General features: G+C 39.3%; 9 protein-coding genes across 9 annotated transcripts; 3 read left to right on the forward strand and 6 right to left on the reverse strand.

The window, feature by feature from the left end:
- Window positions 1-2,361: 2,361 nt before the first annotated feature.
- On the reverse strand, window positions 2,362-3,530 carry LOC114350422 (replication stress response regulator SDE2). Its single transcript, XM_028301226.1, has one exon. It carries the CDS (start codon window positions 3,369-3,371, stop codon window positions 2,646-2,648), a length of 726 nt encoding a protein of 241 aa, XP_028157027.1. The 5' UTR covers window positions 3,372-3,530; the 3' UTR covers window positions 2,362-2,645.
- Window positions 3,531-4,363: 833 nt separating this feature from the next.
- vih (ubiquitin conjugating enzyme vih) lies at window positions 4,364-5,843 on the forward strand. Its single transcript, XM_028301221.1, has 2 exons — window positions 4,364-4,611; window positions 4,693-5,843. Exons 1-2 carry the CDS (start codon window positions 4,511-4,513, stop codon window positions 5,120-5,122), a joined length of 531 nt encoding a protein of 176 aa, XP_028157022.1. The 5' UTR covers window positions 4,364-4,510; the 3' UTR covers window positions 5,123-5,843.
- A 1,465-nt stretch (window positions 5,844-7,308) lies between these two features.
- Syx16 (syntaxin 16) lies at window positions 7,309-12,701 on the reverse strand. Its single transcript, XM_028301220.1, has 4 exons — window positions 12,538-12,701; window positions 11,288-11,427; window positions 9,868-10,040; window positions 7,309-9,493 (listed from the first exon to the last, which is right to left on the reverse strand). The coding sequence occupies exons 1-4, from the start codon at window positions 12,616-12,618 to the stop codon at window positions 8,868-8,870; spliced, it is 1,020 nt and encodes a 339-aa protein (XP_028157021.1). The 5' UTR covers window positions 12,619-12,701; the 3' UTR covers window positions 7,309-8,867.
- Window positions 12,702-13,178: 477 nt separating this feature from the next.
- Arp8 (Actin-related protein 8) lies at window positions 13,179-15,232 on the forward strand. Its single transcript, XM_028301200.1, has one exon. It carries the CDS (start codon window positions 13,380-13,382, stop codon window positions 15,069-15,071), a length of 1,692 nt encoding a protein of 563 aa, XP_028157001.1. The 5' UTR covers window positions 13,179-13,379; the 3' UTR covers window positions 15,072-15,232.
- Window positions 15,233-15,268: 36 nt separating this feature from the next.
- On the reverse strand, window positions 15,269-31,938 carry LOC114350410 (XK-related protein 6). Its single transcript, XM_028301202.1, has 5 exons — window positions 31,612-31,938; window positions 21,505-21,624; window positions 20,414-20,601; window positions 17,643-17,795; window positions 15,269-16,305 (listed from the first exon to the last, which is right to left on the reverse strand). The coding sequence occupies exons 1-5, from the start codon at window positions 31,866-31,868 to the stop codon at window positions 15,830-15,832; spliced, it is 1,194 nt and encodes a 397-aa protein (XP_028157003.1). The 5' UTR covers window positions 31,869-31,938; the 3' UTR covers window positions 15,269-15,829.
- On the reverse strand, window positions 19,944-20,392 carry LOC114350413 (uncharacterized). Its single transcript, XM_028301206.1, has one exon. The coding sequence runs from the start codon at window positions 20,194-20,196 to the stop codon at window positions 20,029-20,031; it is 168 nt and encodes a 55-aa protein (XP_028157007.1). The 5' UTR covers window positions 20,197-20,392; the 3' UTR covers window positions 19,944-20,028.
- A 382-nt stretch (window positions 31,939-32,320) lies between the features above and the next one.
- Window positions 32,321-36,374, reverse strand: LOC114350411 (uncharacterized). The gene is made up of 5 exons (XM_028301203.1): window positions 36,050-36,374; window positions 35,227-35,490; window positions 33,929-34,113; window positions 32,825-33,106; window positions 32,321-32,577 (listed from the first exon to the last, which is right to left on the reverse strand). The coding sequence occupies exons 1-5, from the start codon at window positions 36,113-36,115 to the stop codon at window positions 32,484-32,486; spliced, it is 891 nt and encodes a 296-aa protein (XP_028157004.1). The 5' UTR covers window positions 36,116-36,374; the 3' UTR covers window positions 32,321-32,483.
- A 3,517-nt stretch (window positions 36,375-39,891) lies between these two features.
- Window positions 39,892-46,136, reverse strand: Vps28 (vacuolar protein sorting 28). The gene is made up of 7 exons (XM_028301205.1): window positions 45,954-46,136; window positions 45,801-45,861; window positions 44,831-45,026; window positions 44,339-44,440; window positions 43,094-43,228; window positions 40,916-41,051; window positions 39,892-40,024 (listed from the first exon to the last, which is right to left on the reverse strand). The coding sequence occupies exons 1-6, from the start codon at window positions 45,958-45,960 to the stop codon at window positions 40,920-40,922; spliced, it is 633 nt and encodes a 210-aa protein (XP_028157006.1). The 5' UTR covers window positions 45,961-46,136; the 3' UTR covers window positions 39,892-40,024; window positions 40,916-40,919.
- Window positions 46,137-56,838: 10,702 nt separating this feature from the next.
- LOC114350409 (uncharacterized) lies at window positions 56,839-58,871 on the forward strand. Its single transcript, XM_028301201.1, has 2 exons — window positions 56,839-57,198; window positions 57,345-58,871. Exons 1-2 carry the CDS (start codon window positions 57,105-57,107, stop codon window positions 58,787-58,789), a joined length of 1,539 nt encoding a protein of 512 aa, XP_028157002.1. The 5' UTR covers window positions 56,839-57,104; the 3' UTR covers window positions 58,790-58,871.
- Window positions 58,872-70,520: the final 11,649 nt, after the last annotated feature.

Genomic DNA, 70,520 nt, shown 5'->3' on the forward strand with positions numbered 1-70,520 from the left:
AACAAAATTAAATAATACCTACTTATCCTTCAATCTTATGGGATAAGAAGTAATGATGCAGCCGGGTTTTCTAGTTCGGCTACAGTTTACGTCTTATCAGGGTCCCGTACGCAGTGGCGAAGGTCGATATAGCGAAGTACGTTTTAGCGAAAAACACTCATGGTGGTACGCTGAAGCGAAAGGTTACTGAAGCAAAACACTCGCGGGCGAAAAAATAACTTTAATGATTAAATAAAATTTTTAATAATAAAAAAATACAAAAACATATTTTGACTCGGTTACTATGTAAGACATAACATGTATTTTCATAAAATTAAATGAAGGGGGGGGGGGGGTGTCGGGTGATCGCCCCGGGTGCCAACCCATGCTACGCGCCGCCAATGCCTAGGTCAGCGTCAGTTATTTTTTGCCCGCGAGTGTTTCGCTTCAGTAACCTTTCGCTCCAGCGTACCACCATGAGTGTTATTCGCTAAAACGTACTTCGCTAAATCGACCTTCGCCACTGCGTACGGGACCCGTCTTAACCGATTGTTTATTTTTGTACCTACTTATCTAAGAACTTGTACCTACCTACTTAATTGAATAGGTACCTAGGTACTACGTCTTCTTTTTAAATACTATGTAAATCATACACCCTGTATGTAGTATTAGTACTTTGCCTCGGCTTTTTGTGGGGTTATTTTTCTTATTAGCGTATTATTATTATCATTTCATGACAGAAGGTGATGTTACGGCAATTAATTTTAATACACTTTACCTTATAGGATTAAGTGGAGTGGGTGGGAGGTACTTAGTTAAATTAAGTTTAATTACTTAGTTAAATTAAGTAGGGGGGGTGGGAGGTACTTACGTAAATTAAGTTTAAAATAAATGTGTAGACTACTGTAACTTAATCTTTGGTTTTAATACAAAAATAATAACAACCTTTACTTAGCTTATTTTAACAAACCAACGTTAAAAATAACAAACGTTTATAGATTTAAACAAAAGTTTTCATAAACGTTTAAAGTTTTTAAAAATACACTTAATAAGCTAATGTTAGTACTATTTATAGGAACTAATGTAACTTATACTATTAAGGCCAGCCTTTTATTGTTCGTCGGAAGGCTGTTTGACCCAGAATCCCCATGGGGCGTAGCCGTCATGCTTTGTCGGGCCCCTGTAGACTTTTATTTGCACACGCGCCACGTCGTCTGAAATTTTAAAAGTAGGTTTAGACTTAGGTACATAAGTAAAGATGATCAAGTATTCATCATACAGAACTACTCGCAAAAACAACTAACTCAATATGGCCTATGAAACTCACAGGCAAAGTTATGCACGTGTGCATTTGCTATTACGAAAACATTAGGCGTTTCGTGCATATCGAACTCATACTTATCATAACTTATAAACCCGATACCGTTGATAGATAGGATTAAAACCATGAAAATAATCTTCAATTTATAATACAGCCTTAATAATGTAGTTGGAGCCCTCAAATTAAAATTAATTGTGTGACCACACCCCATAACTAGCTAAGCTTCGTAGCCTTTCGAACTAAGCGTCACCAGCGTCACAGACGCAGCGTCTTTAGCTTTGATCTTAAAGGTAGCCTTTCGAAGCGAGATAGTGACGCGGCGTTGCGTTGGTAACACAAGACCAAAGCTAAAGACGCTGCGTCTGTGACGCTTAGTTCGAAAGGCTACCTTTAATGACTACGAAATGTAGGTAGGTTGGTTGGTACATTCATGATTCATACCTTTCTTATCCGCAGCAGGATCGTGGCTGTCCTCTTCATCGTCAAACTCCTGGGGCCTCGCAGACACGAGCACCACCAACGACATCAGAAGCACAAGCCTCCACATGGTAAACTATAATGAACCAAGAAAAGTATTTATTACAGCTTGCTTAGAAATGAATTCGTTTGAAAATTCTTCTATTTTGTCTCAAAGTCAGACTCACTGGACTGCCAAAATTATTAGTAGATACGATATTTATTATTGTGGGTCTTTAATTATTATATTTAATTAAAACCTTAAACAAATGTAAATAAGGGGTAGGAATGTAATAAATAAAACAGATGTAATATTTTCAAATATTTAATTGGTAGTTTAGATACATTGCCCTACAAAAACTTAATTAGCCAATTTAGATGTACAAATTAATACCATATTTGACTAAAATCAATATCATCACATAAGTATCATCAAAATTAGAAAATTTCAGGTAAAATGAAAATTGTAATAGATGTGATAAACAAGTAGTTGGTTGCATCTAAATTAAAACTCATCAGTCTACATGAACACTTGGATATCTGTCAATATTTTAGGTACCTATTTGGATTTAAAATTCATGCGCTTTATCTCATTTTACAGGAATATAAGCTTAATATTTTTATAGATCTATGCTTCCTATATGATAATACATATTTCTTGCATAGAAAAATAATGTATAAGTAATGTTTCTTCTGTTTTACTGAACTCTTCCTGCTATTGATATTAACTATGTATGTTTATATCATTGATAGTCCCAACTGAAAGTGGACCAATTTATTGAGGGTTTTATAAGTAGACTATTTATTAGTATAATGACCTAATGGTGTTCTATGATTATTCATTCATAATTTACAAGAAATCATATAAATGTTGTACTTGTTTCATTTATCACAATTTACTACAATCAGACGTGTGGTCAGACTCATTTCCGCTGTCTGTGGACACCATCTGTCTGTCTTTTGACCTAGCTTCATCTTCTTCCTCATCCTCACTCAACGAAGAACAGTCTGAGAGTTCAGCATCTATCCATAGCTTTGCCTTCTTCTTGCCTTTTGGTTTTTCTTCGGCCAGTTTACGTTTTAAACCTCCATCACTAGTGCCTGCCGCTTGCCAGCCAGCGTCCACTGCAGCACTGACCCTCTCAGGCAATTCCTGTCGCTCTTTCTCGTATACAGGACTCAAATTAACATCGATCTTCGGTTCAGCTATCAATTTCTCAATCTTTCTTTGCTTTCGCTCCAAAGCTTCCCTTTCACGATCTTCTTGGCCTTCTAACCACTTCCTAAGACGCTTTTCCTCGTTAATATCGCGAAGACGTCGCCCAGATAAGTCTCTGCAAGCTTCACGGTTAGTCGTCTTCTCGATCTGAGCCCCAATAGCGCGCAGCATCGATCCGAAACCACCCTTCCCTCCAACCAATCTCGTGAACACTCTGACCACATTTTCGCAGTCATTCAACTCGTAATCGTCAGCAATTAACTTCCCTTGGAATGTAGCATATAAATCTTCACAAGGGACAGCATATTCTTGAGAAATCTTCTGTTTCAATGACGACACATTGGTGCAATCGAGTTGAGAGACCAGATGGTTCTCAAAATAAACTTGGCAACCCATATTTTAGCAGTTGATTTATTATCTTGTGGTAAGTATTAATTCAGTTGGATGCAAACAAACTTAGAACACTGTATTTATTTAATTATCTTGAAATTGTGAAATTTATCTTAACAAACAACAAGCAACAACGTCGAGAGCTAATGTCAATGTCAAAATAAACACAAGACAAGAGACAAGAGTGAGTCACGAATGAGTGAATGAATGAAAATCAATTTCACAAGGACGTCACTGATGGATGATGTCATACACACAGGACGAAGGATTTCACTTTTGGGATTCTCAACGAGGATTTTTATTAGGTGATTCCGGGATTCAAAATTTTCAAAGTAGTGTAAGCCAATAAAATACAAAAGATATTTATACCTAATAGTTAATACTCACCATGGCGGTAAAACACTTCTTAATCTAGTCAAATCGCTTGAAATACTTAGTGAAACTAAATGTAATTATAGGTTGCTCGATTTTAAATAGATTCTTAGACCCTTCTTTTTTGCATTCAATCATCATAACGCAGATCTCCAATTTCACGGACTAATGAACATTAAATTCACCGGAGAAAGTGAAAGTTTAGTGGTCTCTTGGGACTTTTATTATTTTGTATTGTATGATTGCGTGAAAATTTGCTGTGGTCTGTGACCAAGTAATTTTTACGAGTCTAATTATGAATTAACGAAATGAAGAGACAATCATTAACACTGGAAGAAATCTTAACTGGTAACCTGATTTACGTATACATTATTACTTAAAAACCATCAGATATAATCAAGAACATTATTAGCAGGAAATAACCTCCTAAAAACGTGTTTTGTCCCACGAATGAGATACAAAATATATAATCATAAAATAAATGTTTCATAATTTTATGGCCACTCGCTTAGTATACAGTATGGGCAATTTTTTTGTCGTCTCCATCTTGTGATACGATGACATCTCTTTCAAAATAACGTTACTAATAACAGTCATAGACTAATAACGTGTTATTTCTCGTTGACGCGGCTCGTCGTTGATTGCCGCCATTACGCTGTCAAAAAATATGTTCAGTTCACTAACCAATAAAAATTGAGCTTTTTCAAATTTAACAGGAAGTCGATCGTCCAACAGAAAACTAGTGGCATCTGATTTTGTTTTCTCGTCGTATTATGGCTCAAAATATTAATCCTCATTACGCTTCATCGTCTAACCCGTCGAAACAAAACGAGGACACGATAAAGCTAAAAGACAATCATGCAGTCAGCAAAAGGTGAGTAAACAGACAATGCACTTGCATTTTTCTTTTCCTACCACTTTGGGGCAGTTGCTAAAACTCTTACTTTGTCTGCAGACTTCAAAAAGAGCTGATGGAACTTATGCGATGCGCTGACAAAGGTATATCAGCGTTCCCCGAATGCGAGAACCTGTTCAAATGGATCGGGACCATCAACGGTCCCCAGGACACCGTTTACGCGGGACACAAGTACAAATTATCGTTGGAGTTCCCCAATTCGTACCCGTACGCGCCTCCAGTAGTGAAGTTTGTAACCCCGTGCTTCCATCCAAACGTGGACATGTGCGGATTAATATGTTTAGATATTTTAAAGGACAAGTGGACGGCTCTGTATGACGTCCGCACTGTTTTATTGTCAATCCAAAGTCTGCTGGCAGAACCCAACGTCCAGAGCCCCCTGAATCAGCAGGCGTCGTACCTCTGGTCGAACCAGGCCGCCTATAAAAAATACTTAGACGAATTTTACAATAAACACAAAGACTCATAGTTGGATAGTGGTTATTGTCTTATTACATTTTGAATTGCGTTGTATTTTGTGTTGTGAATGTTCCGGTATGTTTGTAATGGGACTGGGAGTGAATGGGCCTTAACTAATTGTACATAGAAATGAATTAAATCATGTCCTTGCATTGTTAAGTTTTGCGTCTATAATCATGTCCATTGTGCCTCATCGGCAGGCACAAGTTGGGTACTATCTAGATCAATCTGAGCATAAAATTTACTGTTTTTAAATTATATCTTATTCTAATAGATAAAATTAAATAATTCAATATCATTGTTAAAACATTTGCTTTCAAAATAGGCATATTTCTATCATCATAATTAAGTAAAGATATAATATTAGCGATATATTTTTGTAGGTAAATATTTGAGAGGTGTATAAAATATGCTTTCCGATTACACGTGCAGCCATCGCTCCCTGTCCCAGCGGTTTGAATAGCAAGATGGAGTTTATATATTGAGAGATCACTGACAATTATAATTCTTTAGTGCAATTGATTCCTTGTTTTAATCACATAGTTAATTTCTCTTATTATGTTCCTACTTCATTAAGAATTAAACCTCTGCAATAAAATTATCTCATATGGCTTCACCCACAGAATAACAAGTTTCAATGTGAATTGTTTTCATTTTCCCACTAGGACCTTAGAAACCATTTTGTCCCACATTTGTATGGAGCTGTAAATAATAAAACAAGTGCATTTCAATGTACATATTTTTTATTCTCATGATGTCATTAATAATAATAAATTAACAACTTTATTTAAATTATAGCACTTACATAGTACAACAACTTTTAACATTTATTATATTTATATGGAAGTAATATTGAACTTCATGTTTCAATAATAATTAAAAAGAACAGCGAAATAAATAAAGATTATGAATGGGGATGGTCAAGCAATAGTGTCCCAACTCACATTTACAACTTTTTGAAATAGCATATCATTTATTTATTTGAAGTGTTTTATTTTTTATGGTGAATGAATTTAGATGAGGTAGGGGGATAAAATGTATCAATTAATTAAAACAAGATTAGAACTCATGTTGCAATATCAGACATTGGCACACTCATCACAAAGTACATTAATTAAATAACTTTATATTTTGTGTTTGTGTTTTTTTTTTTTTTTTTTTTTTTTTTTTTTTTTTTTTTTTTTTTTGTTTTTAAAAATTATCGCTGCGCACTCACTGCAGGCGCCCGTCGCACAGTCGCGACAGCAATATAATTACGCGCGAGCGATAAGGATGAGTAGCTTGGGGTCATTGGACAAAATTCTACGTGCTCGCAGACCGAACTATAGCAGAGGGTGGTACGAGCGAGACTGCCCAACACCGCGGCCGCGCTCGCCGCACATAGCCCAGCCGCTGCAGCAGATCCTGCAGGTAACATATAAGCAGGTGTAAAGCCCGGTCCGTGAGCACGTAGAATTTTGTCCAATAACCCCAAGCTACCCATCCTTATCGCTCGCGCGTAATTATATTGCTGTCGCGACTGTGCGACGGGCGCCTGCAGTGAGTGCGCAGCGATAAGGATGGGTAGCTTGGGACAGAATTCTACGTGCTCGCAGACCAGGCTATAGCAGAGGCTGGTGACGTCACCCGCGAGCTAGCAGCGCTGGCTCTGTTACGAGCGAGACTGCCGCCACACATAGCCCAGCCGCTGCAGCAGATCCTGCAGGTGACATATACACAGGTGTAAAGCCCGGTCTGCGAGCACGTAGAATTTTGTCCAATGACCCCAAGCTACCCATCCTTATCGCTCGCGCGTAATTATATTGCTGTCGCGACTGTGCGACGAGCGCCTGCAGTGAGTGCGCAGCGACAAAATTCTACGTGCTCGCAGACCAGACTATAGCAGAGGGTGGTGACGTCACCCGCGAGCTAGCAGCGTTGGCTCTGTTACGAGCGAGACTGCCCAACGCCGCGGCCGCGCTCGCCTCACATAGCCCAGCCTGCAGGTGNTGTAGGACGGCCGAAGAAAAGATGGGCCGATGACATAACAAACAAGGCAGGGAAAAATTGGATGCACATAGCCAGCGACAGGGAAAGGTGGAAAAAGATGGAGGAGGCTTTTACCCAAGTGGGGCCACAAACAAGAGATATAGATTAATTGAATCAAACTGTAAAAATGTGGAATACAAAGCTATAATAATAAATAATAAATAATATTTTGTGTATTTTTGGTCAATGGTGCAATATCATTCCATTTTTGTACTCGCCTGGGAAAAGTGTACCTATGCTTGCATGTTTAAGCTGACGATATGCAATATTTAGATAATCTCACCAATTTCATGCAATCAAAATATTTTTTTATATTCATACACTATCGACTGTACTTCTTACAATCCAATCCAATATATGCACACGCAAATATAAATTAATTAATACCTTAAAACATAACTTATTTTTACAATAAATACACCTAACACAGCAGACTAGATCATGTGCAGTGGTGGCGACATTCGAAGTAATAAATAATAATACACATCCACAAAAGGCCATTCATCCAGTCCAGTCCTAGGCACAATAGACCTAGATTGTTTTTTGGGGAATTAAAGTATAGTACAAATCTGGTTCCGTCTGTCCATTTTTTTTTTAAATCTAACTCTCTTTCTGGCGCAGTCGGGTAAGGGTGGTGACTTTTTGAGCATGTAAGTACACTTTATATAAACTAAAACAATACTTTTAGGCACACATAATATTACTGATTGCTACAATTTCTTAGGTTCGTATTACACGACCAAAACTCAACTCAATTTTAGTCATATTTGGATTAGGATTTGTCTTGTACCTAAATTAATAATATTGAAATTTAACCAATCAAAAGCCACAATCTATGCTTTAAATTGAATCAAGTGTTGATCTTCAATGTGTAATACGCATTGAGTTCATTTTATACCTTTCACATTTAACCAACACACAGTTCACTACATACAACAAAATTTCATCAATTTAATGTCTTTTGTACACTGAAATAAGAATTTTCCAGCACTTAAGTTCTACAAATAAATAAAGCGTAATTTAATACATTCTCTCGACATTTATAAATAACAAATTCATTTAAGACCGATTTCAAAATATTCTATAGGAATGATTTGATTTCAATAATGGTTTAGTAATTTTAGACTGTGGTAAAGTTGCTAGATACAGGACCTTGTTTACTGTAATGTTCTATACTTTTACCTGTGTATAAATATTTTCATAAAACACATTAGGTATATACAATCAATAGTAGAGACATAGGTACATAGCGTGTGTTTAACACTTTTTTGTTTTAGCAAAAAATATTAAAACTAAATTTTCTTGAAGTTTTCTCACTAAATGTGACAATACTATAAATGACTTTGTGGACAGCGGCGGGCATTAGTCTCAATCGAGGTAGGCAGTAGTGCTTAGAATTTAAAACCATTGATTTCCCTTACCTTACCTTAAACCATTTACCACTGCCTAATTACTTAAACGCACCGCACGCTCTTACCAGTTTATCCTTAATTTATTTATTAAGCATGTGCTTTGGTAATCGCTTCCACACATTGATATGAAACACTGTATTAGTTTGAGACACCCGAGAATTCCATGGATGCCTCAGGATTCTCATATCGAGCCCCGAAGAAAGCCATAGGCTTCTAGCAACTCTTACCTTTCACTAATTTGGCTGCAGACAAAGACCATAGTCGTTCTGCATGACTACGTAATATAAGGCATCTTTTATCTAGCTCTTTGTCTTACTAGCTCTTAACAATTATCAGTAATATCACCATCACTATAACTGTGACCGCTAGAATTAATATACAGTGCATTTTCCTATTCTTCTTCTGATATCTCTCAGCTTTCTGCAGCTGTTTGTATCCTTCGTGCACTTGTACTTGGGTTTGTTCGATATTGTAATCTATTCGGTCTAAGACGGTTCCTTGTTCGTGGATCATGTGGCTTAGATCTTTGAAGATGTCATTAAGGTCTACTATTGACCGAACTATTTGATTGACTTCTTGTTCTCTTTCTGCCGCCATTCTTGTGTTTTCTTCTTCTAGAAGCAGCATTTGTTTTTGCGTTTGTTTCTGGAATGCTCCGTTGCTTGGTTCGTCCGTAAAATGTTTTTGTGTGCCCGACGTGCTTGGTAGAGAAAATAGTAAATCTGTTTGGTTATTCGTTAGTCCTGGTAGTAGGTCGTTATCGTTCAGGCTCAGTTCTTCGAAGTCTGGGAGATCGAAGTAGGCGTTCGACCTTTCTTCTCTGGAAGTCAGGGACTTGAGGTAGTTGGACTGAGCGTTGCGGAAGGCCTCGCTGAGATCGCGGAGCGTCGTCACTAGCGCCGTCACGACGTTCGTCGCAAGCATCTGTTCTGTTTTGTTACCTGTAAAAAAATATTTGGGCTTATGATTCTGGTGAATACAACAACAAGACGTAGCGTAGGCAGGCTTCCGATTAGGTGTACCGACGATCTGGTGAAGGTCAAGGGAGGTGCCTGGATGCGAGCGGCGCAGGACCGGTCTTTGTGGAAATCCTTGGGGGAGGCCTTTGTCCAGCAGTGGACGTCTTTCGGCTGAAGCGAACGAACAACTACATAGGTAGCCGTGTGGTAGGCGACTAGAGAAATAAACGAACATTGGGCCTCCCCAACCTAAAGTGGCCAATGTGGGGAATGTAGGCCAAATACTGCATTTGCCTCTGGTAGATTGAAGGGCCGTGTCCCTGTAGTAGAAACTAAATGACATGATAGTCGCTCACCATGCCTGCACTGTGCCTTGATGGCTCCTAAGTGTGTGTGCGCGTGCCCAAAGTGGCGCGCGATCTCTGACGTCAGCCGGCTGATGTGCTGCTGCTCGGTCGCGTCGTCCAGCGCCGGCCGCCGGATCTGGCGCTCGTGGCGGGCTTGCAGCTCGGACAGCTTTGTCTTTAGCCTGGGCGGGAATTCATATAAATACAATTTTATTATAATATCTATAGATAAAATGTCGTTTTCAACCGACTTCAAAAAAGGAGGAGGTTCTCAATTCGACCCGTATGTTTTTTTTTTCTATGTTTGTTACGCGATAACTCCGCCAATTATGAACCGATTTGAACAAATCTTTTTTCGGCGTATAGGTAATACCTCAAGGGTGGTCCCATTTAAATTTAATAATAGAAAAAACAACCCCCAATGGTGGAAAATTGGGGATGAACTTTTTTATACGCAATATCTCCGCCGATTATAAATCAATTTGAACGATTATTTTTTTGTTGAATAGGTATTATCAAAAGGGTGGTTTCATGCGAATTTGAAGAAAATATTTCACCCCTAAGGGTGGAAAATTGGGGATGAACTTTTTTATACGCAATATTTTTAATTTTTAGTTTTTTTTGTGTTCACGCATTTGAAGTCGGTTTTATTTTTTTAAAAAGGTAATTATAAGATATTAACTTGAAAATCGATTTTTTGGAGTTGACACAATTTATCATTTCACGTGCGTGTTTTATAACGTCTTCGCAAAAAAACGCGTAAAATATCGTCGCGTTATAGCGGTAATAAAGTTGCAAAGCGTTGCGTTATACTGCTAGCACCGGCGCTGTATTTGTCTTGCTTGATCCACATTCTACCAGCCGGGCTAAGATGCACGATGCGCGACGTGATAAAATCTTATCGCTGATTTTAGACGACATGGACAGTATGAGTATCGCTTTAAACCGATAAAAGGCACATTAGCATATCACGGCGCGCATCCTAGGCCTACAGCTACAGGCAGCACAATTCGGCGCTAAAACGCGACGTCAGGCTAACGCTCTAGCGCGCTAGGTACCTACGTTCTATTTGGCGAAGCATTTAATACAGTAGGTACAAACTGTTGAGCATTGCCTGCTGTAGATTAACTACATGTACCTGGTGATGACGTAGTGCGCCTCCTCCAAGGCATCGGTCCAGCTGGGCGGCGGCGCGCAGCCGTCGGCTCGCAGCTCGATGCCTGCCGGTCGCGGGAGCTCGCGCGACTGCGCTTGCTGCAGTCACCACAGGTGGTGTCCTGAATCTACCTGGTGATGACGTAGTGCGCCTCCTCCAAGGCATCAGTCCAGGGCGGCGGCGCGCAACCGTCGGCTCGCAGCTCGATACCCGCCTCTCATGTGACGGGACTGCGCTTGCTGCAGTCACCACAGGCGGTGTCCTGAAACCTACCTGGTGATGACGTAGTGCGCCTCCTCCAAGGCATCGGTCCAGGGCGGCGGCGCGCAACCATCGGCTCGCAGTTCGATGCCCGCTTCCAAGTCGCGGGAGCTCGCTCGCATCAGACGCACGCGCTCCGACTCGTTGCCTTGCTATAAATTATACAAATAAGTTCTAAATAAGCAGGTTTACATAATACTTCCATAATATCACCGAACAGTCGTAGGCCCAGGGCCGTCTTTAACCTTCTAGGGGCCCTGGGCACTTAAGGATCAAGAGGGGGTCCATATCATCTGGAGAAAGGTCTTTTGAGTAGACAGGGGCCCCTCGGTCGTGGGACCCTGGGCACTTGCCAAATTGCCTCTTTCCCACTGGGCAAAGTGCCCAGTGGGAAAGAGGGGCCTGCGTAGTCCACTACCAATTGATCAACATGGAAATCATTGGGGGAGGCCTATGTTCAGCAATGGACATCCTATGGCTTAAAAGATGATGATTATGAAGTCTATAAAGCTGCACCCCTCTTTTCCATTGGCATTCTGGCATATTCCAGCCACTAAATGGAATAAACCCTGATGGATTCCTTTTTTCTTTTGACAAAAAAGGACCCCCTAGTTTATTTTGATGATTTAATTTTTTTGTCTCTGAATTAAACATTATGTTTCTTTCTATTATCATAAATGCCTAAGGCCCCTGGTGGCAAAAGCAGCCCTGAATATGTACCTTATATCTAGTCTAAATTATATTATCTTAACTTTAATAATTTCATCATGATTAGGTAATTTGGCCTCCACTGTAAATGCACAACCCTTCTACTAGGCAATGGCTGGCAGTGTTTTTAGGTTTCTTCAGTGCAAATTATGTACAATTCCCAGGGTATTTATTCCCCCAAGCCCAGGCAATTTTTATGAGAAAGTATACTAGCTATCAATGGTTCAATTTGGTAACTTATTGCTGATAATACCTAATGTATGTAATCATTATAAAACCCTATTAAAAGCCCCAATGTATGTTTCTCTGACTGCTGAAATAATAAAAAGTGGCAACTGAGGCAAGGAAGTCCCAGTGTCATTTAGAAAGTAAATATTTATCTTGACACAATTACGGATTGATAGCCCAAATTCACCCAATATTACCCGTCTTACAAATGGAAAATGATTAAAATAGCCCGCTATGTACTTGAAAAGCCCTTTGAAGGTCTTTTTAATACAAATTGCATCATAAAATACGTCCAAAACAGTGCAATCGATAAAAGTTCTCCACACCTGCTCGGCAAATATCTGTCTGCTGTGTATTGCATTATTTCGCATTAACACGAAAACCTCAGTGAGGCTTCTCGACACCATGATTTCGCGTTAATTTCCTAATCACGGAAAACTCAGCGAAAATATTTATTTTTCGCGATTTTTTTAGTGTGACGCGATAGCTGTCAACTTTGACACTGTCAAATTTGAGGGTTCCCAACCTACAAAACAATTTTCCCCAAGCACATAAGATTGTCAACCAAATCTCTGAACTTCCTTGAGAAAATCGCTTGTTTGTCAAGAACAATTTTGTCTTTGATCATTTTAATTTATTTTATACTAATAAACTCATAGGTACTTAAAATTTTGTGTTATTTTTGTCTAATAAGTTTACTGCCATAGTAGTTTTCTTACCCTTTGTTGTCGAGATATTCATAGGATGGCAACATGACAAATGGTGCCAGAAATATGAATTCGGATACACACGCACAATCACAATGTATTTTATAACTTTTCGGCCTTTGGCTTGGTTCAACAACAACAAGTAGTTTTTGTACAAAAAATACTCCTCAGCGTAGTTATTTTGAAGTTTTTTGGAGCCTGAATTATAGAAAGCATGGTTTCAAAGTCATGGATTATTTAAATAAATCCTAATTCAAGTCGTTACGATTTCGAAACGTACGTGAAACGAAGTCAATGTGTCATTAATGTCAAAAAACAGAAAGGTTAGTTTTCTGGCTGATTTGTTTATTTTTCAGATTTTATGGTAATACGGGTGGTTTGAAGAATTCTACAACGAGACTAGCTCTCAAAATTCACGAGCGTTTACTCAAACCAGTTTGGGGAAGTAAATATCCTGTAAAATGAGTATGCCGACGTACGACCCAGGTCCAGAACATTTCCAGCAGTTCCCTTCTAATAGGATCATCGTGATCCACCCAGGATCACTCTACGTGAGAATAGGAAGAGCTTCAGACCTTCTTCCAGTCAAACAACTGCATTGCATTGCAAGGAAACGTCGTCCTGGCGGAAAAATATATCGGGACCCGTTCATACCACCAAGCGTCCCAAAAACGAAGGATTTGATTGAAGAGCTTGAAGAATGTCGTCTGCAGATATCCCACACTCTTCAGACGTGTGTCCAGTCGAACGGAGCCCGTCGGTACGCGACGCCCCCTCAACAAATAGCCGCTTTTAACCGTAGATCTTTGCCAGAAAGCGTTAACGATGGAGAACCATGGCCTCAAGTTCAGTGTGAAATTGTCATTGGTGATCTAGTCCTAGATATCGACCCAGAACTACCTTACAACATACATTTTCCATATAGAAGAGGGGATTTTAATTTACATTCTGAAGTAGGTGGTTCAGTTTCTTCAGTTTTGAACGATTTGTACACCATATGGAGCTCCATCATTGAGTACAAACTAGGAATACCTTTAATAGAACTGGTAAAATACAGATGTGTGCTGCTAATACCTGATATTTACTCCAGAAGTCATCTAAAATGCCTAATGTCTCTATTACTGAGAGATCTAGGATTTGGCCACTGTTTTCTAGTTCAAGAAAGTGTTGGTGCTACATTTGGTGCTGGCATTGGCTCAGCTTGTGTAGTTGATATTGGTGACCAAAAAACTGCTATATCTTGTGTTGAAGACTGCATATCACACAAGACAACAAGATTACGAATGGACTATGGAGCTGGTGATGTGTGTCAAGCATTGTCCTGGATGTTCCATAAGAGTGCATTTCCCTACAAGGATTGGACAGAAAACATACCAAGAGATGTGATACTAATGAGGAATTTGTATGAGAATTTCTGTCACGTAAACCTAGATGTTTGCGGTCCACAGGAAAAAACGTTCTTTGTGGACCATCCTGGAGATGTAGTCAACAAATACACATTACAAGTTGGAGATGAATGCATAATTTCACCACTATCAATGTTCTACACTGATCTATTGAAAATAACTGGCCCAAAAACTACAAAAATTCAGAACCGTCCTCCTAGTGACCCTGAAGATCCTTTTGATGCAGAGTTTCTGAGAGAAACTGGTAGAAAACGTGAAACAGCGGACCCAGCTGCCAATGAAAGCCAGCAGTTTGAGGCTGTGAATGAATCTCAGCCATCAGCTAACCCAGATGAGGATATTGTTGTTGATGCTTTAGAAGGTGGTCCTGGAGACGTGGTATCATTAGCACCTGGTCAAGTTCTGGCTCTAGACGCTGCGATATTACAGAGCATTGACCGATGTCCAAGTGAGGAATTAAAACGTAAAATGTACAGTAATATTCTGATAGTTGGTGGAGGTGTGAAGGTAGATGGGTTGTATTTGTGGCTCCAGAATCGGTTGGCTTTACAGATACCCTATGCATATAAGACTGAGCAGCTAGAAATAGTTACGTCACCAAAGGACATCGATCCAGCAAGTACGGTTTGGAAAGGAGCAGCAGTTATGTCTTGTTTGGAGTCCGCTATTGAGTTGTGGATCAACCAGAGCGAATGGAATAAGTTTGGGCTGAGAATTTTACGAGAAAGAGCTCCTTTTATTTGGTGACATTAGGTTTTATTTAATTATTAGATAGTAATAGTTGGTGTCACCCTCCTACCAATGTGGGTGAGAGAACCAACCATGACTGTGATGTGACAAGATGGTGTATTATATGGAATGTCACATTGTAATAATGAGTAATGCTTCTCTTGACCTAAATTGTAAAGTATATGATATAAAATTAATAAATAAGAAGACAAAAATAAAATTTTATAATATGTAAACATTGTTTTATTAAAAATATAATTGCATTAAAATGCATTGTAGTATTTTACAGAGATTCAATAAGTACCAACATACATTAGGAATATTTCTACAAAAATATTACATTAAAATAGTTAAAAAACGAGGCAGTCTTGGTTCTTTATATCACTAGGCAATATTTACACTAGTCATTTTAATTATCTACGATTTCATTTTTACTTATCACAAAATCAAATCTCATGCTAATTTAAAAGTATTTTATGTGTAGGCACCTGTTCTACACTGAACATGCACTGGTTCAACAATACACAAAATTGAGCATTGGTCAGACAAAACCTTACTTACGTATAGATTACATAATATTACAGATATAAGTAGGTAACAAATTATTATCTGTTATTCTATGATTCACATTTGATAGAAGACAAAGTTGGCATCAAGATATTCATACTAGGTACTTGCTCTTGGCACATTATTTTCTTACCATCTGCACTAATTAATCCTTGGGTCAGGTCAATCACGTCTGTGAGATATGCCATTATAATAAGTATTATTATTTATTATCTAACCTCAGCCTGTTCACTTTTAAACGTAACAGCTATATCTGTCTCCCTAACTACTCCTTTTCTCAGTTTGGGGTGGAAGAACGAATAATACAGCACCATGATCACCAACCCTATCACATATGGGACCACGGTCAACACCAGTAACGGTGTAAAATGTCCAGACTGTCTATCTTCGTTTCCAGCGTAGATATACCATATGGCGCCACAGACCACATTTTGGCAGAAGCATATACTATAATAAATTGCGTATCTGTACCTAGTTCTGCCTTCGACCGCCAGTATGTATGTGAAAAGGTATACAGCTCCTAAAGCTAGGGCGAACGCTAGCTCAGCTATTTTGCGTACGCAGAATATAGGGTGTTCGAAGATTTGAATCCACGCTGTCATGATGAGGATGTGTATGACGCAGGCAAGCACCGTCCAGTGTGGGAAGAGGTACGCCATCAGTGATAATGATATCACTCTGCTCACTGAAAAGAAAATATTCAAATTAAAAGACAACCTGATTTTAAAAGTTGGCTGCATAGATTCCTGCGGCTGTGGAGCGGGCCGGGACACTAGCGGCGTAAGGCGGTCCGCCCCGGGTGCCAAGCATCAGGGGGTGACAACAGTTGCGCAAATTAGTACTCGCTGGCGCATCTGCATTCATCATTCGTACATCTTTCATCTTCGAATCGGTACCAAAAAATCCTGGGGGGTGGGGCATACCCAACTTTAATTATGGACTTATGAGGGGGGGGGGGGGTGGTACTGCCCCGGGTGACAACCCATACTACGCCGCCACTGGGCCGGGAGATGTTTATTTTTTAAGTCAAATGCTGCAAGACTTTAGTATGACAGCTCTGTTACATTACATCCCTCCCGCACCGATAGCTACTATAATTTTCATCAAATAAAAAGAGCGTTGAAGGGGCGCTACATGTCTCTCCACCGAACACAAAACAGTACGGAAAATGTTAGTTCCTATTTTAGCCACCGCTCTTTTTACGTGACGCCAAGTATCATAGAGCAATTAACGACTCCTCTATGCCAAGTATACCGTAGGGACCTAGTCAGTTATGAGCTATGACTGTTACATACGTGTCAATTTTCATTGAATAAGTCTTATCAGTAGCCAATATTTCAATGTAATAATTTGCAGTGACCTCCGTAACTACAGCCTGATGGTAGGTATTGGGTTCAAATGTTATCACTCAGTCAGTTCTCAGCTATTATTATAGGATGTGTCATTGGCAAAGTTTTAGTATGAATCATTTTTGATAAAAACTGCGGTTGCTATTCGAAGGTCGCCGGGAGCAAGTGTTATTATGATAAGAACATTAGTGAAGATGATTTTATATGTATGTAATATTCCTAAATGTATAAAGATGCAAAGGCATTGGCGTAAATTGAAAACCACATTGGTGAGTAATGAGGGTTTTCGCGATTAAAAAATCCGCCAGATGGCAATACGTAGACGGGAGGTCCAAATGCTGCATGATTGGTGGATTTTGACATATCTGTCAATGTCATGTCAAAAATAACCAATCAAGCAGCATTTGGACCTCGCGTCTACGTATTGCCATCTGGCGGATTTTTCAATCGCGAAAACCGTCATTGAGTGGAAAATTGGCGCGCACCACCAATTTTTGGTCTCAGTCGCGCGGGGTGCGGGGAGTTTGATCCGAGCAATCCGAGCGTCATTATTGTAGTGTGCGTGTGCACTCATGGGTGATTTAGGGTGTACCGATAACACTCAAACATTAGCGGAAGAATGGTAGGGTGCGTCTTCGTGGATGAAACGATCTATAAATGAGTTTTAACTTACTGGACAGCAGATAGTGCCAGGCGGTCTGCATGGCGGATCCCAGCCAGCTCATGTTGAGCTTGTCTTCCTGCGCGAACCGCAACGCGCGCTGGTACGCCGCCAGGCACCAGCCCATGCTGGCTAAAGACGAGGTTATCGACAGGATCTGGTGCACTGGAAGGAAATATTTAAGAGCTATAACGCTGCACTTTAGGCACCTTATTACACCGTATTAAATTGAGTTCTTTCCCTGCGTGATCGAATCAGAAATGAGGAGATCCGCAGGAGAACCAAAGTAACCGACATAGCTCGCAGAATTGCTAATATCAAGTGGCAGTGGGCGGGGCACATAGCTCGTAGAGACGATGGCTGTTGGGGCAGGAAAGTTCTCGAGTGGCGACCACGGGCTGGAAGACGTAGCGTGGGCAGGCCTCCTACTAGGTGGACCGACGATCTGGTAAAGGTCGCGGGAAGAGCCTGGATGCGGGCAGCGCAGGACCGTTCATTGTAGAAAACCTTGGGGGAGGCCTTTGTCCAGCAGTGGACGTCATTTGGCTGAAACGAACGAAATTGAGTTACGCCCGTATTCACAAACGATTCTTGCTCAAGTGAATAGAGCTCTGTGATTAGTTCGTGTGTCACCCTGTGCGTCCACGCGCACTGTGAGAATGCTTGTATATTAACCCACTTGTTACGGAATTAACTTTTTCTATCACTTACCTTAAATCAGTCATGATAAATTTATCTCAAAACAATCGCTCCAAAACTTTATAGTTATTTACGTCAGTGTACTTATAAGACTTGGACAGTACTGCGACACACCTCATCTTTCAAATGTTGCATATTAAAATTGTTTAAACTACCCACATTAGTAAAAATATTTATGTAAAAACTAGCGTTCTTTTAAAAGAACGCTAGTAACAAGTGGGTTAATGTTTGTGAATACGGGCGTTAGCTGTGGGGTTCCGTCAGGTATAGTAGTATAGGACAACCCTCACTCTTCCCAGGGGTTTCGTATAAGGCGACTAACAGAGAAATATGCAAACATCAGTCTTTTTCAACCCGTCTAGCGTCGAGCTTCTCCATTTGCCTGAGGTAAATCAGGCCGGGTCGGAGAGCAAATAACCTGCAGATGATGAGTTTGTGATGCAACGTGGCCCTTAATGCGGTAATCAGACGACCTCCACAAATTAGTTGTGGTGGGCAAGGTCATAGGAATGGATGTCAATCGAAGTGTTGCGTCGCTATCCTCTTTTTTAGCATCAGGGTGTAGTCCTGCTGGCTCTCTATAGCTCGCTTCACCAGTGTACAGCCGCTGAAAATTGTCCTACTAGTCTACAGTCCTCACCAGTGAACTGATAGTCCCCACGGAGTAGCAAGCTAACTTGCAGCACCAGCTGCGGCGCCGCCTCTAAGCAGCACTCGAATATCCTCAGCAGTGCAGCGTAGCTGTCTTCCTTCAGCTTCAGGGCGTAATACTGCCGCTGGTTGATTTCTGCTGACTCTCTATAGTCCACCTCACCAGTGCACAGCCGCTGGAATGTGTTCTACCGTTCTATCGTTCGATCTCCACAAATTCATTGTGGTGTAGGTAGATGGACAAGGACACCGCGTAGCTGTCCTCCTGCATGAGGCCACAGTCAGCCGCTGTTGAATCCTGCTGGTTTAGTCTCTCACCACTCACCAGTGAACTGATGGTCTCCACGCAGCAGTAAGCTGACTTGCAGCACCAGCTGCGGCGCGGCCTCCAGGAAACATTCGAAGATCCGCAGCAGTGCAGAATCGCTGTATTCCTTCAGCAGGCCGCAGTCAGCCGCTAGATGAGTCCTGCTGGCGCTCTATAGCTCGCTTCACCAGTGTACAGCCGCTGGAAAGTGTCCTACTAGTCTACAGTCCTCACCAGTGAACTGATAGTCCCCACGCAGCAGCAAGCTGACTTGCAGCACCAGTTGCGGCGCCGCCTCTAAGAAGCACTCGAATATCCTCAGCAGTGCAGCATCGCTGTCTTCCTTCAGCATCAGGGCGCTGTCAGCTGCTGGATAAGTCTTGCTAGCCTAGAGTTCCTCACCAGTAAACTTATAATCTAACGACCTCCTGGACACTCGTGAAAGCGCAACAGAACCGCGTCGCTGTCCCCCTGCATCAGGCTGCAGTCAGCCGCTAGATGAGTCCTGCTGGCTCTCTATAATCCACCTCACTAATGCACAGCCTCAAGGTATCCTGCTGTTCTACAGTTCTCACCAGTGAACTGATAGTCTCCACGCAGCAGTAAGCTGACTTGCAGCACCAGTTGCAGCGCGGCCTCTAAGAAGCATTCGAAGATCCGCAGCAGTGCAGCATCGCTGTCTTCCTTCAGCAGGCCGCAGTCAGACGCTAGATGAGTCCTGCTGGCTCTCTATAGCTCACTTCACCAGTGTACAGCCGCTGGAAAGTGTCCTACTAGTCTACAGTCCTCACCAGTGAACTGATAGTCCCCTCGCAGCAGCAAGCTAACTTGCAGCACCAGTTGCGGCGCAGCCTCTAAGAAACATTCGAAGATCCTCAGCAGTGCAGCATCGCTGTCTTCCTTCAGCATCAGGGCGTAGTACTGCCGCTGTTGATTCCTGTTGACTCTCTATAGTCCACCTCACCAGTGCACAGCCGCTGGAATGTGTTCTACCGTTCTATCGTTCGATCTCCACAAATTCATTGTGGTGTAGGTAGATGGACAAGGACACCGCGTAGCTGTCCTCCTGCATGAGGCCACAGTCAGCCGCTGTTGAATCCTGCTGGTTTAGTCTCTCACCACTCACCAGTGAACTGATAGTCTCCGCGCAGCAGCAAGCTGACTTGCAGCACTAGTTGCGGCGCGGCCTCCAGGAAACACTCGAAGATCCTCAGCAGTGCAGCATCGCTGTCTTCCTTCAGCATCAGGGCGTAGTACTGCCGCTGGGACGTGGGGTCCTGTTTGCGCTCGGCGCGACGACACTTTAAGGCGTAGCTGTTGATAAAGTAGGAGTTTGCAGTGGTCTTTTTATCGTGTCGACAACAAACCTACACAGTGTCAGCCCAAAACTCCGCTACCAGAGTGGCGTTGTCAGCAGCATTCATTAATTTTATACTGCTACTTTTGAGTGATTTTAAACTATCCCTAAACCAAGTTTGCAGTTTTGCGATCGCTTGTTGAAGTGAAGTACCTCGGGTAAAATAAAATGGTGTTCAGCGATTTCTGAATTAAGGACGTCGTACATTTATCAACCCGGAAAGGGATCGTAACGGTATCAACTCGAGGCGGTCAGTATTCTTTGTATGAAACTCCATATTATCCGCACCGTAACATAAACTCCTCGCCTCACGATTGACAGCGCGCGAAAGGCGATACGGTGTTGTTGCCTTTCCGAGTTGATAAATCTGCTATGAGCTTGTAAATGGTCACGAGTATTACTTTATTAGGGACTGGAATTATTTTCCTCTGGCAAAATAAATACCGCGTATGTCGCAGTGTTTATTTTGCCAAAGGAAAAGAATTCCAGTTTAACTATGGTTCAATGGTCATGGTCTTTTATCAGCAATGTTGTAAAGCACATAGTTAGTGCAGAACGTTTTGCACTGAACCTACCAAACGGATTTCCCGGTGATTAATCTGGCGCCGCGCATATTTAATAAACACATAATAACAATTAATTAATTTGAAGTAGGTAACATTATGTTGCGATAATGCGGCGACATTTTGAGTTAAAAATAGAAGTTCTACATAATTTTCCTGTCGTTAAATTGTAGCTTCTAGATAAAATATGGGTTCTTTCATATCTTTAAATGGCAAGAACATACAGACGAATAGAGAACCACTTCATTTCTTGAAGTCGGTTTAAAAAGCAGAATGCCATTGCATCTTTGTACTCACATGAAAGCATCTGCAAATCTCAGGATGGGAGCCATTTGGAGCACCAGCACAACTATCCGCAGCCAGCGACGCTTCGAGAACTCATTCGAGAGCGAGTTCTGTTGTTTGTCTTGGGAATACCTGAAATAACAGATATTCAAATCAAATCTAATGGAAAATATTTATTCAATTTTGTTTAGTATTTTTGTATATACTTCTTATGAACACCTAAAACAAAAATAAGAAAAAAAAGGTAGTCCTTAGGGGGCTTTACATGTCTCCTTAATATTTTGGACCCTATCAGAACTTCGAGACAAATATTGTCACACAGCAGCCAATTTCCTGATCCCATTATTTTATGAATTATAAAATTAGTAGTTTATTGTGTCATTGGGACTCAAAAATAATATCTCACGGTGGGTCGTGTATTTACACAAAAGCAAATATAAATTGCAACGAAAATGTCGAACTGACGGCGTTGTCGGTCGAACAATATTGCGAAATATCCGCCATTGATGTTGTAGATTATAGATTAACAATAGTTTGTGTATATCGTACTAACCTAATAAGCTCAACGGACTTTCTATGTCATTTGGATCGCCTGCTCGACAAAATTTGTGACATGGATATTGATTGCGTAATCGTAGGAGATTTTAACATCAACTGTATTGGTGACTTAGGCCCCGTACAGAAGGATTTGATTGACTTGCTCTCGATGCATAATTTTAGAAATGAAGTTGAATTCCTCACTCGTGTATCACCCACGTCCTCGACGTGTCTTGATCACGTATACACAAATTTGACCGAGCCAATATTAACCTCACCGGTGATGACAAACCTGAGTGACCACTTCGCGGTGCGCGCGGAGGTCCAGATGTGTGCGCCTGCGCGCCCGGGACTGCACTCCCGTGTCTCCCGATCCTACTCACGGGAACGTGTTGCCTTGTTCGTGGCGACCCTCGACAGTGTAGACTGGTCAGAGATAATAACGCGTAGAGGTATCAATGCCGACGCCTTAGCGAGTGCAGTGATTAATGTAATTGTTAACAAGATCTCGATCTGCTTTGGTACGGATTTCGGAAACCTGGATTGACGACGATATTATAGAATGTAAGAACTTTCTTTTTGACTTAATTAGATTAGCAAATAGACTTCCACCAAATGACGTAATGAATAACATAATTGACATTATTAATAAAAAATATATTCAATTAATTGACTCCAACAAATACAATTATTACAAAAATATTATTTTGAATAGTACGAATGCCTCTAAGGCTATGTGGAGGGTAGTGAACTGCGAGAGAGGAAAAACCAGTGCTCCTGCCGCTGATTTTACGGATGTTGTAAAAAATCCGGATGGCCAAGTTTACCAATCCAAGGCAGCCGTAGTTAATGCCATGAATTGTAGGTTCGCGAGTGCCGCAGCAGCCTGTGGTGCGCCTTCCGTTGACACCACTAGGGTCCAAGCGTTACTGAGCGCTGCGTTACCAATCGCAGACCGCTCCATGAGACTAAAACCATTCACTGCGGAAGAGGTCTGGAAAATCATCGTGTCTCGTATACCACCTAAACCAACAAACGATATTTACGATATCTCAATGAACATGTTGCGTAAAGGCGCGAATCAGATCTCAGCTGTGCTATCCGTCATGTTTAATAAATGTCTCGAAGAGGGTGTCTACCCGACTAGCTTTAAGACGAGTAAAATATCACCTCTCTTTAAGGGGAAAGGTAGGCGTGACAATATGGATCAATACCGACCGGTGTCAGTGATACCTGCGATCGCAAAAATTTTCGAAAACGGACTCAGCACTCGTCTAACAGAGTACCTATGCTCCACAGACACGCTGTCCGACAAACAGTACGCGTACCGCGCCGGCCGCTCGACGACATCGCTCGCGAGAGAGGTAGTGCGCCGAGTAGTAGATGCCCGCGAACGGAAGCAGCATGTGGCAGTGCTCTGCTGCGACCTATCAAAGGCATTTGACGTTGCTGATCATAAAGCACTATCAATAAAACTGCTGTATTACGGAATCCGTAGTAATGCCCATCGACTGTTAACAGATCTACTATGCCGTCGATCTCAGGTAGTAGTAGGAAATAGAGGCAGATCTAAGTCTGAACCAGTAACAACGACAATGGGGGTAGCGCAGGGTTCCTCAGTATCTAACATCCTGTTTTCATTGCTTTTGAATGATCTCCCACAGTACATTAAGACTGGAGACATTTTGATGTACGCTGACGACATTGCTGCGATCGTGCGTGCGCCTGGTATTGATGAACTTGAGTCGAAATTGAACACAACAATATCAGAACTCGGTGTCTGGTTCAGGACTAACGGACTAGTTCTTAACCTGACAAAGACACATTTTATACATTTCTCACTATCCGGGAAATCCGATAGGCCAGTTAGTGTGACATTAGAGGGAACTCGACTTGAACAAGTGCAATCCACTACCTTTTTGGGCTTCGAATTAGATCGGGGCCTGACATGGACCTCGCACATGGATAAGTTGTGTGGAAAGTTGGGGAGCGCGTGCTTCGCATTGACCAGACTATCTCGGGTAGTAGCAGAAGATACGATGCGAACATGCTACTTCGCAACCGTGCACTCGCTGCTGCAGTATGGTGCTGAGCTCTGGGGTCTCGGTGCCGACCGAGAGCGGGTATTTAGGATGCAGAAACGCGCTGTGAGGGCCATTGTACGGGTATCGCAGCGAACAACTGTTAGGCCTCACTTCAGAAACCTAGGTATACTCACCCTGCCGTCCATAGTAATTTACCAGGTAGCTATATACACGCGCGAGAACCTGGACTCATTTGTGAGACATAGGGATCGTCACAACTATAATACTCGCTTCGCCGAAGCACTAGTATCGACTGCAGGTAGACTACGAAAGTCTGACTCTTTGACGCACGTATTGGGGCCTAAAGTATACAACCGACTGCCTAAAATAGTGAAAGAAGCGGTATCACTCCATTCTTTCAAATTTCAACTAAAAAAGTGGTTGATCGAGCAGGCGTTCTATAAAATTGACGAACTGTTTGGAATTTAATTATTATTGACACTGTTACCCACTATTTATTTTGACATTTAATTGACATTAATTCTATTTGTATTATAAATTTATTTGGACATGATGTGTATTTCTTTCTTATTAATACTGCAATTGTTTATTATTAATAAGAAAATATATTGAAAATTTGACATGTAATGAACATTATGAATAAATTTCTTATTCTCTTATTCTTATTCTTAGATGGCGTTGTGTGTCACTTACATCGCGGTGTAAGTTTCCTCTCGGACGCTTACATGGGCAATGACGAACCATTGTAAGTTGAAGCTTCAGAAGAACACTTAGCTTAAGGAGCGCTTAGTTTGCAGAGTTACTCTGCACTTAGTGGGTTTACCTAATAGTACACGCCCCCATTTTATGAATACATATCCTACATCTACGTTGGGGGTTTCATTTCAATCTTCACCTTTCCATAAGTTTATCATAGCATCGACGCCTGTTACACTTTTAAATAAAAAAATCTTACAACAAAAAATAATATAATATCTCACCGGGCATGGAGGCGCGATGCTGGAGCTCCAAGGCCAGCTGGAGAGCAGGCGAGCGCGCGGGGCCCGTCGTCGCGCCCGACCCGCGCCGACGCGCGCCGCGTTGTCGCGTACGCACGTGCAACGCTGTAATACGACCATCGTGAGCATTCCTGAAGCCTTATAATACAGAAGCTCAAAGTTGCACAGCGTGCTATCACAGAATAATAATAAGTACTACGTACTGAAGTTTTACTTCGCGAAGGTATTTAAAAAAATGTATGCTCAATGTAACTAACAATATGGTGTAATTTAGCCTGTCTCAAGAGTCAAGCACCATTTTGTTGACAAACGTCAGTGATCGGCACTGCGCCGAAGCTATAGGGCTGACTTCGGTAAAATTATGTGACGTGAGGTGCCAAACTGCGGAAAATGGCGGAGGAAATACACGATTTAGCATGAATTATCATGAATAATATTAACTACTGATTTACCTCTCAGTGTCTTGAGGCTACTTAAAAAAGTACATTCTGTGTTTTTATTATTATTTAGGCAGTTAAATACTACACAGTATTTAGTACACCATTTTCTTTATTTTCTTCCATCATACACAAGAATACGCGTGCGTGAGTCAATGTTCGCTCGTATGTGAGGCCTTGTCGAATAGTATCCTATAGGTGGGCCATAGTGCGTCTTTTGTTTTGTATGTAAACTCGCGGAGATGAACAGGCCTGGTGCTATCAGAATAAATACAAATGAGTAGGTCATCTGCGGACGTGCACGACGGACTGCGTGCGGAGAGTTGTATCCGCCTCTACAACCGATGTGAACAACGCCTCAACGTGACCACGACCGCTCTGCCAAGAGCGTAACGAATAAGAAGAAGAAAAAGGTCATCTTCATAGAAACGCCCGAGCGCGGTTTGTATGTGAGCGCGTCAATACGTATGCGGCGCGCACGCACACACGTTTCTATGAAGATGACCTACTCATTTGTATTTACTCTGGTGCTATGGACAGGGCTATGCTCAGTGTTTCTTTACGAGATTAAATCAGAAATGAGGAGATCCGTAAACGAACTAAAGTCGCTGACATAGCCCGACGGATTAGCAAGCTGAAGTGGCTATGGGCAGGGCACATAGTACGCAGAACTGACGGCCGATGGGGCATCAAGGTTCTGGAGTGGAGGCCGCGTACCGGAAAACGCAGCGTGGGACGTACCACCCACCCACACCCACAAGGTGGACCGACGACGTCATAAAGGTAGCAGGAAAGCGCTGGACGCAGGCCGCTACCAACCGGGCAACATGGAAAGCATTGGGGGAGGCCTATGATCAGCAGTGGACGTCCTATGGCTGAGATGATGATGATGATAATGATGATGAACATTCCTGGCAGCTTAGATAATCGGCCGATAGTTGGGGCCGATTCTAATAGCTGCGTCCACACCGGGCGTATGGGCTCAGGTCGCAAGCTTGTCATCTTGCTCACTCTGCTCTTGAGTAAACAGAATGTCAAGCGTAGCGCGAGCCCATGCGTCCGGTGTGAACACACCTAATTTGTATGAAGAATCAGCCGATACCGAATCGGTGTGCACTTTCATACATGTCCATACTGATTAACGGCCCAACCTAACTATCAGCCGACAAAAAATCTGGTCTATAGCTTATGGGGCATCCGATAATCACGTGAGGCGTTTAGGGGAAGGAGATGGTCGAGTTGATTCTCGCCTAATCTTACGTGGAGAAGGAGGGATCCTGGCAAGTATCACGTGTTTTTTTTTAAACAAAGTTAAATTGCAAAAGTAATGGGTTGAACTAAGCAAAACGAGTTTCTCTGTTAAAATATGACTTATTTTAATATTGTTTTTTAAATAAATCCAATGAAGCACAACTATTAACGTATTTACACTAAAATACGTATTTTAAACAATCTCACGTGAGATAAGATGGTCGAGCTAAATCTCAAGATATCTCAACAAGTCCCCCTTGAAGGGATCACCCCCCTTGCTGAGATATCTACACCCGAAAACCAAAGCATAACAAAGTAAACTAAACATTTTTACACTGACTAGTTTCCAATTTTCAAAATATCAACAAAACTAGCATCTTGTTACATCAATTATAACAAGAAAACAACTAAAGTACTGACCAGGTTCCGGAGCTAACGGTCGCCGGGTGGAAGGCTCGTCGTACTCCCAGCGCAGTGAGCGGTCGCCGATCGTCAGCAAGTCGCCGTGACGTAGTGCAGCCACGCTCACCGGTTGACCGTTCACTAGGGTCTCGCCGTCGCCTATGTTGCGCACCACAGTCTGTGGGACAATGGGACTTCGTTACACTCGGCGCAAAGACTCGTGGCAGGCGATGTAATTATAAAACAGTGCATATCACGACGATCTAGTGAAGGTCGCGGGAGGTGCCTGGATGCGAGCGGCGCAGGACCGGTCTTTGTGGAAATCCTTGGGGGAGGCCTTTGTCCAGCAGTGGACGTCTTTCGGCTGAAACGAACGCATATCACATCTCACACTGGTTATGGGTGACGTCACACAACACACACAACGAACATCACGTTAAAAATTTAGTGTTTCCATTCAGGCCATGAGGCTCACTGGTGAGCCTTCTCCTATTGAATCGTTCAGGCCAAGGGGTCACCGGTCAACAAAAACGCTTCTCACGAGCCAAATACTGCAGCTATCAAACAAAACGCTCATTGAAGTGAGCCGTGTAGTCTTCTAGCCTACCGGACGGCGTGGTTTTTGAATCCAAAAGAAAGGTGAGATGCTACTAAAATAAATTAAACTCTGGATACTTTCACAATCTTCCTTTTATTTGTCGGTTCTACAACATACTGTTACATACAACTAGAACGTAGTGATTTTATGACTTTACTCAGCCAATGCTGCAAACCAATTTAGCTGCCTTCTCTCCGTTCCAATTATTCCCCGACTTTCTGTCCCCTCCCAAGCGCGTCGGTGTTGCCAATATAATGAAGTAGGGAAAAACCGTTATAATCGATTAATGCTTGTTAAAAATATCGATCGACTAACATTCAGACTACTTCAAATTACGACACTACGGCCCATACAAAACTTACCCAGACCCAAAAAGAAAGAGACCTACTTATCCCATCTTTTTTTGCCTTAGTCTGTGCAACTTAAATAATTTAATTATTATAATACACAGATGATCCAACGAACTTCATGTATGAATTTTGATAACTACTTCTATACTACTTCACTTATTACAAAAAAAAATTACTTATTTACCAGAGTTAGGTATCCGATTGTGAAGTATCAGAGAAAATTACGATCCGACGACAGCGTTAGTTGTTTTCGATTTGTTTTTGCTACAATTTCCTTATTTTTGCTTCACAAGTCGCAATTCTATCACTGGAACTTCGTTTCGGCATAATCATAACTTTTTATTTTTGAACGAGGGTATTAGAATAACGGCAAAGTTCAGACGCGTTGGCGTAGCCTCGCACGAAAAAAATCGAGTCGACTGGCGCGAGTGCGCCGGCGGCGGAGCGGTGGGCGACGGGGGATGGATGGCAAAGACGTAAAATGCTGGCAAAGGCATAAAGCCTAATTCGGTTTTTAAAAATTAACATGTATTTTTTTGATGTGCGAAGTTGTAGTAGTAAACCTTGTACACACGGCCACACTGTTAACTATCCATTTCCGTTTTTGCTCTCGCTCTCATCAAATGGTGATTCTTTGCGATAGAACGAGACGATATGACAGGTAATGGATAGTTAACACTGTTGCCGATGGTACTTACAAGCCCGCGCCTACCGACTGTGGTAGGATACTTATGCCGACGTCACTAAGCAGAAATGTTAAGCTAACTAATTTTATGTTTTTAATATCTAATTATGGATTTCCGCAAAACGCCTGATACCATTAATTAAATTGTTTCCCCCTTATCCATAAAACTTACACGCTTGTTGAAAAGTGTTTTAAAGTGACGTTTAAAGCCTGGTCCGTGAGCACGTAGAATTTTGTCCAATGACCCCTAAGCTACCCATCCTTATCGCTCGCGCGTAATTATATTGCTGTCGCGCTCGCACACTCACTGCACAATCCGATCGCACAGTCGCGACAGCAATATAATTACGCGCGAGCGATAAGGATGGCTAGCTTGGGGTCATTAGACAAAATTCTACGTGCTCACGGACCAGGCTTTAGTAAGGAGGGCTATCGTTTTTATACTTAACTAGCGATTGACAGGACCTTACTCTACAGTGGCGCCATCTTGATGAGTGCAAATGCGATAGCCCTCCTACCACTTTAGCGCTCACCAGTTGGTGCCACTGTCTTCGCTACTAGCAAGTGACAGGACCTTACTCTACAGTGGCGCTAACTGGTGAGCGCTAAAACGATAGCCCTCAGTGGCATACCTGGCTCGCGTGCACCACGACGGTGGCGTGGTGCGGGCAGACGGAGGGCAGCATACTCAATAGTTTATTGCTTCCATAATGTTTACAAAAGGTGTTATTGGTAAGGTAAGATACAATTATGGACCCTGTCGGGCACTGCATTTTAGGAGAGAGGAAGATTTTTAGATTTATTGCATTAATTATTCTATGATTATTAATTATCAAAGAAGAATGCNTTCTTATTCTTAAAGATGAAGTGCCCAAAGTCATAATTTAGATAGAATAAAAATCAAATAGCTATATAATTTTTATTGAACAAACAGATAAAGGCATAAATTATTTATTATCAGGAGAGACAACAAAGAATCTATTATTATAAGATATAGATAAAAATGATAAACTTCTAAGAACCTTGAGAAAAAGGAACTTTTTACTGGGTGATAAAATAATCAAGGATTTTATTTTTTGATTTTATTAAAATTTTAAAAGAATACACATTACCTTATGTCTGTGAGTATTTCTCAAAAAAAATGTACGTAACGAAACGGTAGTAACGAAATAGTAAGGCCATAAGGCTTGTTATACATTGGCGAAATATTGTAATAAATGCTCTTCATTTATTCAATTTGAAATATTTGTAAGTATGCACCCAAATACGGGGTAATATTAAGGGGTTAGAAATAAAATAAGGGAGTAATCATTCATACTATTTTAATAAAATTATTTTTGTTCCATCATGTTTATCCATTTTGAGTCGTTCTCTGTAAGCTTTTTGCCTTTCGGCATTGGTTTTTGGCGGCATTCCTAAAAAAACAAAAGAAGTAATCACATAAAAACGTAATCTAAATGATTTGATAATTTTTTGCTGGTGGCACTTCTGTAAAGCAGATAGTATCCAATCCTTTTGTTATTAACGCTCTATATTTTTTTAAATAAATTAAGTAGTGAATATTACTATGCTTAGTCAGGTAATAACAGTATACACCCAGCATTATGTTATACTTTTTCGTAACGTAACGAAATTCGAAAAAAACGTAACGAAATATTAGACAAAATGAGATCAGAAACAAGTATTTTTTTGATAAAATTTGTTACAGCAAATATAAAAGCTTACTAAATGTTCGTACCACACGTATTACAAAAAATGGTTAAATGAAGACTTACCGTTCTATATAAAATCGCTGATTTTACTGCCTGTTACGAAAAAGTAATCCCACAAAACACACACGTTTTCACTAATTTTCGCGATAGATGTTATGGCGGAGACGTCAGGCCAACAGCCATTCAGAGTGCAGCTATTGTTGTCCGTGTAAAATAAATACGGAATTGTTCAGAAACCATGGGAAAGTAGAAATAAATCGTAACTAAAGAGTAAATAACGAAATAGTAAATGAGAGCGACTCATTTTGTTTTTTTGCTTTAAATTGCCAATTCATTATGACACCCCATAGAAAATCAATTTGATACAGAAACTGCGATTACTGTAGAACGATAAACCCCATAGAAAATCAATTTGATACGGAAACTGCGATTACTGTAGAACGATAAAACAAAGAAATTTACAATAATTTAGTTACGTATCGCATTTTATGAAACAAAAATACATGAAAAAGCTAGGGTGGCAAACAGGTTTTTGTATGAAAGGTAAAAAAGGACTATTTTTAAAATATCTAAATATTTGGTAATAAGTAGGATTATAGCTATAATTCTTCGTTATCTTAAAGATTAATATTCATCCTTCAAAATTGTGTGTGTGTTTTTTTGTGTGATGATTTATAAATATAAAACTTTTGAACTGTTTCAAAGCACACTTTTTTTTTCAAAATGTACATTTTTTTTGAGAAATACTCCTGTAATAGACTTGAAAATTAGAGACTGATGTAATTTTGAGACATAAGTTTAAGTTAGTATGGCATTCATTGAGTAAATAAATAGACTGGGAAAAATTATTAATTAATATCTGAAAACACTGCACTTCATCTACACTAACTTGATGTCATTATGTAAATTAGGTGCTTTATTATTTTGCTAAGTAACAATCAAGAAGTGGTTGACTAAATTTTTTTTACAAGTTTGGATTTGAATCCAGGTCCCATCACGCTCAAGGCCATTCATAAAACTGATAGTTAACTTCAATAACAAAGGTGCTCTTATAATAAATCAAGAGCTCGCGAGAAAAATAAACCAAAACAATAGATTACTTACATTCGTATTGAGACTAGTGTATTCACAAATGCGGGCAAAAGGATGAAAACCAGCGTCCACCCGAAGATCACCATCTGCCGGGCCACGGCATACCTCACAGCTACGTTTATATCGAAGCCGAGATCCACGAAATGACCAACTATAGCCACACAATACATGAACAGATCCAAGTTGGTTATTGAGATCTTCTCCGGCATGCGATCCGGCTCATCGTAAGTTAATTCACTTTGTAGAAGGTCTCGAACAGCTTTAGGCATTTTGAAATTATTTTAGTTATCATAAAATCGCAAAAAACATGATACAAGGAACAAGGAACGCGTGCATTTGTTGTTTCCCAGCAAGCAACTAAAAAAAAAATTACGATAAATGTCATTAATGTCAAATTAGCAGATGTCAGTTTGACAGCATTAAGTCATGCCAAAGAAAATTATAATCATACAGCTTTAGCTATAAAACTGCCTCTTTATTTTTGTTAAACACATCTCAAGCAAATCTAAACAAAATGAGCATTTTTATTAAAACTCAACCAGATACCTTCTTTTTTCACTTCAATGGTGACTTGTAAGTGCCTATAACCACTGCCATGCCCACGCGCATCGCATTAAATTTTGATCCATTAATAAACTGATGTAGGGTAGGAAAGAATCACACAACTATGGATTTTTAAAATAATTTCATTTACTGTTACAAAAATACACTATTGCTTACATAATTATTTTACATTACTTAATTCTTAGGAAGCTTGAACACAGATTTTATACGACACTTTTAAACGTAACAAAATAGGTACGACTTATATTTTTATGATCATTCACAATAAGTAGGTAATTGTCTTTCTCATAAGCTCCTAATAAATATTTCACTATTTTTCATTAATAAAGGGTTTTGAAGATGTCCAGGGAAGACAAGTTTGCAGCAAAGAGCGTTAAGAACAACGGATCTTGTAGCGATTGCGGTGGTTGAGACCTGCGAAGCAAACAATCAAAATATGTAAGTAGAAATACCACAGGTTAACACTTCCTCCACATTTTTTAAAACTCAAAAATTAATCTTACTTATTTCTTCAAAAACCAGTTCGTTCGTTTCAGCCAAGTGACGTTCACAGCTGGACAAAGGCCTCTCCCAAGGATTTCTACTACGATCCTGCGCTGCTCTCATCCAGGTGCTTCTTTACCAAATCGTCGTTCCACTTAGTGTTATTTCCCAAACTCACCGTTCCTTTAGCAGTGTAACGAGCGGGCTCCACTTCTCCGTGAACAGAGTGACATTATCCCTCCATTTGTCCTTGACCAGGTCAGCAATGGACGCGTTGACTACCCTCAGGTACCCGCAGTTGTCGGTATACGCGTCCAGGAGCAGCTGGTCGAAGAATTTCGGCACAAAGTCCCGGAGACACTTCTGGACGTTGTAGAGAGAGCTGTTCATATCCTGGGCATGTTGTCGGGTTTTTATTTCCACGATCGTGACGAGACTCTCTTGCATTGTTTCGTTGAAGCTGTTTACAGAAAGAAATAGTAGATGACTACCCAACTATAGGTCTATAGTTAATTTTCTTATAGTTTTCTGAAAAAGACAGGAACATGTTTGCTCCAATGGTTAGACTGACGATCTGATGCTGTTCGTGGGAGCAGGGCTGGATTTTATGAAAAAACTTGGGTGGCAACGGATGTTTTTCACTTGAAAAGAAGGAGGCTGCATTTGTGGGATAACACCTCTCCAAATATCACTGCCATGCCGCAGCTTTAAAGGACGGTCGTCAGCATTCGTTCGGGGTGTCGTTTTGCCGTCCTGGGATTTATATTACCATCCTGGGGTTTATACCATTCTGGGGTAAGCACGTGGAGCTTCATCGGTCTACTCACAGAACAGCCTGGTGCAGGATGCAGTGCGTGGCCGCGACCTCATCCGGCATTTATTGTTGTTGACGGTCTAAGTGTCGGACATCCTCGAAGCTTGATGACGTGAACTCATCGGTCTACTCACAGAACAGCCTGGTGCAGTATGCAGTGCGTAGCTCCTAGTGACATTTGTTGACAGTGTGGCAGTGCCGGACATCCTCGAAGCTTGATGACTTGGAACTTCATTGGTCTACTCACAGCACAGCCTGGTGCAGGATGCAGTGCGTAGCTCCTAGTGACATTTGTTGACAGTGTGGCAGTGCCGGACATCCTCGAAGCTTGATGACGTGAACTCATCGGTTTACTCACAGAACAGCCTGGTGCAGGATGCAGTGCGTAGCTCCTAGTGACATTTGTTGACAGCGTGGCAGTGCCAGATATCCTCAAAGTTGATGACGTGAACTCATCGGTCTACTCACAGAACAGCCTGGTGCAGGATGCAGTGCGTGGCAGCGACCTCGTCCGGCAGCTCCTTGTGGCACTTGTTGACGGTGTCGAAGTGCCGGACGTCCTCGAAGTTCTTGATGACGCGGAGGAACTGCTCCCGGATCTGGGTCAGCTTCTCCGCTGGTTCCACGAGGCAGTGCTCGGTTATGTCTATCATCTGTGCAGAAGGGTAAGATTATTAAGATGGACCAAACTATGGGACATATCTCAGGTTCCGTTTGAGAAACTCATGTGTCTTTCTTTTGTGCATGGATATAGCTGTCTACCTAATGGCGCAAGTAGGTACCTACACTATCGTAAGTGTGAACACCATCTCTGTTACTTTCTCCTTCCCCCACCGTGCGTCACTCATACTTCGGTCAGGCCTGGCTCACTCCGCGCGGTACATCCGATAATTACCTACAGCGAAGCGCCCCGCCGGCGGGTATTATATCAGTCGAGTGTCACGCGCGCGCCCGTCAGGACCCTGGCGTGCGTTGTAGTACCTAATTCTATGATCGAAGTATTATTTAAAAATTGACATAAAGAGAAAGGAATATTGTGCGGCGTTCGGGTGTTTAAATTCGAAAATAAATCTACCGGATTTATCTTTTTTTTCNCCGGATTATCTTTTTTTTCGCTTCCCAAAGATGCTGAAAGGTATGTTGGCCATGTAGGTACCTAATCAATAATTCTTAGGATAGTATAGGAACCTAACCTACCATGACTACTGCTCAGAATGCGTTCGTTCGTTCAGCCAAATGACGTCCACTGCTGGACAAAGGCCTCTCCCAAGGTTTTCCATAATGAACGCGTACTTACATAGGTACGTACATCATGCATGACATATAAGTAGATTAATTATTTTTTCACTAGACAGCAACCCTAACAGCGTAAGAAGAGTTCAGAGGCACGCGATAGAAAGAGACAAAACTTGTAGGTGAATAAAATTGTAGGTACGTAGTGCTGTGCGAGCTGAATTCCACTGAATCGCGTCGCAGGCAGCAAGACTCGCATTTATTTAAATCGTCTTGCGGAGTAATCCTTCTGTACCTGTACTATTACTTATTCTGTGCTTCGGTGTGGGATTTAGCGCTTCATCTCGGTAAATTTTCTGCATAGTGTATTTGCGCCATAAGGCAGGGGATAATATACCAATCAGCAAACAGTAATCGATCCTAGATAGACTTATACAGGTAAAAAAATCTTGCATAAATGGGTTTCGTTAGTTGAATTCTTTTAACTTAAAATACTATAAAGTATTCTGCTAAAAAGGTCATGAAGAACTTACCTCTTCAAGCGATATCACATAATTAGTGAAATCGTAAAAGTATTTAATCTTGTAGAACTTCACGACGGCGCTCCTCAGCTCTCTGGCCATCTCCTCATTCATGATCTGGACAAGATCTAGGAACGTGTTTATGGTGTGGAGACTCTTGTTCTTCAGGCCATGGTAGTTGGACCGCCCTTGGTTGAAGAGGTTCTTGGCTACGGAGTAAGCCTCGCTGACTAGGTGGTACTTTTGGTCTATGGTTTCGAAGAGATTTGTTGTGCACTGTGGAGGTAAGGGTTCCTTGATAATTCAAGTACATTTTACTGTAGACTTTTTAACGAAATAGGACCTAGTCCGTCACGACTATAATTCGGATCCAACTAATTCATGGCTACTTAAGTTATGAAACTCATGCCTTCATAGCTTCTATGAAGGCTTCCGTATTGTCTTATTGAAAAGAAATATTACGAAGATTAATGTAAAAATTAAAACCCTACGGGAAATAAAAAAATAAAAAAAATGCTAAAGGAGCGTCTCTAAACTAGGGAATATTTGTAATCTGTACTCCATCAACAAAGCCGTTACTATCCGTTCGCGATAAGTTTGCCGCTGGCGATATGACGTCACTCGAAGGAAAACTATAGCAAACTATATTGAAAATATTTTTTATTTATTAATATTGATAAAAATTGTGTATTTGCGTAAAATAAAACACTTAATTGCATTTAATCACTAACTAATTGCGTTTAATCGCGGTTGGAGGAGGGGACGCGCATTCCACGGACCGGCAAACTTAGCGCGAACGGGTAGTACTTAAGTACATTTAAATTTAAAAACTCACCATCCGAAGACCAATCACGCACACCAACACTACTAGAATCTCACTCATCTTCACCAAACCACTCATTATTCCTAATTAAATTAACAATTAAAATTAACAATTTGATCTTTTAAGTCTAACTGGTTGGAGGGTTACGTTACTGTGTACTACAGTAGTAACAAGTGAATGGGCCAAGAAGTGAGTGCACTCTTATACTACTGAAGTTACTTGAAGTCAATCGAAATGGCTTGAGATAAGCCAGCACGTTTTTACACACGATGTACTCGTTTGTTTTGAGGGTTGTCATAGTTTATTGACTTTAAGTAACCAACTAGCGGCCGCCCGCGACTTCGTACGCGTGGATCCCGTTTTACCCCCTTAGGGGTGGAGTATCGTAAAATCCTTTCTTAGCGGATGCCTACGTCATAACATCTATCTGCATGCCAAATTTCAGCCCGATCCGTCCAGTGGTTTGGACTATGCGTTGATAGATCACTATGTCAGTCAGTCAGTCACCTTTGAGTTATTATATTTTTGTAGATTAGCTTGCTCGTCAAGCTTTACATTTACAATTTTGTTAGTACAATCCAGTCAAGTTTAATGCGCACCTGGCTGAAATGCGACTCTCTCTCGCACTCACCCGCACACCTCGCAGCGTTCGCCCCGTCCGTACCAGAGCGTCGGTGTGACGTCACGGTTGCTTGACCGGGTTGTATACGGGCGATTTCTGGGTTTCTTACCTGCCAAAATAACTGTTCAAGAAACATATTTCTCACCCATGTTCGTTCGCCACAATCCAGAGGTCCTGAGTTCGATCCTTGTGGGAACAACATTTTCTTACCAGTTTGGTAGGACTTGTTCTAAGTCCGCCTGGCTAGCTCCCACCATCTTTTACCTAAGTATGTCGCCATAATAACAATGGTAACGTTGTTAAACATAGGCGGAGTTGCACCACATCATTTTAACCGTAACATTAACATTAACCGGTGCTTTTTGAATGGAATTTGACATATTTTTGACGTTGGTCAAAGTTAAAGATGGTGCACTCACTCAGCCATAGTGTTGTATTCCGGCAATCAGAGGTGAGATAGCCAGTTTCTCTGTGGTTGAGGATTCCGGGTGAAGCTCGCTTCCACCTTCAGCCTGATCATCATTTTCCATCAGGTGAGATGCAGGCCAAGAGCTTTCTCGTTGTGGGTAAAAAAGGTCATTTTGAAGATTCAGATTTGCTGTTTCAACCCTAGTTTTCGATTGTTATGGACATAGTAAAATTTTAATTATAATTGCAATACGTAAGCCGATAAAGTGATGGCGTCTTACGAACGGTTTACGTAAAAATTGACATCAACTTTTCCACTGTTTACTTACATAAATCAAATCATGTTTACGTTATACGAGCGCCATAAAACGTAGGTACCTACTTTTAATAAGGTTTTTAAGTATTAGAAATTATGCATTCAAGTTTTGTCAAAAACTGGGGAAAACATTTTAAAAACCAGCGGCCGCCCGCGACTTCGTACGCGTGGATCGCGTTTAACCCCCTTAGGGGTGAAATTTCGTTAAAATCCGTTCTTAGTGAGCACCTACGTTCTAAAAGGAACCCCCATGCAAAAGAGACTCCTAGCACTTGTAGTTTCTGTGATTTCATGATGAGTAAGTGAGTGAGTCAGTCAGTGACCTTTCGCTTTTATATACAGGGTGGAATTTTGTAATGCCACCTGAAGGGAAAGTACTCTTAATATACAGTACTAGCTGACCCGGCGAACTTTGTTCCGCCTTAATGGCAATAAATAAGCAGACTTTTTTTTTAATTTCGAACGGGACAAAAAGTATCCTATGTCCTTCTCCTGGCTCTAAACTACATCCCTGACAATTTTCAGCTAAATCGGTTCAGCCGTTCTTGAGTTATAAGCGAAGTAACTAACACGACTTTCTTTTATATATATAGATTAAGAGTACTTTCCCTCCAGGTTTCCAACCAAAGATTTTAGTTGGTTCGATTCCCGTGTGTTGCAAGCAAATTTTTGGAAATCTTTGAATGCAGATCTGTTTCATTTCAAAAATAAAGGAATGTTTTCTTTGAGTATTTTCTATCTACCGTATTAGGAGTACTTTCCCTCCAGGTGGCATTTCAAAATTTCATCCTGTATATAGTTATAGATGTGTGGGTTATTATCACCTCATCTATAGATGCGCTGCTCCAATACTACCTCAGACACTAATTCAGTTAATCGCTAGACTTATAGTAGTTAGAGTTGGACACTCGATCTGTAGAGTTCCAGGGTTCGATTGGGACTAACGTTTTTTTACGATTGAAAAATCGAATGTGCAAACATTGATTCTAATCCTACTCCTACTAATATTATAAATGCGAAAGTTTGGATGTCTGGATGTTTGTTACTCTTTCCCGCAAAAACTACTGAACAGATTTTGATGAAACTTTACAGTATTATTGTTTATAAACCACAATAACACATAGATAGATTCAAATGTACCAACATGATGCAATAAACATTTATGACTATGACTATGACGCGTCTTTCCGTTCTATACATGGCCAGAACGCACCCATAGGAAACTGCTCGTGTATATTTTGGAGTGTCTCTTTGTAAGTCGGTCACTACAAACTATACACGAATTTTGCGTACTGATCGTGTATAGTTTGTGTCGTGGATGGATTCCGTCTTCGCTCCAAACTATACTACACCACTTACAGTTGACTAGAGTGTGTTTAGTTTATTTGATTTAATAAAATATGGAATTATATTTGAAATTATTACATTTATTAGATATTATGCTCGTGCTTTGTCCTCGAGATTAGAAATAAGAACTACTTGTAGATCACGTACGGTGATGCCATTTTTAAATTCATTAATTTTTACATAAAATATTATTATTTTACTTAATCTACATATTATTATAATAAATCTAGATTTATAACACTAATGTAAGTGGTTTCTGAAATTAAATTGATTAGGTAGATTTCAAATTAAATAACAATTATTTATTAGTGAGAGTGAATGAAGAAAGTTAAACGTGCATTATTAACTAAAATTGTCGACCGTTCGGTGTAGTGGTTCGAAACGGATAACTGTTCCGGAACAAACATTAATTTGTGTGCATGAACATATTTTGATATTTGTTTGTATTGGACTGGGTGTCTTCTATGTATAATAAGTATGTATTTACAAAAAAAGTATTTAAGTATGTTTATATCCGTTATCTAGTACCCATAGTACAAGCTTTGCTTAGTTTGGGACTAGAAGCGCAGTGTAAAATGTCCAGGGATATTCATTTTTATTTATAAGCTTTTATCTCAAGAACAAAAATCATTTTCACATACATAATTCTTAATTTCAGAGTTATTCAGCCCCAAAACAAATATATTTTCTATGGCAGAATATAAAACACCAAAAAGCTCTTTATCAAAACAATGGCACGTGTCGAAATTGATTCAATGTTTAAAGTAGACACGCAGTTATGAATTAATATGTAATAGAAAGAGAGGTAAATAAGTCAAATTGACGAGCATGCAACTAAGTACTCGCGTATACATTGTAATCGCGAACTTATTACAATACATACATGATTAGTCCGTATGCGTACTGACGATGTATATTTTGGAGTAAGATAATTGACCTAAGTCACTACAAAGTATACGCGAGCAGTACGCAGCATATGCGTACTGGTCGTGTATAGTTTGGAGGAGCTTAGTAAAAAAAGTCACATCCAAACTATACTCGATTAGTTTCACACCCTTGCGTTCTGGCTATGTATAGAATGGAAAGACGCGACTATGACTATAGGCTATAATTTATGTCGATCTAACGGGCAAATGCTAGTTGAATAAATAAAAGAACTTCTTGTAAATGATACAGTATATTCACATACGTTGATAAAACTTACATTACGAGTAACATTACGGTATAAGTTATAACATGTTCCACTAAGCACAATTATAATTATGTGACAACGCGTTTGAGCCTTCGATTTTACCTGCAAGAAAATAAATCTAAATTATGAAACAGGCTAACTCGAATGGAAGGTATGATGGGATTTTAAACATTACTCGAGTTTTCTATGGGACCGTTTAAATACTAAGTTTTCAATACAAGTCTAAAATAGTGCATTTTATTTACAAATCGTACCCGTTTATTCTACATGACTGTATACTTGACCCTTATTTTATTACTTGACTATTTTGAATGATTTTCTTTTCATAGGGCTTGAAAGTTTAAAATAAGAGGCCCTAGCGTGTTTGGTCTCACCCTGTATATTTACGTTCCCGACATGCGCATGAGTTCACTGGCTTAGCGAAGAACCAAGTCATACCCAACGTTGGCTTAGGGCGCATTTTTAGGTCAGGTAGTTAATGACTTATGCCCGTTTTCACCATCAATCCCTAATTTTTAAGTGAATGAAAACAAAATTCCTATTACATGTTACCATAGGGGTCACTTAAAAATTAGGGATTGATGGTGAACGGGCATTAGCTCGTACTTTAATAAAGTGACTTCCAGGGGGGAGTGGAGGTTGCCCCCTAATGGATACGCCAATGGAGAAGTAAGTTTCAAATGAAAATGGTTATTAAATTTGTCCTTGAGTTTAATTTATTATTAATATCCGAAAAAAATTTTGGATGCGCCTTTTTTTTAACTACTGGGTGTTAGGTAAGTGGGTATATGAGCCGACACTAGCCCAATTATTTTAATTTTCATACAAATCGGATTTTATAAAATTTATTTTGTATGAAAATTTAAAAAAAATGATGATATCAAATTTCTGACTTCACCATACCATTTATACGACCATGTTAACATGGGCTAGTGCCGGCTCATATACCCATTTACCTAACACCCTGTATATCGGGGGCAGTAGAGTGGTTACCTCGCTAGTCCTTGTGCAGGAACTTGTTGAAGGCGCCGTAGGAGGTCTCCAGGTCGAACACCAGCTGCCGCACCTGCGCCTCCGACAGCTCGTCCGACGCAGACATCTCGGAAAGCTTGTCCAGCCATTCTTGCACCTGGAGTTGATATAAAGGAGAATATAAACACCGTGTAGAATAAGAATAAGAATTTTATTACTGTTCCTTCGTTCGTTTCAGCCGAAACACGTCCACTGCTGGACAAAGGCCTCCCCCAAGGATTTTCACAAAGACCGGTCCTGCGCCGCTCGCATCCAGGCACCTCCCGCGACCTTCACCAGATCGTCGGTCCACCTAGTGGGAGGCCTGCCCACGCTACGTCGATAAGCACGATAAGCGTACACAGATACTAAATTTCTACATAAGGCTAAAGGCCTATTCAGACCTAAGCGGTATTCGCTACCGTCTGCGGCAGAGAAAACGCTCTAGCCGCGGTACTTGATACTAAATACCTGAGCGAGCGCGTGGTATGTACCTCTACCCACAGCGGCAGCGAATATCGCTCAGGTTTGAATAGGCCTTTAAGCAAATATTTGTATTGCCTTTTTACTTCACCTAGTAGTCAGAATGTGGACGCTAAAAACGTGACTTCAGTGGCATTAAAAATATCAATATATTTTATTCAATTTTGACCAATATTTTAGCACTTCTAAACGTCAAAAATGATAATAAAAAAAGGTAACCCTTGACCTTTACATGTCTCCTTATCTTTTGGGCCCTACCAGCATACATTCAGAATGAGGATCAGTACTGTTGTAGAAAATTCAATAAAACTAGTATCTACGTTAATCTTTAAGACATAAGAAAGATATATCTTTTTGAATTATCCAAATCGGACCATTACTTACGAAGATATTAAGTAATAAACATAGGCCGTTTTTGCCGCTAAAAGTCAACGTACGCAAGGCCGCGTGACGTCATTATATCCGAATCGAGCGCAGCCGGCGTACTAATGGGATGGAAAATATTTTTTTCCGGCTAAACTATCAGTTTTAGAAAAAAACTTTTAATAACATTTATTCTTCAAAATAAAGTAACCTATCGACCAGTAATTTTTAAAAATAAAAATTGTGAAAAATAAGTATTGCTATGTCCAAAAACCACATTTTCATAGGATTCGATGCAATGCGGAGACGCGGTTGGGGTGAGTGTAACTTAATGATTGTTTGTATTGAACATAATAATACTTAATATGATGCTAATACCCAGCCAGTTTCTGGCCTGGGGGGGGGGGTAAGTAATTCCCAGCTTCCGGCCGAGGGGGAGTCATACCTAGCTTATGCTTATGACTGGGGGAAGGGGCTAGCCTTACCCAGCTTCTGGCATACCTTATTGTTAGAAGTAAATAAATTAATACTTATACATTTTTATATTTTACTTGGAAGAAGATATGACTCTAACAACACTTATGTACACTTTATTTGAATAAATCGCCAAATATACCACCGCGGAGACCCCAATCGCGTCTCTGCGTGCCATTGAATCGTATGAGCGTATGGATTTTTTGCGTTATTTTTCACAATTTCCATTTTTAAAAATTACCTATCGATAGCTTACTTTATTCTGATGAATAAATGTCATTACAAGTTTTTCTCTAAAACTGATAATTTGGCTAGAAAAAAATATTTTCTATCCACGCAGTACGCCGGCAGCGTTCGGATCGGATATAATGACGTCATCGTCCCCGCGCCGGGCGGTCAGTGAACTTTTTTAGTAATTTGGCCATAACTTCGTCAATTTTTGTCGTAGAACAAAAATTTTTGCACTGTGTATTAAGGATTTCTTAGCCCTATAAATCTGCATTCACAGCTAAAAATCGAAATGATCCTCATTAAAATAGGTGACATACTCTGACAGTTTGTTTGTCTTTACGACGACACAGATTATGTCGGGATCAGAAATTATTATTATTTTCAAGAAGGAATGTCTCGCCTCATTACTCAATTTATTGCATTGCCTCTATTGGAAGAAAGAAAGAAAGAAAAATCTTTATTTGACAACAACAATAGTAGAAAATAGATACATTCTTATCATTTAGATCACAAACATCAAAAAGGAGAAAGAAAAAAGGAAAAAAATAATAATAAAGTTGTCAAAAAGGCCACTCACTCAGTAACGTCTTGGTAAGAACTATGACGCACCTTGAGCTTGCCCTCGAAGTCCTCGGGCAGCATGAGCAGGCGGTCCATGGTGTCGCGCAAGTCGCGCAGCTCTGGTTGAATCATGTCCATCGCGCGGAACTCCAGGCGGAGCTTGTCCATCAGGGTTATGAAGAGCTGGAAGGGCAAACATTCACGATTTATCATATTGCTACGTTAATTCACTCATGGTGAATAACGCGCAGAAAGGCAGACGCAGATCTTTTTAAGGTTCCGTAGCCAAATGGCAAAAAACGGAACCCTTAAAGATTCGTCATGTCTGTCTGTCTGTCTGTCCGTCCGTCCGTCCATCTGTCCGTCCGTATGTCACAGCCATTTTTTTCCGAAACTATAAAAGCTATACTGTTGAAATTTGGTAAGATGTATTCTGTGAACCGCATTAAGATTTTGATGCAAAAATAAAAAAATAATAATAAATATTGGGGGCTCCCCATACTTAGAACTGAAACTCAAAAAATTTTTTTTCATCAAACACATACGTGTGGGGTATCTATGGATAGGTCTTCAAAAATGATATCGAGGTTTCTAAAACATATTTTTTCTAAACCGAATAGTTTGCGTGACAGACGCTTCCAAAGTAGAAAAAAGTTGGTCCCCCCCCTCTAACTTCTAAAATAAGAAAATGAAAAATCTAAAAAAAACATATGATGTACAATTGTACATTACTATAAAAACTACCAACGAAAATTGTTTTGAACGAGATCTAGTAAGTAGTTTTTTTTAATACCTCGTAAATCGTAAACCGCTTATTACCGCGTAATCTTTCATACTAATAACTTCAATAAAAAAATATAATTTTAACTTCATAAATCAATGGTACGGAACCCTCGGTGCGCGAGTCCGACTCGCACTTGGCCGGTTTTTTTTATGCAGAACTAGGCAAGTATTTGACCACATTTACACCTGGTGTTAAGGGAGGTGCAGCCTAAGAGGTACCTACCTGTAAGTGCCTATACACTTTGCATCACCGCGCAGAGTAGCATTGCATCAATGTTTAGAATATGTATTTTCATCATCATCTTTTGAACACAAAACGTCCCTTGCTGTACATAATTATGCCTCTATGTGTATGTATGTGGTCTTCAGTAGTCCTATTTCTTAATAATTTTGAGAACATAGCATAATTTATGTGACTGATTGGAGTAATTGTTGCAGAAATTTATTATTTTGACATTTACTTCTGAAAGCCTTATAAATGAGAAATGCAAAAGCAAAGAAAAAACTTACGGAAACAATTTCAGCGATGTATTTGTTTGTGTTCCCTTTGTCGTCCTTGATCAAGTTGGGCTTGTTCTCTCTTATCCTCTCCAATGCTGCTGGACAGTCTAACTGCAAATATGAATAATATAAAGTTATTGATTTGTTAGATTATAGAGAATAACGAATTTATTGTATGGTTTTTAAGTAAATAAACTCAATTATGATGGATTTGAATGTATCTTTGATACAGTTATTTAACCAGTTTAACCATTCTTAGACGCCTAAAGTGAACAGAAAGGTTCAGAGGGACTTCCTGGTTAGATCTAGAGTACAGATGCTCTCTAGATATATTTTTGTACAATATGTAGTTTTTAAAGAATTATTTCTTCAACCTATCAAAGACACAATCAATAATATAGGGTAGGTAATATGTCTTGAGATCAGGAAAAGTTATTTAATATATAACATACATTATTTAAGTGCAAAACCAAAGAAAAAGCATGTGACATCTCCACTCACCCTGTATTTAGTGACGAACGCCTCTATAGTGGGGCAGTCGTCTCCCTGCACCTGTTTGAACGCCACGCGGTACTGCACGAGCAGGCGGCTGCAAGCTGCTGTGTACTCCTGGGCGCGCACGCAGTCACGCATGTACGCCTTCTCCAGATGCTGTAGTGTGCTGACCACAGCATAGAGCTCAGCCATGTTGTCATGCCTGGAATGTTTTAAGTGTCGGAATTATCAGAAAAGACAATGCCGGATATTGGCGTCGTTTTTTTTCGCGCGGCCATCGACCAAACCATGTTTTTTGGTTACAAAATAGTGTAATAAACCAAACTTACTATGACATGTATACCTCTAAACTCAGTCTGAACTGAGTTACGAGCATTAGAAGTTTGATGCATTTACATACTCGATTTGCTTTTTGCGAGCAAGTTTTAGCAAAATAGTGACTGTCTGTTTTATTGCGCTGATTCTGCTCCACACTGATGGCTGGAGCCTATAATGGATGGTATTGTTTGTTTACACATACAATGTCACTATTTTGTTGCAATTCCTCTGAATAGTCAATACAGAAAATAAACTTCATAACTTTTTTTTAAGCTTCATAACTTTTTCTACCATAAAAAATAAAAACTTTGCTAATTTTTATTTTTAATGGTAGGACAATATTAGATGTTTGACCTACAATATGAATACTTCACAGTTAAAATGTATTCTAAATTTAATCAATGTTGAATGTTTCTAGAAGATAGAAATGTAGCATGTTATAGCAAACCTAACAAAAAATCAATACTAATCAAATCAAGGATAATATTATGCACAATGAGTTTTCCCTCATTCTTGATAACTATAACCCTTGACATCAATTAAATTTACCAATTTCAATATAATAAGATAAATTTAAAGTAAAATACCCATAAAAACAATGAGTGATTCATCAAGCTCATGATTTTTTTGTAGCTTTCTGGCACTGATTTACACTTACTTTTCACGCTCTCTGGCATTTCTGTATAATTTCACTTCCTCATACAGTTCGGGTCTTGTGTCTGAAAGTAAATGAATGAGAATAAAACAAAGAAAATCATAAGAATTCTTCAGATAAATAAATTTCCAACAAATTAAAATTGAACATAATTACCCTGCATTTTGAAGACTAGATATGCGCTCACGAATAGCTTAGTGAGGAAAATTAATCAACAATATTAAGATTAAAGAATTTAATGAGCAAAATATTTCTTTATTCCTGTATTTTTAATAAAAATCCTTCACACAACAATGACGAATGTTTGTACAAGTTATTGTCAAATTTTGACAGATCTCTTCCCTGTTATTGACATAAAATATTGTTCCGAATCAGGGCTATAGTTTAATATTTAAAAATAAGAAATATGATTAAATATTTCTATACTATAATAACCTGGGTTGTACAACATGATGGAATCATTTTTTGAGATTTTATGAATAATAAGTTATATTTAATCAGTTTTCCTCTTCAAAACTGCTGAAGTTAAAATTTTACAGCTTACAGTTTGTTTCGGAATTAAGCCCAAACCGAAAAAAAGAAAAAACCTTCGGATACACTACAAAAACGAAAGAAGTGGCAATCTGTGGTGGCAATCCACCAGCTACCCAATGCTAATAACAAAAAAGGTGGCTGTCGAGATGACGTAATCATCCAATATGGCGGATGACGCGCGCGCTCCCTGCCGCCCGCGCCCGTAGTTTTCCTTGGTCGGTTGCAGAACTGCCACTCGTCTCGAATGATTTCACCGGACGATGAATGAAAATTGTGGTCCTGGTACTCAGAAAGTCCGCGAAAAACCATACTATTCATAAACCTGAACTTAGTGTGAAACAGTGCGATCGTAAAGGTGGATCCTTGGTGACAGTGTTTAGCCAGTTCTCCTTTTTGTGTGACCGCAGTGTTTACGTGCTGAAACGGTATCTATTGTGTGAAATTCCACTCTTCGGCCTGCAAGCGTCCCGTTTAATGGGATCTTGTTAATCAACAGGTAAGATAGTTTGTAAGATTTGCGTAGTTTAGCTTTCTGACATAGAAATAGCGGTAAAAGTTCGTGGTCGGTCTTGCCAATTAAATACCGACGGTTTACGTGTTTTCCGGCGTACTTGTGTGTTGAAGAGGTATTGTTTACGGTTGCTTGAGTTGCAAAAGATATTTTTTCTTATTGGAATGCGTGAGACGCGAGCGAAGGGCGGTGACTCCTTGGGCGCGGCGGCGTCCTACTTCTGATAAGTAGCAAGTAGGCGCTGCCTCGTACTACCAGATTGTGGCCGCGAGCACGTACAGCGATATTACAGGTGTAATTCTGGATAAAGTATTATTGTATGTGGGTCAAACAACTGTTTTTAGGAGTTATGTAGTGTAGTTTTAACTTGTTCTGTGGAATCTTATTGTAATCCCATAAGCAATAAGATGGAATGCATGTGTGTCATAGTCATGATGCATTTTTTGTTGTACAATTTACAGGTAATAATGCTGTCTATATGAGTTCCAAAAACTTGTAACGTTAACAGGTTCCTTTTAGGTAAAAGGTCCGACCTCTGAGTTCCAATAATGATGTCATACAAGACAATCAAAGTAAGGTCAGATTCTTAATAACAATTAGGTACCTACATGTTTTATATTTGTTCATTTATAATGATTATTTTTAATGCATGTAACTTAATAACGATAATTTAGAGTAAATTATTCTTTGGATAATGTTAGGGTAAAATTTTACAAGCCTTCATAATTTCATATTAATATTTTTAAATTAAATATGAATTTATGCCTAATTATATTAATTGTTCGGTGTCATCATTTTCCTGTTATAAATAAATATAGATTGTAAATAAAATTAATCTTTAAATTGACCACAAATAAATTTATTAACTTGCACAACAAGTTTGATGACACTTATTTATACATAATTTTTATAATCAATATGTTGCTCTAGATCAGTGGTTCCCAAAGTTGTCTGGGCTACAACTCATCTAATACAAGTTCCCTAACTCTGGACCCACCGATAGAAAATTTCGCCTGCTGCCCAGCAGTTGGATTGGTCGGGTGGTGTGTTGTTCTACAGGCAGGGCCCACTCAATGTTCGCTTATGACCCACTACTGGGTCGCGACCCATAGTTTGGGAAACTCTGCTCTAGATTAGTTAAAGCAAAGAAATATTATAATAAGTCTAGCTTTGTCAGTATTGCTGATAATATGTGACTGTCATCATCATCAGGTCATTTGGTCCGCACAGTTGGAGCATGCCTTCTTTACTTTGCCTGTATTCCCAATGCTGTCTTGACTGTTTAGGTCTGATGATCACATAATTTACGACATTCATGTGAAGAGTATAGGTGCTCCTATTCAACTCTGCACTACAACTCTGAACAGTATGGAACTATTTGAAACTGTACATATCTAGGATTTTACATGTACCACATTTGCACTAATCTCCATTCGTGAAACAATGTTTCAGATTTGATAAATTATCAAACTGCCTTTGGTGGAGTTTGTTCCCACAATTTTTCACTTGCCAAGCCACTGCTCAGCTACAGAGACATGAGTATAATATTATGCTATCAGTAAAAACATTGAAGTGAAAAAAGTTGGTCAGTAATCTGATGTTGCCACTTACCTGGCTTAGTCTTCAAAATTCTTGGGATAAACATTGGACTATGTTCTAAATCCAATTGTTTCCGTTCGTTGCACCCATAATTTTACGGCAGTGCTGCTCAGATGGTTCCTTGGAATTTGCGTTCGATTTATATGTTTTTGTATACCCACATGGAACAGATATCATAGGTATAAAATAAACGGGACTGTTGCTTACTCTCATTCCCACCACTGAAACTCCTATGTAGGAATGCCTAGGATCTACAGCTTGACCTCCAATAAAAACCTACCCAACGAAGTAGTTATCTAGTCGTAGTTGTAGGTATAGTTTACTCGCGATCTAGCTGTTTCATTCAATAAAACGCTGATTGCCCATGCGCTCAGCCTCGACCTTTATCCCTGGCCAATCTGCCCGTGGCGTGACATCATCACCGCGAGATTCGGCATTGCGGCAATTCTAGGTTTCCTGGTGACATCATTGGTCGACTTGTCGCGTTACCAGCCGATGGTACAGACGACGGTACTTCAAACTGTACACTGTGTCATCGTATTTAGTTGTAATAGAAGCTATTTTGGAACAACAATGTATAGTCCGATGTGCTCAAGAATGTCCTGATAAACAATTGAAAATCCACTGAGAATTCACCGATCGGCCACCACCATCGACATCTTCAACTTAAAGAAATTGTTCGGGAGCTTTATATTCCCAGGACATTAAAACTCCGCCATTCGGGAGAATATAAAACTTGAAATCATTCTTTTTTTTTCATAGTGACTGAGGGTTTTATCTGGACGGGGTTTATCTCTTATAATTACAATTTGTAGACACGAAATTCATCTTATCAATTGACCCGTAACCCCGATCTTCCTAACAAAACATCACAAATATCATCAAGAAATCCCTAAAGTGATGAAACTAAGAAAGATATTGGTTACCGTCTGTAGGCCTTCGAAAATACTTAATCATGGTTTTGACCATCCATTTCCATACGTCCACGTATTAGAGATGAAACGGATATCCGGCAACTATCCGGTAGGCCGGATATCCGGCCTAAATTTACTATCCGGCCGGATACCGGATAGTAGCTTACTATCCGGCCGGATACCGGATATTAAAAAAACTACGAAAATTTCCTATAATAAAAGGAAACACATTAATCTTTGAGTCAAATATCAATAAAATGGCTTATAATAATGACGGTTTTTATCTTAAGTCCAAAAAGTTACAAAAAAAGCCATATTAAGGCCTTTAGAGATGTCACATAACTAAACCATAGCGATTTATCTATCGATTTTTTTCAAAGAGTTAGTAAAACCTATTTTTGGAGAAATATTTTGTATAGGTGTTATTTAACAAAAAACATATTTTTTTTAATTACAAATATTATTGTAACAATTTTTTATTGATAATATTCAAATTCCATGGACTTCGTGTTAAAAAAAACGATTTCTAAAAAGTACTGGTTCTATTTCTTTAAATTAAAAACTGTTAATTTATTTTCAATTCGTTTATTAAAGTCAACAATCGAAAAATATAGTTGATTTTTGTAATGTTTTTAATAACTAAGTATTCACTGCAATCGATTAATGAACCACGGAAATAATTGATTTTGTTATACAACAAATACCCCAGCACTAAATCTATCATCATCCATTTCACACATTGCGTACATTAAATAAAAAATATTTTTACATCGTATTTAATTAAAATATAATCAATAGACTCAGATTTTACTATATATTTCAAGACAAGTAGTTAGTTTTTTTTTTTATTATATTGCTAATAAAATACAAATATTTTTTCAAAAATATTATGCATAGGTATGTAGTATGCGTAATATGGATAACCTTGAAGTGTCATACGGATCATCTTATGTGAAAAACGGCCGAATACTGAAACACTACTCAAATCTGTCACTCAGCTGACGGGCTCCTAAATGGCAATGCCAGTTTTTGTATGGAAAGTGGCGTCTTTTTTTTTTTCGCGCGGCCATCGACCAAACTTTGTTTTTTGATTACAAAATAGTGTAATAAACCAAACTTACTATGGCATGTATACCTCTAAACGCAGTCTGAACTGAGTTACGAGCATTAGAAGTTTGATGATTTTCATACTAGATTTGCTTTTTGTGCGCAAGTTTTGTAAGAAATTGCAACAATATATTGCGCTATTTTTTTGTTGCGCTGATTCTGCTCCATACTGATGTCTGGAGCCTTTAATGGATGGTACTGTTTGTTTATACATACAATCTCACTATTTTGTTGCAATTTCTTACAAAACTTTGCGCGCAAAAAGCAAATCTAGTATGAAAATCATTAAACTTCTAATGCTCGTAACTCAGTTCAGACTGAGTTTAGAAGAAACAACACCGTTTCTTTAGAAACGCGGAACCTCGCTCGGAATAGCATGTCATTATAATAATATTTTTCAATAGCGTTCAGCCTTATTGCGTTCCTGCGATTAGATCTAGGTATTTCCTCGAGGCTCGAAAGAAATGATAACGATGACACACATTATTTACCACTATTTAGGTCGATTTAGGTATAAGAATAGGATTTAAGATACCGCGCAAGCACTCTCAAATTTAACAGCTGCTTAAGACGATTTGACAGTTGTTTGAGTAATGCTTAGCGTTGAATGGCGTTTCAGTATGCGAAAATTCATTTGAGTGGCGTTTAAGTGCAACTTAATTTGAGAGGTGCTTAAAAATTGAGAACTGCTCAGATATTGTTTTGAGTATGCGAAATGTAAGTTTAGGAGCTGCTAAACTATTTGAGAAGCCGTCAAATATTTAAATGGCGTTTCAGTATTCGGCCGAAAGACTATAGTCGAGTGGCAAAATCTGACATTCTATTCGAACAAATTCGATTTTCGAAAAGTGTGACTTGTCTTGTCTACTAGACCTACTGATCGCGTTCGAAGCACCTGTGCAGCGCTAAACTCGTTACGACATGCAACATGACAATGGGACAACTATCCGGCCGCCGGATATCCGGCTATCCGGCCTAGCAGCTCGCCGGATATCCGGTATCCGGTATCCGGCCAAACAACTATCCGTTTCATCTCTACCACGTATCGTGCCTCAAATAAATCGTGTTTATTTGCATTTCGGCCATCCAGTTTGAGGGTGGGCACACGTTTGTTTGTGATCCTGTTTATGCGTTCATTGATATTCTAGCACCGGGCCTGTTGGGGCGGCCGGCCGTTGATTTGAATTCCGCTTCGTATTCCATTCGATAAGCTGACGAGTTTGTTGTTTTTGACAGCTATCTTTTGGTGGTGGACAAAATGGTAGCTTTAATGATTTACATATTTCTACTTTGCCTTAGCTGTCGCATTTTATGATATAAAAAAATCTGGTAATGACTGTGAAAAAGGCGGACTTAATTAAGCTATTATTTGAAAAAAAAATTTTTTGCGTCTGAGTAGGTAAATGCTTATTTTTTGCGAGGTGCTAATGAAGACAGTAGAATTATTATTTCACTATCTTTAAAATCTGTTGAACCGTTAACAGTGCTCTGGCACAGAATAACTATGATGGCTCTAGAGCCACAGCTAACTACAATCTTACTAGATCCTAGTTAGTACAGAATGAAGTTATTGTCTATTTTTAAATTTAAATCATAGACAATTAAGATGTCGTCATCCATTCCGAGCCCCGGCCATCCAATTAGAGAATTGCAACTTCCTGAGACGCAGGCGCAGCGTATATTTTAGCTTTCGGCAAGCATTAGTGTTATTAGAGTAACGGTTGTTATTGGTATTTTTATACAGCTTAAGTACGAGCTAGAAACCTGTTTGTTTCAGTTGTACAGCGTTTGATTGCTAAAGATCCGTTAGGTTTGATATACGGGCTAATTTTTGGTACGAAAGTTATTACAAAAATATTTTAGTTTTACTTGCTGTGTGAGTAACTACCGGAGCCACCGCAATGCCCAAAATACGTCGATGGTTTTGAACTAGGCACCGTGTATGACCATGCCGAACTAGTTATCTAGATAAGGGAGTATTCCCACCTCTCGTTCCCACCGCTGCAACTCCTGTGTAGCCAGGATCTACAGCTTGACCGTCAATAAAAACCCAACCAGTGAAGGTCAAGTTTGTCCCTGGGGAAAGGTAAACTGTCATTGGACCCACCCACAACTAAATTAATCAGAAGAATATAGGAGGAGTTCGAAGTTAAAGTTCGACTTCCGTTTTTTAGTTCTCTAAGGCCCAGAACAGACGGTGAAACACAACTGCAACGAAACTGCAACTGGTAGTTACTTTTGAGTTGCATCTATCTAAGTTTCTGCCATAGCGTCCGTTGAGAGACCACACATGACGCGACCAGTTTGAACCTTTCAGTTTCAGTTTCATTCATGAGAATCATCAGAAAGTTGCAGTTTCGTTGCAGTTGCGTTTCACCGTCTGTTCTGGGCCTTAGTCTAGATATTGAAATTAGTTCTTTCAATATTCTAATGCTAGGTACTACTAGGTAGTAGGTACAATAATCTCTAAACATCGTAGGTGTTACGCGAACAGACGTCCAGTTTGTCAAACTTTACTACGACACGAATGACTCATTTGACTTTGTTTACGGTCCGCACAACGATAAGTGCCGATGAATGCACTCGAGTGTCGTATAAAAATAGTATATTGCCACTTCAGACCTCAGACTCGAGTAGCATCAATAATTGAGATTTGGCTTCATAAATAAATTTTATCTAATAAATACTTTAGTAAGTTCTATTCTATTTATGTTATGTTTTGACTTTTGATCCACTTCTATTCATTGTTTTCGGTTGCCAACACTGACTAAAGGTTATAAAACTTGTGAATCATGATTGAATCAGAAATATTAATTTGATTCATCCAAACAAAAAGCTAATAATAGTAATCTTTTGTCATAATTATGACCACATTTACCTCAATAAAATTTGTCTTTTATAATTAATTGTATAAAAATACATCGACTGTAATTAATTTGTAAGTACCGACTGCCAAATAGACATTACACACCTATTTTACATAGGCTTAATACTTCACATTAACTTAAATACTTCTTGGCGAAATCTCTGAGGTTTTGGCAGGAAATCCATCAAAATACACCAAAAGGGATGCGGTCTCGAAAGCGTGTTTCTTACAAAAGAAAAATCAATTCGGACGTGTCCCTTACGTTGGTCACTAAAAATAAGTCTACTCCAGTTACCCCAAAACAAGCGCCTATAAAAGCATCATTGCTATTAGCTAAGAAAACAAACGGTTCATCAACATCAGCTGGGCGATGGCACACTTCGTTATTGTTCTACATAATCTGCTTGATTAGATGGCGTTGAGATAAGGCATATTGTAGACATTTTTGGCCTTTTCATGTACATAATCTCTTTTCCCTACCAGAGAGCCGCAACAAACTCAGTTCAAAATCGTTGAGACTGTAAATATTACCTTGTTTAATGGGTTTTCTAACTGGCGTGACTTATTATTGGATTAAGTTTCTTTTCAAGCTTTGCTCCGTTACCTAAGTGTTAGACGGTAAATTGTTTTGCCTGTAAGTAAATAAACCAAAGTCTGAAAGATAAGACTGTCTAGCGCCAATTCTTTTCAGCATCAGTCGACATGTTGCCAAAACGATGATGGTGTAGGCCCTATACTGTAGGGTAAACTAATGTGCCCTGTGTGCTTTACACAGAGTTTTAAATATTTAGGGATCTTCAGGGTTCGAGGATATATATCAAGGGATATACAGGGTGTTTCTTGTAAGGTGTCAAGCCGAAGGCAGGTGATAGGTGAGGACTAGACCTATCGATTTTACCTCCATGTATGTTCTACGATTTTTCANTTTGTTATGTCTTCATGACTTTCTTTTTTGCACGAAACTTGGCACAGTGCTCCCTCCAAACCTTTTTTACAGCCTTAGCCTATGCTCACGACAACTCATATCTTTAACTGATTTTAATTAAAGTTTTTCTTTTTTCTTCTTTTTTTAAATTTTTCTTTTAGGGTAATGTTTCAAGTCGATGATATCATAATTGCACAGCTATGCGTATTCGTAGCTTCTTTTTCGGTAAAATTTTGAGATAATACCTACTAAAAAGACGTTATTTTAGTGGTCAAAACCTAAGAAAACAGTAGTATGAACAGTCCCCTGTGGTATGAACAGTACCCTGTGCTATGAAATGACAGGGGAATGTTCGCCAGGGGAATGTTATTTTTACGTGAATACTTCATANAACTTTTTTATACGCAATATTTTCAATTTTTAGTTTTTTTTTGTGTTCACGCATTTGAAGTCGGTTTTATTTTTTTTAAAAGTTATTACATGACATACCTGGCTCGCGTGCACCACGACGGTGGCGTGGTGCGGGCAGACGGAGGGCAGCATGACGCGGATGTGCGCGCGCGGGTCGCTGCCGAGCGTGGCCAGCCCGCCCGCCAGCGCGAACCGCTTCACCTCGCGCCCCAGCCGGTCCAGCACCACCAGCTGCCCGCCCGACATGCTACAACAATAACATATAATTTATTTCAGGCCACAGGACTCGACCAGAAGGGCGCGCAACCCTCATCACGCATTGGTTCCCGCTGAAAACCAGCTTCTCGGCATGACGTTTGTCATGTCGCGATTTTTGCTGAGCGGGCGCCTATTCAGCATATGTTTTTATTTATTGTTTGTTATGTTTTTGTTTTTTTATGTATACTTACTTTTGCTTTGTATACCTTAAATGATAATTATGCTGAATAAAAACATTCTTATTCTTGCAAATAGGGTTTTAAGCTCTGTGGTCAAGTGGTAAGACCACCTGCTTCAGACGCAGAGGTCCCGGGTTCGATTCCCAGTGGGGGCAGATTTTTCTATTCGGTTTGGTTGGTAGTAGGGCTTGTTCTAAGTCCGCCTGGCTAGCTACCACCATCTTACCTAAGTCTGTCGCCATAACAACAATGTTAACAGCATTGTTGTGTTCCTGCGCTTAGAGGTAAGATAGCCAGCCAGTTCCTTCGTGGTTGAGGATTCCCAGTCAAGCTCGCTTCCACCTTCGGCCTGATCATCATCTTCCATCAGGTGAGATACAGTCCAAGAGCTTCCGTGTTGTGGATAAAAAAAAAACAAATAGTTTATTCAGTACATAGGCCCAGGGCACTTATGCACGTACACGTCCCAAATATAGCTTGCCCTACCACCACTTCGGGACAACATATGGGCTGCTGCTGAGAAGAAGTAGCAGTTACAGCGAGAAAAATTCGTATAATTTCCGGGAAAACCGCGGGCTAAGCTGCGGGCGGAAAGCTAGTAAATTATGTACAACTAGGCATGCAAAAAGTCCCATCATATAAATATTTAAAACAAAAATTTTAATATAAAGTAAGACTGAAACCTGAACATTCGGGCCTATCTATTTTCCTTGTCATCTTTCATATATTCGATAACTCAGATCATAGAATTCTATGATCTGAGTTCGATAATTTGATGACTACCTACACCTATTTTGTTTGTTGAGCATCCCGCATCATCAGCAGCATTATTTATTTACATTTTTTCTTGTTGGCAGTACTGATAGTTTCCCGCCACTTGTTTTAGGTTATTTTGTCCAAAAACTTAAATGTAGAGTAGAAAATAAAATTTTATTTGAAACAATATAATACGATAGTTTTAAAAAATAATTGCATAGTTTACGTGCTGCTAGGTATTCAAATATGAAGAAAAGATGCTAAGCTTGGGCAACATACCTGTCAAATTTGCGATCCAACGATGCTAATGACACAATTCATAATAAGTCACAATCAAAAACAGTACACTATTACGGCAAATTATCTTTAAATCACAAACTATTGTTTTAGATAAACCTGAGAAAATACAACAAAAATCGAAAACGTCGTGGAGCTTCAACAAAAATACCCTGCGTCCATCAACAATATGGCGTCGGTCAAGAAGTAATGCCAACATTGCAAAATTTAGAACAATAGTGTTGTTCTTCCCCCTAATATGGGGGAATTGAATGGCCAAGTTCAAGATGTTTTGTTGTTACAGAAATAGCGCTGGTAGTTTTACTTTTATCGACTTTTATCATTGAAACGACACCAAAATAACCTGTGGGTCTAGAAAAGTGGCACTTTTTGATCAAATCGAAAATGGAATCCGTTGAAACTCCATAAAAGAAGGCTTTTAAACCATCTTTCGATATGAAAATTGTCCCATTTGGCATTTTACCTAGAGGGGCTGATTCGTGTTATTTAATGATTTAATCCAAAAGTATACGTCCAGTGGAATTACTAATTAGGATTTATGTAAACCCGCCCTTTGCCCTAGTTTAACTTATTACTTTTCTATTTTGGCCGCTTGTGGCGCCACTGTATTTTTGAATCCATAGAGAAATACTTCTCGATTCTCCATGGTCCATGGTCTCTATCGGTCTTCTGTCATTCTGTCACTGTCATTAACACAGATTATTCTCCATTTCAGACATTTTTATCTGCAACACAAACAAAATCTAATTAAATCACTGAACAATCACTACGTTGGAAAAAGAAGATGCAGATGAAGAATGTCCTTTTTCCTTAATTCCATTCTTCCTTAGGCTTTATCCATCATCCGCCATAAAAATACAAGCACCTCTATCTTGAAAACATTGTTACGATACGATTTATTAGTGTTTAGTATTGTTTGATTAAGTTTTGAGCGGACTTTTTCAACAGTTATGGATATAAATAATCCTCAAAGTCAAAGTTACTGGTTTGTGGTACGAGAAGACCAAAGTAATGTTTATAATTTCACGATACAAAATCCGCCTCGTAAGTATTTTGCTATTCCTTTTTAATAAAGACCTATAGCTGAATATTAAATAGTAGTAGTATTACGTAAATATGTAGGACATAATATAATATTTGGACGTCCCATGGCTGAAATGATGATGATGAATCTAATATTTAATTTTCAGTTGCTAATCAAGAGGCAAGATATATTGTTGATGCTGTAGACCATCGACAGTATATTCAAATAAATGAAGCCCCAGTCGTCATACCTGAGGAGACCATACAAAACTGTGACAAGGAAGTTCCTAAACAAGAAGAAGAAAACTTCTGGGATCGGAACAAAATTAAGATGTTACTCACACTTTGCCTTGAAAATAGGTTTAAGAATGCTACCAAAGACAGAAGCTTGTGGAATGAAATTGCCTGTTTAGTTGGAGCCACACCAGATGAATGTAGTAAAAAGTATAAAAACCTTCGAAGGACCTACATAAGACTATTGAAAAAGAAAAGAATGGGTAAGGATATCAAATGGGTTCATTTCAATATCTGTGAAGAAGTATTCAAAGAATGCAAATCATTGCCATCTTCTATCTTAGAGCCGTGGGAAGATGGTAAAGTTAGGAGGCTGTTAAGTCTCTACATAGAGAATCTCAACAGATTTCGGAGCTCAGATTGTCTTCAAAAAGAAATTTGGAAGGATATAGCCACAGCATTGAACACAACAGAGTATAATTGCTACCATAAGTTTAAGAATCTAAAGAGAAATTATTTCAACTGCCTGGGACGAAGTCAAGAGAGTGGGAAACTAATGAAATGGCAATACAGTCAGTATTTTGAAAGAATTTTCTACAACTACAACCCTACTGTGGGACCCTGGGACAGAGCCAAGACAAGCCAGCTGATCCAGGCTTACAGCCAAGCGGCACACAAATTCAGAAACCCTAGATACCAAAAGAAAGAACTTTGGAAAGAAATCTCAACAGTTGTAGGTGTGAGTCCTTTTCAATGTGATAAAAAGTTTAGAAATTTAAAACAGACTTTTATCAGATTAAAAATGAAAGCCAATTCAGGAAAGTCCACAAAATGGAGATATTATAAGGATTTTGAAACAATCTTTAACAAGTCATCATACCCATCTAACAATGATAATGTAGTAGAAAAAGTAGTTTACAAGTATCAAGATGATGATTATGTTGACCAGCTGCTAAAATACTATTTAGAGAATAAGGATAAGTTCAATGATCCACTTGTGAAGAAGAGGAATGTATGGAAGATTATTGCCTCTAGGTTGGGACTCGCTATAGAAGAATGTGATAGAAAGTTTCGTAACTTGAAGCAAACATATATGAGGTTAAGAGAGAAAAAGTTGGCCACTGGAAAGTGCAATAACTGGCCTTATTATCACTTGTTTGAAATGATTTATGACGAACCTAAGTCTTTAGGAACAGGGTACAGTCACAGTGAAGAAATGGAGCAAAAGTTTGCTTCAGAAATTAAAAGGGAGTTGAGAAATATGCAAGAAAAAAGGGATAGAGAGAAATTTGAAACACTTGTAAAAGCAATAGAAGAGTCCAACAGTATTCAGAGAGAAAGAAATAGAATTCTTCAAGCTTTATTAGACAGAAAATAAGATGTTGACCATAATGAGTCACTGCTTCCAGAAATCACCTCAGGTAAATTGGGAAACATTACAAAAAACAAAAGTAGTGGTTAATAATATAGAATACCAATACTTGTTACGATTTTTACTATACATTTTCCTAAAACGATTCGATACGAGTGACTGACGACCGATTCTGTATCGATACTTGACGACCGAGATACTCGACGACGCACAGTGGTCTGAAAATGAAGCTCCCATACCATAGAAACTTAATGTCAGAAATTAATCAATAAAAATATGTATTGTGTTTAGTATACCTCCCTTTGTTTTACNCTTTCCATTTAGTGGAGAAATGCCCATATATCAAAGTTGATATATATCGGATATATATCATAAATATCCGATATTTTGATATTTATAATAAATATCGGATATTTTCGAACCCTGGGGATCTTAGAACTAAGAATATGCAACATAAATGCGTCATAATATTATTATGTTTGTATTCTGGGGTTAGGATGAAGTTTAGTCCCAAGTCCCAATCAGTCCTCCCTAACCGTCATCTCTACATTGATGTTATTATCTCAGACGACAAGCAGTTCATCTCGCCGGCGTGTTATTACATTACGTCGCCACACTTTGTTATTGTTCCACACGATTAGATGCGCAGATAAGGAGTGTGTACAGATTTAGTCACAGTTAGCGTAGTATTTGTAGGTTATGCTTTACGTGAATGATGCTCCTCGAAATCTTATTTGAACGATGTTTTTGGTCTTATTTGATATTTCTTATTTGAAGTTTTGAACTAATGTTAAATGTTTCTCGTCTTATTTTATTTCATCATTTTTTTAGCAATTTATCAGCATGAGTTCACTTACAGTTTTTAGTACAGCTTAATGTTAGAGCTAGGTATATTTAATTAATTTTTCGTGTTTACCTTCGCTGCGCTGCTGTAGTGATCCTAATGCTGGTGATAGCCCTTTTAATATAAGTTTAAAGCATATTTCAGGCCAGCTCTGAGAGCTGAGCTCTCCTTTTATTGCGTCGCCAAGACTATTCATCCTTAATTTAAATGACTGTATAACGGCAAGCCTCTACAGGATATGAGATATCCTTCAACTAAATCAACTGCAGTTGCCCAAAACCGCAGTCACCAGCGGCGGTTGCCCGCAGTCTTCCGCCGAATTCCGCAGCAATAAAAAAGTCGTTTCATCTCGACTATTTGACTTTACTGCCATCTGTCGAATTAACGGGTCCTTGACACACTCCATTTATGCCGTCCCACGCGGCAGCACAGGATTACGTCATCAGCGTCATCACTAAATAAAAACATTAATTTGCACCGAGGTTGAATAACAAAGTTATCATTTTATTCTAGGCAACCCTAGAAGTCAACTCTTCAGGTGGCAAAAAGTTAAAGAAAATGATGACGTAAGTGTCATAGTATAGGGTCGCGTATTTTGTCCATCATGAGTCACGATCTTGACTTGACCAAAGACCACGTGATCTTATTGGATTGAGACAAAAAATCGTCAAAGAACCTTTGAAATTTTGGATAAAGCTATTGTTAGTCTGGGCACATATTAAACGAAGAAATTACTTTTTTAGGATGTAATTGACTCTAGGATATTGTAAGCTTGAATAATTCAAACTTATTTTCCAACTAGAAAAATATTCCACACTTCGAAGGGCGCGATAAGCCGTGTCGGCATTAAGCCACGGTGACTCATGAAGTCTGACATCAGGGTTTTAATCTGAACAATGTAATGGTTCCTCCATTTAGAGGCATAAAATATTACTCAGCAAAACTGTTTAAGACTTACTCCCCCAAATGACATTTCAAAAAATCTCCATCCCAAATAAAGTTCTTAAGTGTTTCTTTCTATTAATTCCCTTGAGGAAGGAAACCGTATCTCTCCAGCATTTGTAAGTGAAATGAACGTAAGAAACTTCCCTGAATGCATTTGGTGTGGTGCCAAAAAACTGGCCGGAGTGGTGTGACAACGAAGAAAAATAAAGTGCATGGGCGCAGACAGGGGTGTCAACACGTAAAATATTGCTATTAAATTACTGGAAGGCACGTCAAGTTAATTTATTTCAGTTTAGTAATTATGTAGGTGCGATTTTGCAACAAAAATGTATTAGATTGTTGATGGGTTTTAGGTAAAAACCGATAGTTCGGATCCCGTTAAAAAAATCGAACCGTTAAATATTTCGAATTTCAAATCTCATTAAAAATTTCACACATCGGATACGTATTATTCAAAAGTATGTACAAAAGGCCCATAAGAGATGTTGCCCTAAAATAAACTTCTCCATCTTGAAAAATATGCCATTATACAAATTGCAAGTTCCAAAAATTAGTCTGGCAACCCTGGAGCAACAAGATTTCGGCCCACGCGGCTCTCATTGTAGGAACCAGTTTAGGAATGTTTGCATCCAAAGGTTTTTGTGACCTTCCAAATGGCAACACTCGGCGGGACCACACTCCGAAAGTTACGTTAACCTCCTTACTTGTTTTTGTTTTAGAAAACCATACAAAGTAAGATACCTCCTTCAGGAATCAGGACCTTATTTACATTCCATTTAGGATTCGTTTTCCATGGCTGCCTAAAGTATGAAGTTAATTGAAGACTGTCAAAGTAACCAGTCAGTATACAGTACTGCGAATAACCATAATACCTATCTGAAAACAGTAGTAGTAACTTAGTAAGTAGAGGGATTTGTGTTGTGGAAGTTCATAATACCCCCATTGATGGAACATGTCACAGGATATGCACCCCAATTTCCACTGATAAATAATAAACAGAAATATTGCTGAATGTCCTCCTGAAGATAGATTGCAATAGAATAAGGAAAAAAAATTATGTGGCGAGTCGATGGAGAATTGAAGATCAGTGGAATAACCGCTATTTCTATTTGATTCTATTTAACTTAAAGGTACCATAGATTCGCTCGCAGTCTCGTTTAAAGAGGCATAGTAGAGCATCAAGTTGATTCCTGCATAATTAATCTATGGTTTGCATAGGCATTTCTCTTGGACGATTATTCTAATTTTAATACTTTTTGCTTTCTGATGATGGTACCGATATGTTGGGCTTGTTTTCACATTTGTGCAGGCGACTCTATCCCTATTTATACTGTATCACTAGGCCCTCGTACAATGTTGCATTGAATTGATCAACTCAATTATAGCGACTGTCATCGTGAAAAGACGTTTCCTTCTCATATACTGTTACGGACGCTATATACGGGCTGGCTCATTGAATCACGTACAGGCTTTCATACTGTTAATTGAGCAATGTGCAGCAGAGAGCATAGAATTGTAGAGTGCTTGCCAGTACTGAAGTTGTGACTAAGGTTTGCTAATCAGTCGCATCCTTTAATTAAGCCTTTAAGATTCTTATGATGTCAACATTTGTGAACGTCAGAATGGCGGGTGTATGGTCACAGAATTGAATAATATTAATATGAATTTTTAATACCTGAGATGTACCTTGGTGTACCTTTAGTTATTAATTTTGTACCTCCCTAAAACGGGAACAATTACAATTACAAAATGAGCCGCCAACCTGATATCAGGTTGGCGGGTGTATGCTGAAATTGGACGAAACAGGTAAGTTATGGTATTCTAATATTTATCAATATTTAGTACCTGAGATGTACCTCACAAATATATTAATACGAACCAAATGCGACGAATAATTAACGAGAAAATCGATACGAAAAATTTGATGTCCACCATTTTTTTGATGGCCACCATTTCTTATAACAAGTTAGAAAGTTGATACTGACACAGATAATACATACCGTAGTATTTTTTAAGTCTGTTTTTATGACACGCACACTTTTGCATTGGCCAATGCCATTAATTTGCTAAAATTAAAAAGTTAGTATTGATAGTAGCGCCCTCCTGTAAATGTCATAAATAAGGTTGTCCAACGTGCCAACAATCGGGACATAGTCTTCTTCTTCTAATATGATTTTTTTCTTCTTTTCATCTCTTCTTCTTCTCATCTACTTCTGTTTCTCTTCTTTGTTTCTTCCTCTTCTTCTTCTTCATCTTCTCACGTTCTTCTTCTTATTATTATCTTTTTATTTTTTTTGCCTTATATCTTTTTATTCTTTTCTCATCTTTTTATTTTTTCGTCTTATTTCTTCTTATTTTACAAATCAGAGAAACAGAAGAAGGACAGGAGAGGAAAAAAAGAAGAGAATAAAATTTGAAGAAGAGGAAGACGATGTCTCGATTATTAGTTCCGATTGTTGTCACGTTGGACAACCTTATTTATGACATTTACAGGAGGGCGCTACTATCAACACACTAACTTTTTGATTTTAGCAAATTAATGGCGTTGGCAAATGCAAAAGTGTGCGTGCCATAAAAAACAGACTTTAAAAATACTACGGTATGTATTATCTGTGTCGGTACTTTTTAACTTCTTATAAAAAATGGTGGCCATCAAAAAAAAGGTGGACATCAAATTTTTCGTATTGATTTTCTCGTTAATTATTCGTCGCATTTGGTTCATATTCATTATTTTTGAGGTACATCTCAGGTACTAAATAATGATAAATATTAGAAAACCATAACTTACCTGTTTCGTCCAATTTCAGCATACACCCGCCAACCTGATATCAGGTTGGCGGCTCATTTTGCAATCGTAATTGCTCCCATCTTAGAGAAGTACAAAATAAATAACTAAAGGTACACCAAGGTACACCTCAGGTATTAATTAATCGTATTTATTTTGTTAATTTCTATGATCATACACCCGCCATTCTGACGTTCACCAACATTTGTACTTGAATTTGTCAACTTTTCTGGCTTGCTTGGCCACGACCAATATTTTTACTTGATATTTTTTTATACGACAGGTTTTCCAATGATGTGTTTCCTTCCTAAAACCGTCTTAATGCCACAGATATCATTAACACCATGAGATAACATCTTACTATCGGGCATATTGTTTCATTTATTCATACTTGGCCTCTCACACGGGCTGTCAACTTTAAAGTCTTGACACAGTTCTGGTTACAAATTGGTCCTAAACTGACTTGTCTGCTCCTGATTGAAATATATATGCGAAGGCAACAGCGAGGAAGTTCGTTAGGCCACGATTTGGGCCGCCCACCGCTGCGTAGGCGCTAGAATACAGGCCGCTAGAGTTAGAGATGAAGGAATGTCGATGATTCTAGTATCGATTGTCAAAGAAAAACTCTTGCAGTATTAGTGCTCGTTTCCGAGGCAATCTAGCTTTGCAGTGTCTAATAATGCAGGATCCCGCAAAACTGGACTATCGTGTGAACATACATATTTTATTTGTTTGAAATTCGAATTACAAGTTAGAACGGATCGGTTTTTGCGGGACATCCACCTGCTTCAGACGCAGAGGTCCCGGGTTCGATTCCCAGTGGGGGCAGATTTTTCTGTTCGGTAGGCTGGTAGGGCTTGTTCTAAGTCCTCCTGGCTAGCTATTACCATCTTACCTAAGTCTGTCGCCAAAACAAATATGTTAACAGCATTGTTGTGTTCTGGCAGTTAGAGGTAAGATAGCCAGTTCCTCTGTGGATGAGGATTCCGGGTGAAGCTCGCTTCCACCTTCGGCCTGATCATCACTTACCATCAGGTGAGATACAAGCCAAGAGCTTCCTCGTTGTGGATAAAAAATAATTACAAACGGGATGACCGTGTGTACGTTAATATTAAACACGTATACTACTAAACGGGATCCTGCAAAAAACAAGCCCGATGTTGTAACAAGTGGGGGGTCACATCACTGGTCAGATTTAATGAGTCGCTAATAGGCGCTGACACGGGTCAATTGTTTCGACAGACAATCACTTATCACGTTAATCAAGTCTACTATGTAACCAAACTAGGAACACATGTGCACGAAATTGATTTAACAATGTGACTTATCAAAACAAAACGCAGAATTTCTCGAGTCGAAAGAGTCCAACTCTGAAACCGTACAGCAAAGTCGTTGTAATGGAGCTGATGGCTTCTGGCATCCTTCCTTTCCCAAAGTGTAGTTTCTAAAATGATATTTTAATAGATAATATCGATATTGTAACAACACTATTCCAGACTAGACTCGTGTTTCCTTTGGCATCGAGTACTGTATTTTGAGCTGTTACTCCGAATTGAACTGCATTTTTCACAAGATTGGTGTTTACCGTAAACCGAACTCCGAAGCCGGTGGTCTGGTAATTTTCTTCTGCAATAAACATGTAATAGTACGAAAATTTTCCGGTTCGGCAAAATTGCTCGAATGTTTTGTTGACCTGAAACTACATCCGTTTCTGTTCGCTGAACCACCTACAAAATTGCAAGGAACTTGAATGCTCTCTACTTTTCTGAATGTCTGGGATTGAAGAAAATATTGTCGTCCTAGTTTATTTTGATTCATGTTTTGCTTCCCACCTAATGCTGGAAGTTTTTTTTTATTCCCATGTCTTCTCCAAACCATTGTTTTAAAGACGAGTAAAAAACGCTACAAGTCTGATGTACTACCCTAGACTACACAACTGAAATTGCTGTCTAATACCGGGATTCTATCTGAATGTCATTTCAGTATACATTTCAAATGTGATTTCTTGTTCTTTGACTTGAATTAAGTGAAGTGTTTCTTCTTGTCCCTTGCCTTATCCCGTTACTCGGGCTTTCCCAATCATGCGCCGCCATTTGATTCTATCTTGAACGTCTTGTTCATATAGTCCCAATACTTTTATGTCCTTTGACTTCACACTCAAGTATTATAAATAAAATATCGTTTCCCAGTCATCGCTATCGGTTACCAATGCTGACGCGTCCATCCGCTATCACGTCATAATATTAATCATTACTATATTTGGATCGCCAGCTTAGATCAAAAGTAACATGCGATAGCGTCATTTTGAGAAACAACACGTTTTGCCTCGACCTCAACTATTAAGCCTAGAACACACGAGCAAAAACTACTGATTAGAATAAAACAAACTAAATGCCTTAACTTCGTGATCTGTATGTACAAAGCTGAGTAAATTCATGCTAATATTATGCCATCTTGTGTCTAAATATAGAATTCATTCATTAGTTTTTGCTGGTACAACGGCATGACATATCAAATGGTGCTGGAATTTAGATGATGTTCGAATTTTAGTCATACTTTGCTAAAAATGTTTACTTTAGTGTTTGTCGTGGTTTGTTAAAAATGTTCTCTTTTATCGAAACATAAATAAAACACATTTAAGGCTGAGTTGCACCATCTAACTTTAAATTTTAACGTAACTTTAACGATGGCCGGTGTTTTTTGTAAAGATTTTCGACGTTTGTTAAAAAGCTAAAGTAAGATGGTGCAACCCAGCCTAAATGTAAAGAGAGCTGTATGTTATGTCCACTTTTACGTTCTTTTCTACGTTCTGTTATCACGTGGCCTTCGACAAAACCCAATTGGCAGTTTTAATGGTTAATTTATTTAAGAAATGTTTAATTTCTCTAACTCTACATAGTTTAGTTCGTACCCAATGTGTTCCTAGCCTTACCCGCTTACCTCATAGTGAGTCAGTCGACAATACGATTAGCTAATGCACGGGAGAAGGTCGGTGCATTCAGAATGCATAGGATTTATGGCCTAGGACCAAGGCTCCACTGAAAGCTAGCTCAGTACCTCTAGCACAAAATTCGTCTTCGAATCGTTTGCATGTTCGACAAAATTTAAGCTACGATAGCAGAACGGTGAAGGGGTCGGACTGGACTCGAGGTCCCACCGCCGCTCGACTATTGTGATGAGCCCACTCGTAACATAAGTATATTCGGCTTACCACAAGGGGCTAACGGGACTATTAGTAATTTGTGCAATACAATTACTTCTTTTAAAAGAAATCGATACCCAGCCTTCGAATTCAACGATAATGTGAGGAGCTCGATTGTCAAAATTAGTTTCGTGCTACAATTTCTCATACTAGTTCACTTTACGTCACGTTCACCACAGGGGCGCTGTTTAAGTTTGATACTAAATTTTTCGATGGCGCTTCGAATACGCAAACGATTCGAAGTCGAAAGTTATTCGTGCCAGAGGTACTGACGCTCTTGAACTTCTATCTGGGATTGTAAAGGTTATCGCAGATAGCTAGTGACTAGTCCAAGGCAAAGGATTGCTTCAGATAAATCGGGGGATCGGGGACTGGTCAAGGAAAGATATACCTGACATAAAATATATGTATCAAAACGCAACAATTAACCTAGAAATTAGCACGGCACTAAAGAAATTTATTCAAAACTGCCACGCGGTCTCGTGCTAGATGGGCGTCTTAAAGGCCACCTTCTATCAACGGGAGCGCGTGGTAAGTAACTTGCTTCTGAATGTATGTAACTTCCTACTTTTTTATTTTTAAACCGGCAGACAGTGGTGACTGAGTTTGTTGCGGCGCTTCTTCTCAGCACTTGCCAAATGTTTGTCTCGAAGCGCTGGTAGGGCAAAAAAAGAATGAGACATGTATAGGCTCCTTAAGAGCATTTGACGATTTGCAAGAACTAATTTAATTAGTCTAAACAAATAAAGATAATTTTGATTTTGATTTTAAATGAAGATAGATAGGATGTAATTTGTTTATTTGAATTATTTTGTCTGCGTCGTGACTAGTTAAATAAATAAGATGGCGAATGCCCGGAAGCCTGCCGTTATTTAGTCGCTATTTTACTTTGCTCCGTTTGCAATTATTGTTGGAATAATTTAGTTATAATTGCACTACTATTGTTACGAGTACAGTCAGCATGTTCAGTTCATGACACCCAAAGTAGCCGAAAAGTTCGCAACACGTCTTTGTTACAATCAGAATAGGGTTGTATTGTCAACTTTTTTTGGTCACTTTGGACGTCATGAACTATTTTACGCTAACTGTACATGAAATAATCAGCAAGCTGAAGTGGCAATGGGCAGGGCATATAGTACGCAGAACTGACGGCCGATGGGGAAGCAAGGTTCTGGAGTGGAGGCCGCGTTACCGGAAAACGCAGCGTGTGACGTCCACCCACAAGGTGGACCGACGACATCATAAAGGTAGCAGGAAAGCGCTGGACGCAGGCCGCTACCAACCGGGTAACATGGAAAGCATTGGGGGAGGCCTATGTTCAGCAGTGGACGTCCTATGGCTGAGATGATGATGATGGTACTTGAAATATGGTTGTCGTCGTACTCGTCATCTTAGAATAGACAGTCCAAGCAATGTGTCAAAATTTCGCGGCATCTTAGTCTTAATAGTCTCATCTATAAGGTCAGTGAACTGCGATTATCTCGATAACTATCCGATCCGGTTCGGAACCGGTAGATCCTTACACGGCCGGGCCGGCCGGTCCCGCCATGCGGTAGTAACGTCTGCATAATGCCTACAGTACCGTTGAAGGGCTGGGATGGAACGGGATGTCTGGACGACAGCGATTTATCAAGACTTGGTAAATGACTAGCAGGTTTACACTTAAGAAACCCCGCAGACTACCGACTTTTAGTCGGCCTATAGTTGGGTCAGCTTCCAATTTGTATGAGGAATCGGCCGATACCAAATCGATGTTAAAAGCGCACTTCCATACATCTGATTAACACAGCCCGACTCAACTATCGCCAACTCAAAATCTGTGGTCTGCGAGGTTTCTTAGCAGACGATCTGTTTGTCTAATGAGTGATTCTCACTGAGTGACTTAACCAGTTAACACCATATTATCCCCATTGGGATATAATTATTCACGATTGGTTAAAATATAAACTTTGTCATTGTTTCGTTTGGTTCTTAACAAGTGCTAGGGGGTCATTCCATGACAAATGTTACCGAGGGTGAAAAACTAAATAATATGTTTTTTTGCGCATTAAATCTGATGAATTTTAAAGGAAACATTCCAAATTATAATGTGCAACAAAAAAAATCTGAAAGAAACAAGTAATTTTTAAGTTATTAGTCTTCAAATTATATACTAGGACATAATATGTGTTTTTCCGGCTAGTATTTTTTAGTATCAATCATATTGGCTCAAATATACATTTTCTTATTCAAATCCATTCAGCAAATTGAACATCTTCCAGATGCATCGCAATAACTTGTAACGCAGAATGGTTTATTTGTCTACAGCTATATTAATCCCATTACTTCGTATGAAAATTATTTTATTGGCTGTAAACCTAATATCGCGGCTAAAGCATGTAATAAGCTCATAAAATATGTATGAAAGCTATATAAAGAAGTCACGATTTATGTGCCTAGATGCCTTGACACTGTTTGGACTCTGAGCACGTTTATTTACCTAACTTATCCCTAGTAGCTTCCAAGAGATAGATTTATTATTATGTAAGCTCTGCTTTAAAATTCCAGTTTCTATTGCTATTAAAAAATCTGCAATATACGATTACCTGACTCCAGAGTCCTACAGTCTACGCCCTTCCAAAGCTTATGAAGTAACTACAGTCTACGGAGGTTAAGTAGTGCAGTTATCACAAAATGGAATCGGTTTACAAACGAATTAAGTGACTTCACTAAAAGCTAAATTGCGATTTTTCAGATATTGGCGATAAGACAACCGTAATCTGCGAGTAGCAGAAAAGTTAATGCCTTTTGTCGTGGATAAAACGATAAAAGTATTTTTTGAATGATTTCACAAACGAAATGAAAGTCAGGCGTTATCAATGAACAATTGCGGTATCGGAAAAATACTATGTGAAATCAGTAGGCGTTATATAACATAATTATTTATATGTTTATGAATTAATACGCTATTTGTTTGTGCTTTTGTTCACAGTTTCTGAGCTATGAAATACAGATTACAAGGTAGGCAGATATTATACTACACTAACAGGTATAAATATTTGTGGTATTGAATGCCCACATTCATTGTAACATATATTGTGCTACTTATTATAGTTTTTCTTATTAAGTCTATTTATATTTTTAACTCTACAAGGAAATTATTTACTAATAGATGATTTGCCTCCTGTCCCATAAAAAATCACTAAGGGCTTACCCATTTCTACATACATAGAGAGTTCTGTGTCAACAATCCAAGATTGTAGTGCCAAATATGATTCTGTGATTAATCTTGAGTGAATTCACCAATCATCAAGGACATATAAGTCAGAAATAAAAAGCCTGAAAGATCAATATGAAATCCTCAAAAATAACTGCTTTTGTTAGCTGAACACGCGGTACCTTTGGTTAGTGTATGTTGGCCTTAGTCTGCATTAGCTATGACCGCCACACGGGCTCAAGCTTTCTGCGAAACCGGTCGACTTCATGATGTCATCGAGACTCCATTTTTTTCTAAACGGTTCGTTAGCGCGAACCATTTACTGGCTTACTGTGCCGCGTGCGAATTGTAGATAGGTTTGTAGTTTACCGTTAAGTAAGATTGTAGCAAATAATCTTAGAGATATTGGCACATTTCTTTAACCTAGTGTCTTTCTGTCAAGCTGTCTAAAAAGTCGATTAGTCCCTGACTGACTATATCCACATTTTCCTTAAAAATATACTTAGTCAAACCCGGAGCTTCCTCCAATTTATTCAACTCTGAACTCTGTATAAGTTGGGCATCGTTCTAGTAGCAAAATATTGGAATTAAGCTTACCATTCAGCATTTTATTGATTTGATTCGTAGATGTCGTCACCGTAAAATAAGTAGATAAACGATTTGTTGGAACAAATCCTTTATTTGATAAAATCTTGAATTTTACCTTATTTTCATCAAAACAACCAACCATACTCGAAACAAGTATTTAAAATCCGGCCATTTCGA

Source organism: Ostrinia furnacalis, unplaced genomic scaffold (assembly GCF_004193835.3).
Source record: "Ostrinia furnacalis isolate ACB-3 unplaced genomic scaffold, ASM419383v2 OfSCF0890, whole genome shotgun sequence".
In the NCBI taxonomy this organism is placed as follows: Eukaryota; Metazoa; Arthropoda; class Insecta; order Lepidoptera; family Crambidae; genus Ostrinia; species Ostrinia furnacalis.

What these genes read in the sequence shown, in the direction of transcription:
- LOC114350422 (XM_028301226.1), bottom strand. Translation starts at nt 3,371, where the DNA reads ATGGGTTGCCAAGTTTATTTTGAGAACCATCTGGTCTCTCAACTCGAT.
- Vps28 (XM_028301205.1), bottom strand. An exon ending in CGTTCGTCACTAAATACAGG is followed by an intron (nt 44,441 to 44,830) that starts GTGAGTGGAGAT and finishes TCATATTTGCAG; the next exon opens with TTAGACTGTCCAGCAGCATT. An exon ending in ACTTCGAGGGCAAGCTCAAG is followed by an intron (nt 41,052 to 43,093) that starts GTGCGTCATAGT and finishes TATCAACTCCAG; the next exon opens with GTGCAAGAATGGCTGGACAA.
- Syx16 (XM_028301220.1), bottom strand. Translation starts at nt 12,618, where the DNA reads ATGGTGTCGAGAAGCCTCACTGAGGTTTTCGTGTTAATGCGAAATAAT. An exon ending in GCGCACTACGTCATCACCAG is followed by an intron (nt 10,041 to 11,287) that starts GTAGGTTTCAGG and finishes ATTCCCGCCCAG; the next exon opens with GCTAAAGACAAAGCTGTCCG. An exon ending in CAAGGCACAGTGCAGGCATG is followed by an intron (nt 9,494 to 9,867) that starts GTGAGCGACTAT and finishes ATTTTTTTACAG; the next exon opens with GTAACAAAACAGAACAGATG.
- Arp8 (XM_028301200.1), top strand. Translation starts at nt 13,380, where the DNA reads ATGAGTATGCCGACGTACGACCCAGGTCCAGAACATTTCCAGCAGTTC.
- LOC114350410 (XM_028301202.1), bottom strand. Translation starts at nt 31,868, where the DNA reads ATGCCTAAAGCTGTTCGAGACCTTCTACAAAGTGAATTAACTTACGAT. An exon ending in CGGAGACTATCAGTTCACTG is followed by an intron (nt 17,796 to 20,413) that starts GTGAGTGGTGAG and finishes ATTTCCTTCCAG; the next exon opens with TGCACCAGATCCTGTCGATA. An exon ending in CTGGCACTATCTGCTGTCCA is followed by an intron (nt 16,306 to 17,642) that starts GTAAGTTAAAAC and finishes TTTTCTTTTCAG; the next exon opens with TGAGCAGAGTGATATCATTA.
- LOC114350411 (XM_028301203.1), bottom strand. Translation starts at nt 36,115, where the DNA reads ATGAGTGGTTTGGTGAAGATGAGTGAGATTCTAGTAGTGTTGGTGTGC. An exon ending in ATGTGATATCGCTTGAAGAG is followed by an intron (nt 34,114 to 35,226) that starts GTAAGTTCTTCA and finishes CCTTCTGCACAG; the next exon opens with ATGATAGACATAACCGAGCA. An exon ending in ATCCTGCACCAGGCTGTTCT is followed by an intron (nt 33,107 to 33,928) that starts GTGAGTAGACCG and finishes TTCTGTAAACAG; the next exon opens with CTTCAACGAAACAATGCAAG.
- LOC114350409 (XM_028301201.1), top strand. Translation starts at nt 57,105, where the DNA reads ATGGATATAAATAATCCTCAAAGTCAAAGTTACTGGTTTGTGGTACGA. An exon ending in CACGATACAAAATCCGCCTC is followed by an intron (nt 57,199 to 57,344) that starts GTAAGTATTTTG and finishes TTTAATTTTCAG; the next exon opens with TTGCTAATCAAGAGGCAAGA.
- LOC114350413 (XM_028301206.1), bottom strand. Translation starts at nt 20,196, where the DNA reads ATGCTGAAGGAAGACAGCGATGCTGCACTGCTGAGGATCTTCGAATGT.
- vih (XM_028301221.1), top strand. Translation starts at nt 4,511, where the DNA reads ATGGCTCAAAATATTAATCCTCATTACGCTTCATCGTCTAACCCGTCG. An exon ending in AATCATGCAGTCAGCAAAAG is followed by an intron (nt 4,612 to 4,692) that starts GTGAGTAAACAG and finishes CTTTGTCTGCAG; the next exon opens with ACTTCAAAAAGAGCTGATGG.